The sequence below is a fragment of the Dermacentor andersoni genome, chromosome 5, assembly GCF_023375885.2.
Source record: "Dermacentor andersoni chromosome 5, qqDerAnde1_hic_scaffold, whole genome shotgun sequence".
NCBI lineage: Eukaryota > Metazoa > Arthropoda > Arachnida > Ixodida > Ixodidae > Dermacentor > Dermacentor andersoni.
Window position 1 is genome coordinate 168,544,132 of NC_092818.1, and position 72,089 is coordinate 168,616,220.

Sequence of the window (72,089 nt, forward strand, 5' to 3'; positions counted from 1 at the left end):
TGTTTTCTCCGAAAATTTCTTTGTTCATGCATGCTCTTCACATTTAGGTTGCAGCGCGTCTGCTATCATATTCAGTGAATATCAGATGATATTGATGTGTTTTGCCCAAAGGCACCAGGTCGACATACAGCCCTCTATGCTTTCACATCTATAACGTCATTTCGAAACTCATGGCCCAACTGCTTTATGAATTCTAAAGCAGACGCAAATTGGTTGTTCGGGCTTCTCTTTTTGTTACGTAATACAGTGATTACAAAACGCGCAAATTTTTCTAGGTGTCGTAAATTTTTTGTAGCCGCACTGCTGTTCTCTATCATTTGTTTAGTGCCAAAAATAAAAGAGACAAACCCTTTTATTTATTGCGTAGAGTGCATAGTGCGTAGAGTGTGGCGCGGTAAACCATACTTTTGCAAATGTGCTCTTATTGCGGCGGGAAACCAAAGCCCGCTGCTTAATTTACATAAAATATATTCCAGCACTACACGTCACTGGAGGACTCCAGACAAGCGAAGTGAATTACTGCCAGTATTTGCATTTGTTTTTCATTTTGTCGCATGGCTTGCATGACTGGCCAACACTACGGATACATAGGAAAACGCTGAGAGTTTTCGCAGAGGGTGCTGGATAAAGTTAAGATGCTAAAGAATGACTTTTGCCAGTCTGAATTTCCAGAGAAGCGTTTTTTAGAGCAGTTCTCCTTTGAATGGGAAGTTCTTGTTTCCGTCTCCTTTATTATTTTTCGGAGGCTTTCCCAGAACGTGCTAAGTGCTTTTGCTCAAACTGCATCCGTTTTCAAACAAAGCATGTCGCACGCTAGGAAGTGTATCCCCTCCCTCCTTTTACTTGGAGTGTATCCAATTTCTGAAAAACCGGAGCACGCCACAGTTGTCGTAGTCTTTATTGGCAAAGAAAATGGAAAGAGAAGCTCTCAGGAAAGCATTATCTGCGAGTAAGTTTTCAGTAAAATTCCGTAATCATTTCATTCTAAACGAACTGCCAATACAGCGCCTCGCATGACACCGTTGAGAGATCACGATGGGGCTAAGCAAGAATATATGGAGCATCCTCTGGAATACCTCAGCAACACATCTTATCCGCTGAAGATTCTGAATCGGGGTGTTGGCGAGGAAGTAAAAAAATAGGGCCTATTTCAACATGCTCGCCTGACGAAGAACGAACAGTAAAAACACAAAGATCTAGAAGCAAGCTAGTGCCCACAAAACGCACTTTTCAAAATGTATCCCTGCTTTTGTGTGCTTATGTTTATATTATTATATTCTACGTATATGTATTCAGAAAGAGCAAGTTAACTTTATTGGTCAGCAAGCTCATAACAATACAGATTAACCTCATTGTTGCACTCAGGGTTTACAGCGAAATACATTAATTGTTATGAAAGATTACAAAATCTCTCTATCTGCATGTACGTGAGTGCGTGCGTGTGTGAGAGCTCGGTAGCGCAACGTTATAGCTAGAATGTGAGAATGGCTTTACAGAGATCTATTCGATTTTATTGCTAGACATAAAATGTAATTTGACGAAGAAAGCGATCATAAATCACATACCAATTTGTACCCAAAGATGATATATTGGTATAACGAAGACACCGACGAATATGTTGGGCCTTTAATCTCTTCATTCCTTTATGTATTCGCGATTCGTCATAATGAAGACAAGAAAAAAGCCGGGACCTGTGTTCGTGTCGTCGTTCCAGCTTAGTGCAGCAAGCCTTGTCCTTCTTTCTTTATTTCCCTCTTTCGTTCGTTCTTTCGTTCTTTCTTCCTTTCTTTTTTTTTCTGAGATAAAACTAAACACACAATTTCTTGTCGTCGTTTGCTGCTTTTCACTTTGTTAACCGTCGTTTAGCGCTTTTCACTTTGTTAATAGTTCTGTATAATCAATGCCTTCATTTTTATATTGAGGCAAGCGCGAAATATAAAGCAATAACGAACGAACGTACTGAAAAGGAAAAGAAAATGGGGTATCGTTTATTCGTGAATGTCCTGAAGAAAGTACGAAGCACCGCGCTACTCTTTGGAGATAGGGTTTTTTAGCACTTGACTTCAAACCGAAAAGTAATAAATGGCCTTTCATTGCGTTTTCATGTTTAGTAAGTAAGTGAAAACGCATTCTTTTTCTTTTTCGTTTATGACATCAGATTTGTACGAAGCCCGCACATAACAAGCAGACAGACTACTCTTCACGTCGCCATCGCTAACTTCTTTATTCTCCTCTGCCCGCCTAGCCCCCTTACGGTTTCTGTCTTGTCTTCTCCTTCAATTGCCTGAGCACGCTTCCCTCCCCCTGCCCTTGTTTTCATCCTTCCTGGGATAATATTTAAAAACCTTTGCTATAGAGTCTGATTCGAGATTCCCTGTTGGCTTGTGTTTTGACAACAGAAAAGGCTCCTCTGTGATTCAAGCATGAGTTCGACAGCTCTTTTCTCACTAGCACCAAGTCTCCAACCTCCATTTTTGGTCATATTGTGTTTTGTTTTTGTCAGAGTTGCTTTACATGCTTTCGCGGCACTTAACTTCGCTGCCTTCGTTTCTTCTTTCTTCTGTCAGTTGCAGCACTGCTTGAACTCCTAGGGACGTGTCGGCTGGTAAATAGGATGGGTTGCCAGTAGCAGCATAGAGCGGTGTCCATCCCAGAGCTGTTGTATAGAAGCTGTTATAATGAGTTACCGCCACTCAAAGGCAGCACTTCCATCCACCTAGGAAATCTGGATACATATTTATGTACTGTTTGGTGTCACGAAGAACTTGCTAAGCTAGCCTATTAGCTGCTGGGTGATACAGTGCAGTGAAACTGAGCGTAACTCCACGTCGCTAGGCCCGTTGCTTAAGTTCGTGGCCCCGAAAGGCAAGTCTGACACTTAAGGCTTTCACCGTGTCAAACACCTTTCTGCTTAGAAAGCAAATCAGAATGTTGGCGTCCTCTTTCCTGGTGCACTCATCCACACACAACAGGAATGCTTGCTTTTTCTTCGTGCCTTCAGATTTTTTTCAGAGTTCAGCGAAGTCCATGTGAATAACTTCAAATGGTGCGCTCGAGTGCTTCGGCAGCGCCATCTGTTGAGTTGGTTGTTCAAACCTTACTTTATTCACCTGGCACTTGTGACATGGCTGCACGTATCCTTTCATGTCTTCTTTCATGCGGGGCCATCGTCAGTTTCAAGTCGGCTCGACAAAACTCTTCATCACCACCTGAATGGTCATGAAGAAGAAGATAAGACAGAGTACTCTTCACGTCGTCATTGCTAGCTTCTTTATTCTCCTCTGGCCCCTAGCCCCTTTACTACTTACTACGGATCATGTTTTGTCTTCCTCAACTGCGTGAGCACGCTTCGAGAGCGTACTAAAAATGTTTCGCTTCGGCGTCGGGAAAATTATGACGAGTGCTTGCTATCTCACTTGCGGTCATTTTGCTAAAAATTACGTCCTTCGGAAGCAGAAGACAGCATGTTTCACTAAATGACTACCTCTGATCACTACTTCATAACTGCGCAGAGCCTCACAAAGTATCACGATTCTCGCTAAGAGTACCACTGCATGATTTTCCCACCGTCGTTATGGGGTGATGCTGATTTAGGACCATCGACATTATATGTATAGACGTTGTCTCACTCCTCGTTTCACCTCACTAACCCTCAAACGATAACACGCCACAAGAGAAGCGGCTCTGCCAACGAGCTCTTGCAAACCTGCGCTGTGCTCAGCGAGTCACAGCACGCACTCCTAGAATGCATGCTGCTAGCTCATACAGGACGCGCTGCGCGGCTCCCGTCGGCCGTGCGTTCATTAGGAGACTCTGAGCACGGGTGGAACCACCGCGATAGATGGGAAACAGCTGTGATATGAAAAGGCTATCTCCGTTCGTTTTCTTGACAGGGTAAGGCAGGAAGAAATATATTCGGACAAGGAAAAGGCGCTCAGAAAACCCAAGCTACGAGATTCTCGACTCGGGCAACAAATCTGGCAATGCTAATGTCGATACGAGCTGAGACTCCACCGGATGCCTTGGTAGACGCTGTTCGCTTTAGGTAGTGGACCCAGTGCCATATATCACGGCGTCTCGTGGTATATGAACTGAACTGAGCCTCGCTTGTTTACGGGGCTAATATTGTACGCACAGGCGCGAGCTCCTTTGAATAGGAAGTCACAAATGAGCAGAGAAGCCCATGTTTCCAAGGAGGTCACTCTCGCGACAAAACTTGTTGACCCCGCGCTCACCTCAAGGTTCGAAGAGAGGGCAGGCGAAGAAAAAAAATTTCCGTTTGTATCGCGTCGGACTGAAAACATCACATGTCAGGTACGCCGTGATGTACATGGCTTGCATTTTAGGGTAACTACGTAGAATTCCAAACGGTTGTTGAGTTCAGTGCTGCATGAATACAAGTCTGGGCATTTCGCTTGCATTTTTCAATGGAGCAGTGAGTGTGCGAATCGGGAGAGGGGAGGAGGGGGGAGAACAATCATGAAAATAATCATCAGGTGGACTCTGCATGAAGCAATACTATTTGTTGTGTACTGTCACCATAAACACAATTGTGATCACCATATAGAGGTGGTGGCAAAAATAACATGACAACCTTTACTATAGTTATATGCGGCAGAACAGCGAGCTCGCTTAACAGGATTTCTAAATTTACTATAAAAATTAATGACCCTAACTCGCCTCCACTGAGGCTAGGAACAGTTGCCACTGCCTAGCTGTACGACTGATGTACCGCGAGTAATATGCGATTGCTGTGGCATCCTAATTTCATATAAATAGTTCAATTTCTTGGTAAAAGATATCGCGTCTAACCACTTAACTCTATAACTATAAGCTAGTTCAACAGAGTGGAATTAAAGTTGAGCCGCACAACAAAAATATTCATTATGCGTATCGAATGCAATAAATGTATTGGTTTCAGAAAAGGTTGTTTCTGGGGAAACGCGACATCTACTTAAAGTATAATCTTGCGATGGGGGGGGGGGGGGGATAAAAACACGCGGAACAAGATGAAGTCACACAGAAGAAGACAGGAAAGAGTGGCGCTTGCCACTAAGTTTCTTGCCAATTCCCTGCTTACATGCATAAGGAAGCGCGAAAGGAGCACAATAACATACCAGGTTATGTTTCATATCCACGCAAAGAGAACGCCTGCTTATGTAGATTATGTGCTGTAGGTTGCCAATTCAGCGTACATAAATCTTACATTTATCTGGGAAATACTTCCATAAAGAAATATTCGTAGCATAATCGAAAAAGGTGTGATTTACATCAAAAAATATGTCCCATGACAATTAGTTTTGCAAAAATATGTTACGTTGCATCTCAGCAACCGGAAAGTGCAAATGAAAATTCAGGTTGTGTAGATATAGCATGCATACAAGAAGCTTGAGAAAACATGCAGCACGTAAAATCTCTGTGCAATCGCTCGCACAATCTGAAATACTTGTTTTCCTTAATTTTTATTTTCACGAATGTCCCTGATAGCTCCGGCTCTTCCAAGGCTGATGCAGAAACTGCATCATTATTACTATTATAATAATTTACGACCACATTTTAACGACCTGGTGTAAATCTGATATCTGCACCAGCTTTCAAGTATGCGTGCGCACAGTCTGCAACGCAATACATAAGCATCTCATGTTGTTCTTCCCGCAGCCCCTGCGGGTGAGGTACAAGAAGACTTGAAAATTTTTTCACGCTACATTTCTCAAGCGAAAGTCGGAAATTGTTGTCTTAAAGTTCGTACTAAATAGGCTTGCCTCAGCCGCTTCACTGTTTACAATATATAGTAAATTTATTTTTTGAAGTTTAGTTAATTGTCCGCTTGATGAGTGCTGCCTTTATCCCCCTAATATGCACTAATTAACGTAAATCAACTCCAAACATAGCATTCACGTAGCTGGCACAACGTTCCTCATAAAGTTTTTAAAAGTATGGCATTGAACAATATTTTTTCTCCTTTACCGGTGGCTTGTGAAGGCTTTAAGCCAGAAGCGCGCAATGTGACATAAACAATATATAAGGTGTAGGTGCACGATCTGCACATTATAATTTTACAGGCACACATCTTATAATTTCTTTAGGTGCGCGCCGAGGAGAAATTGATATTTCTTTCTTGTGTGACTTGTTCATTCCGCGATGCTGGCCAACTATTTAGGTTATATCTGTCATATTTAGGTTATTTGCATGCTATATTCAAGCTAGCATTAGGTAAAGTCCCTAGATCGGCTTTTGGGAAGTAGCGACAAGTTCCTCCTCTCCTACCACGCTTTCCCTTGCAGCTCGCGTCGGCCGCCATGTTCTTCCTAACGCGCATTTCAGCAGCGGCGGTGGCTGCTGCGGCTGCTGCAGCAGCAGGCAGCAAGAAGCGTCCGCAAAGGTTTCCAGCAACAGCGACAACAAAGAGCGGCAGATATACCGAAGTCACCATCGCTGAAGGTCTGTAGCCAACACAACTGCACAAGCAATAAAACAGGCGTGCTAGCGCCGTCGAACTCCGCAGCTGGACTGGCCCAGGAAGAACATGGCGTACGGAAGCAGCACCGAGCCGGAAGTGGGCGCTGTTCAATGAAGTGCGCCGGCGGCGCGGCAAACGTTTTCGGTACTTAGCTTTTTTTTAGAAAAGCGCATAAAGGGACTTTAGCATTAGCTAGCCTGCACATGACTTAGAAAAAAGGATAATGTAAGGAACATGCAAGCGCACTTAATTTGTACGGCCTGTGGTAATCATCATCATCATCATCATCATCATCATCATTTTTTATTTGGTGGCCACTGCAGGACGAAGGCTTCTCCAAGTGATCTCCAATAACGGCTCTCTTGCGCTAGCTGATTCGAACTAGCCCCTACAAATTTCCTAATTTGATAACCCCACCTAATTTTCTTCCATCCTCGACTGCGCTTCCTCTCCCTTGGTAGCCATTCTGTAACTCAAATGGTCCAGCGGTCATCAGCCATAAGCATCACATGGCCTACCCAGCTACATTTCTTTCTCTTAATGTCAACTAGAATATCAGCATGGCTAAATCCAAAGCGCGAACTACTGGGACACAAGCTGAGGCACAAGAAAGGACAGGCCGTGTCAAAGCACCGTGTCCTGTCTTTCAAGCAACTTAGCTTGTGTCCCAGTAGTTCGCTCCCTGACTTTAGCCATGCTTGCATACCAACTCGGCCATTTTTCATGCTTGATAGAATATCAGCTATCCCCGTTTGGTCTCTGATCCACAGAGCTTTCTTCCTGTCTCCTAACGTTAAGCCTAACATTTTTCGTTCCATTACTCTTTGCGCGGTCCTTAACTTGTTCTCTAGCTTCTATGTTACCTTTCAAGTTTCTGCCCCATATGTTAGCATCGGTAGAGTGCAATGATTGTACACTTTTCGTTTAATGACAATGGTAAGCTGCCAGCCAGGATTTGATAACACCTGCCGTATGTAGTCCAACCGGTTTTTATTTCTTTGTAAATTTCCTTCTCATGATAAAAAAGTGGCCTGAGGCATCCAGCCAGAAATACCCCACCAGTTACCACTCACAGATTACACGTGGCCGTCGAAAAGTGCTGACGACAAAACGTAAAAGCTTCGAATTGCCGCCGCGTACATTAACACAAGTAGCTGATACCTTGAGCTCATCTTTGCATCACCAATAACTCGAGAAAGCTAGATTTCACCTTACGAACAAACCCCTTTCGTTCCCAATATAGCGATTAGCATGGCTGGCGTCCAGGCATTTATTCTAACAACACTTCCGGGGTCCTTCCTAACGCGGATTGCTTCCCCTAGTCAAGCGAAAGCAACTTCCTCGTTAACGAGAAGCCATCCTTTCAGGCGTCCTACAGGCAAGCAGATAGTTTAGGCAAGGTGATTCCTCACGGAAGAAGTGCGTGACGCAGTGGTGCGCAAAGCGGTGGGATGACCGTTGATCAAGAAAGCAGCGTGCATTGGACCCTTGCCCCCTAAATCTTCGCCGTGCGTTTGCTTAGCCAACGTCCGGTCTCCTTGGTGCGTCTGCGTCCTGATTTAAGCGGCGACATCGTGCTTCACTCGGTGTAGTAAACAACACGCATAGCCTTCCTAAATAGCAAAGTACCAGCCTCCCAAAGATTGGACGTGCAACGCGCACCTCTCGAGACGATCGATGCCGAAGCCTCGTGGGATCTAAATTCTCGTGAGGCTGCGGGAGCTGACAGGGTTAGGTGTGCTTCTTCAAGCCGAGCCGGGCATCTTGCAGGCTCTCTTCCACTTTGTATGGAGATGACTTGGTGCCATCGAAAGGAAGGCGGCTCGGACAAGGCGAGATGGCTGGTCTTGCATGTTTGCGTGTGTGAAGGAGTGAACGGTGGCTAAAGAAGACGTTGCAAAGCATAAACGACAAAGAGCGCAAGGAGCGCAGAGGAAGACAAATATTGCGGGAAGCCGGAGCACTGTGAAGCGCTTCTCTGTGGCAAAGCCATAAATGCAAATTACTCGCCTGCCGAGCTCACTGACGGCGCCTCTAGGGAAAGGTGGCTGCGTCGTTTTGCTCGGGCAATATATCCAGCGTCGTTTTGTCTTCGTAGCTCGGAGCACTGTTTTTTACAACAGCCTTTTGTTGTTTTGACTTATCTCGCTTTCTCTCTTGGACGTATTTTGTTTTGTTTTAACGCCACGGTCACGGGAGATTTTGAATCGCCACCGCGATTCCCTGTAGCGGTCGGCATATGCCTTGACTTATCTCGTTTTCTCATTGCACTTGTTTTGTTTTGTTTTGTTTTGTTTTAACGCCACGGCCCCAGGGGATATTAAATCGGCACCGCAATTCCCTGCACTCGTCGGCACAAGCCCTGATTTCTTGTTCTGACCACGTCTGCATTATTGCTGTTGCTTTTTAGTTTTCGGTATTCAGCGGCGAGTACTTTTTATTTTGTTGGCAGGCTGAGTATCTGAGTTTCAGGGTGAAATTTAAATTTAAATTCACACTTCCACTAAATGAATTAGTGAAATGCTTGCTTTCCGTTGCTTGAGCAAGTTGTTCTTCCTAAGCCAATTAAACCGCTTCTTTACAACTCATTATTTTATTCTCACATTAACTATTGCGAACTATAGTATGGGGCACTGCAACATCGTCCTGTCTAAAGAAAAGTTATATTTTGCAAAAAAAGTTTATTCGTGATGTCCTTAATGCAAATTATGAAACAACCACCAAACATTCTTTCTTGAAACTCGTATAATCAAAATTTTTTGCTTGTATCACTATCGGCTCAGCGTTAGTTTTAAAATAGAAACAAGAAATAATATGTCACGTTTGGCATCAAGCAAACTTACAATAAAATAAAAAGAGTTACCCTTTCAGACACCCCGAAAACTGGTTGGTGCCAACAGCACGCATCGATACGGGGAAAGGGCGCCTTCAACATACACTTACTTCCCTTCTCAACGCGTACGAATCTGCTAACATCAACTTGTTTACCTGTACCCAGCGAGATATACGTTCCATATGCAATTCATATGTAAAAGAATTTACCACTGAGTAACCTTTAGGTAAAGTTAAGCTTAAAATAGGATGTTTTCTTTGTTCTATATTTATTGTGTCCATTATTCTTTCTCATTCGTGCCGTTATTTGATGTATGTTATTTGACTATTGTCTTAAATAAGTGCAATGACGCTTGTGACGAAGTAATTTGATTTGTGCACATGTAAGTGCAGATACGATTTTGTTTGGTCTTCTCATGTTCTTGCTATATTGTTATGCATACATACTTTCTTTTTTTAACATGAAGCCATCATGTCTGCGATGAGATTGCCTGTCGCTGCTGCTTTGTATTTCGGGGCTGCGGCCGAGTCAAAGCTGTTTATGGCAGCGTTTCCTGCAGCTCCCCTGTCTAATTCTTGAGGCAGAAATAAAATTATTATTATTATTATTATTATTATTATTATTATTATTATTATTATTATTATTATTATTATTATTATTATTATTATTATTATTATTATTATTATTATTATTATTGGGTATACGACGTTGTACACACATGCTCCACCACTGTCAAATGAATCCTGTGAATTCACTGGTTACTGCAGTATTTGTTGCACTGATCGGAGTATTGTCATGCTATTTTGTTTTCCTTCCTCGCTCTTTATTCTGATGTGTTTTTTATATGTAACTTGGGTTCTGTGTCTATTTTTATTTTGCCACTGTACTAATTTGAAGTTCCGTAATTTTTAATGTGCGTTCATGCCTGTGTGTATATCTGCGCGGTTCCGCTGCCTGTCGGGTTCTTATACTCAAGCCCAATAAGGCTTCTTTGGCAGGCCTGATGTTTGTACATTTTTTTAATACTTGGCGCAATAAAGTATTATTATTATTATTATTATTATTGTTATTATTGTTGTTGTTATTATTATTGTTATTATTATTTGGCAATAAAGAAAACTGTTTTCTTAGAGAATAATACGCATGTCGTGCATACATATATATTTTAATTTACAGTTAAGCCCACAACATCTTCATGAAAACATGGAGCTCGGGTGCTTGCATCCTTTACACTTAGTCCTTTTTAAGCTTTAGAAAATTTTTTTATATAACCCGCGCCAGATAGTGCGATGCCGCCATTTTGATTAAGAATTGGTGATGATAGCGCTCGAGACACATTTGTTTCATAGCAATAGCGAGACCGAAACCGGCTCCAGCATACATTGGAATTCAGCATATAATTTTTACGTGATACCTTCCTTGCGCACTGAAAGTCAAGGAAGGGTGCGCGGAATCGCAATGCATATTTTACCCGAAAGTGGAGAGCAACACTTCAGAAGTGGTGCTAGTTTCGGGATTCATATATTGAATATTATTACCTCCAGGACGACAGAAAGAGTGAACGCACAGAGCGCTTTTATTCATCGGTTGTTATCCCAAAAGGGTAACATCAGTCTTAGTACTTCTGAAACTATATCGCGTTCTCGTCGCGATTTCGTCCATTTCACCACACAACTCCATTATACTCCTCTGGCCGACTTCGTTCTTTCTGTATTCGTAAGATATTACAAAAGTGGCGGAGTTCGCGTACACACACTGACAGAGCATTCTGCAATATCACGAATCACGTTTAATGCACACATCCCCTGCGAGGTATTCAAATCTGCCAAATGGGCGGCTCACGATAACATAGCCTTCTTACTGTATTTGTCCTTTCTTTGTCATTGTTTGGGGGATGCACTTGCAGCTTCGTACATTTATACCTCCACCTCAGCAATTTAGCCGTAATTCAGTTTTCACCACTGCCGCCTTATCAAAAAGGAAAATTGGAAGTGCCGGCGAGTATGTCGATTAGAAAAACTGAAAAAAAAAAAGAACATGGTGCAATATATTAGTGACCCGCCACTGCACATGCTTCAGTCTACTCGCAGCTGATAGCGAGTCAGCGAGCAAGCGAAAGCGCTCTATATTTGGGGCTGTCAGCCATGGCCCGAGGAATGCACGTCGTGAGAAAAAAGAGAAGAAAGAAAGAAGTCTGCAAACTTTTTCACTCGTTTTTGCAAGAAGCAAACACAGTGCGGTACAGCGTTGAGATAATAGGTGTATAATAATCGACTGTAATAAGTAAGAGCTGGCACAAACTTTCCTGGGAGTGACAAAAAGAAGTATATGTCGGCAAAATGGATCGCCGCGTTTCCGCGTTATCTCGAATTCAACTGCAGCGTTACCGTAATTACCGGAGTAGTAAATGTGCGCATGTTGGTGAAGAAGAGAAACAAAATATTGAAAGAAAAGAAAAGGCACGGCTAGCTTCAGCATAACATGAGCAGACGCTCCTCATTGTGATTGCCGTTAGATGTCCACGTAATTGGGTCGCTGGCGTATTTTATACACTCAACGACACCCTGCCAACGCGTTTGAGAACGGTTCTCCCTAGTCTTCATAAACGGAAGTACGGTGTTGGTTTTCCTCTCGGGGCACCTAAGTCAGGGTGAAAGGCGAACGAGGACTTTCTGTTGACCACGCTTTCCCAATCTTCGGTTAACCATGCGTGCACCTTTCGTCTCGTTGTCGTTCGATACGATTCCTGTACCGGGTCGTTATAGGCTTAGACCTTCAGACGCATTACGTAATCTCTCTTTCTCCATTCAGCATGCCCTCCTCATGACGTAGAATAAAGAAAGGTTCCAAACCAGCTCAAGGATGGCCGTATCGTAAGTAGAACGATTCTGCTTCGCTGCTGCGATAATTGTGCACGCTCAATGGCGTACCAGTAGACGAGCCACAATACAACCTCGTTTTCATGCAATATTGCAAAAACCAGCGTCTTCCAGTGCCTTCCAGTGCGAAACCAGTGCATTGTTTGACACTGGATCGCACTGGGGACGCTGGCGCTCGCTGGGACTCACTGGGACTCCAGTAAGAACGCTGGATAAGAGAGTCACACTGGACGAGACGCTGGTTTCACTGCATGCCATGACGCTGGGGTGCACTGGTTTGTGCTGTACAGGCGCTGGTTCTCGCTGCAGTTCGCTGGTTCGCGCTGGAAACTGCGCTGGTTGTGTTTGTGCCGCGCTGGATCCACCACGCGAGGACGAGCGCTGCTGAATATAAAATGTTTCATAAAATTTCAGCTCTTGATGCTAGTATCTTGTCCTAAATAACGTTATATCTTGAGGTCATAACATTCTATTTTCATGTCGCAGCTTAAAACAAAGGTGCGTGAGCTGCCCTGTTTATGCATGCACATTTGACACTGAAGATCACTTTCATTTTTTGCATATTCCTTTTTGACTGGGCGGATAGCTAAATTCTTGAAAGAAATCACGCAAACGGAGAGGACGCCGCGTTCTTTAGTAGTTTGCACATAACATATGACTGGGAGCTGTCGCAGTGTTCTGGAGTGGACATAAAATCCAGAAGTTGTTCAGACGCGCTAGAACGGACGCCGAATTCGGAGCCTACCGCTGATTGATATTATCGCGCCGATAACGAAGCTGAGGCGAGTCGCGCGCTTCCACTTTTCCTATTCTACTAAACAAAGGTTCTGAGGCACAAATACACACATTTTAGCTTTCACCAGCTACCTGCGCCGAGATCCGTCCCCACCGAAGCTCAGGCCTGCGTATCCGTCGAGTCCGTCGAGTTCGTCTGTCCGTCTGGCCTCAGGAATCAACAAGTTTAGCAAGGATAAATCACTCCATATTTCAGCTGTCGCATCTTTGTTCTTAAATAAAGCTTTTCTTTTCGTGTCTACAGTGTCAATACAAGAAGCGATGAGCACCCATGTGACGCGTCATAAACACAGGTATATGTACTGTCGCCGAAGGCTGAAAGCACTAGCCTGCGCTTCTCTGACGAAGATATACGACTAGACACACGTGTCGATTGAACCGCATCACTGCACTAAGAAAATGTTGTATATCCCTCGCGTGAAGAACAAGAAACGGCTATCGAAATCGGTAGTAACAGCCCATACAGCGTCCCGGGTCGGCTGTTCATTTAGAACTTTTTTCGAAGTTAAAATACCAATCGCAAGTCAAAACCGATGTTGTGGCATTTCCAAGCAAACTACTGAATAAGGACAGCAACTTTTTCTCTCTGGTACAGGCGTGAGCTTTAGTTGCTGGGTGGTAGCGCATCTCGCATGTCTGTGCGAGACATCTCTCTGCGAAACTAAAACTGCTTCTCAATTTTGACATAGCAAATTATCATTAATTGCAATTTTCGCCCCTGCGCATGCTGAACAATGTTGATTCTCTGCTTTGAATAGCGGCGGAGTATATATATGCTGACTGAAAGAATAAAGACACTTGGTTGTTAGTCAGCGCTGTTGTCTTTGTCCCTGTCCTTGTCCTGCTGTATAGCGCTGTTTACTGTTCGTATTCATACATGTCCACCTGCTGGCGTGGCATAGTGGTAAAGCACCAGGCTTGGGATCAGTCGAAGCATATCTATTTCCTTTTTTTTATTGCAGTAAAACGCTCTCTGTTGCTTTCTGTATTCACAAAATATGTACGGTTGCAGGCGCCGCGTATTTAACGCGCTAGAGCTGTTTTTCGTACCAGTACCCAGCTCCTTCCAGTACGCCGCGCCGGCCCAGCGCCCCAACATCCAGTGCGTGACACTGGGCTCATAATCCGGCGTGGCACTGGACACTGACTGGGTACTGGGTTTTGCAATGGGGTTGTCTTTGCTTCCACAGTATTCCACCTGCTCGTGCTTCCAGCGGCGGCATGGGATAGACGCTTGTCTATTCATGCCTTAGTCTTGTGCGTATGAAAGCATAGGAGGATGCGCACTCCAGTGAATCATAGAAATAGCTGAGGTGGTTAGAGCGCAGCCTAGATTTATTTTTGAGGGGACTCATCGTACGATTACAGCAGGTTGGCTTTGAGCCGGAGCTATTTGTTGCTATGTGTGTTAAATTAAAATGTCAGACTGGTAACAATATATTTAGAACATTCACTCATTCAAAAGACAGTTTGTGGCAAACCACTTACATGGTGATGCATTACTTTATCAACCCACATAAATTTTAATTTTTAAAACGTGCTAATGATAACGGTCATGTTGAATTATTTCCAATAATCGCTGGCTACATGGAGCCGTGAGACACGGAGCATACTTATCTTACATCAACCATTAACGGAGGCTATAGGACGTAAATCTGGAAGCGTTGATTGTTGTATATTAAAGAAAGATGGCACACACACACAAGGATAATTAACTTGCAATGAGAAGACAACGAATGCCAACGTACCACTGATGTTATATTTATACGGCAGAAAAAATGAGATTGAAACAAGTTGGAAACGCGTTCATTTGTTCTACAATACTACTAAAACGACAAAGGAGTTAATAATTCGTAGACAAAATAGGCGGACAAATATGTCCGTATGAGAAAATTTCTCATACGGACAAATGTTCGTATGAAAAAAATCATCCCAAACAACGCATCCCGATCCGCGCAGGTCCTCCTCGTGGCGCATAGGCGCTACTGAACTAACTGAATTTTTCAGTAAGAAAAGTGATAGAGTACGACTTGCAAACAACCTCCAGACATGATTGCGTCAGATAGTAATTTGAATATACGAGAAAAAATAATTCTGTTACGCGGAAACTCAAACATAAACCTCTTTTGCTGGTGCCGTTTGGGGTCTGTCTTAGTAGGAGTGGCGTATCCCACAAAGCTCGCCTTCATGCACAGGGTTCGCTGCCAGCTTTTCTAGGAAAACATTACGTTTACGTAAGCTGCAGTTGCCGGGAAGCGTGAGAACCTGTCAGGGATCTTTGAATGCTATCGCGTTCCACTGTTGAAGGCGAAGCTTAAGCGTCCTCCAACATTTTTCTTTTGTTTTGTTTTTTGCTTTAAACATCTAGCGCAACGTTACCTGGGACACTCGGTGTACTCGTACACTTCTGCGATATTCCACATCGTTGTGAGCCAGCACTCGTCCTTGTTTTCTTTATATACTTCTATAATACCCACGCTGCTCGTGCGCTGATTTCATGATGAACATAAACAAAGGACGCTCCTTTCAAAGATTTGGATACGTTCTCATTTGTCGTGTTCCACATTGTCGAGGGTACAAGACGCAGTACCTCTGGATCAGTTCTTAGAAGACGACGGTAACTGTGCTTCTATCAAATTTTGAAAACATTTTGTCGAATGTTCAAAGTGTGCAGTTTAGTATATTAGGCTTCTTAATGCAGAGGGTAAAAGTGCACAAGGCGAACAAAGGTTATGAAAGTCTTCTGAGAAATGTGCGACGTACAAACCTCAATTCAGAAATAAGAACGAGCATGATATTGAAAGTACGACAATACCAGCGCTATATCTTTACCCCCACTACAACATATTAAGGTTGAGGAGCGCTGTGCCCTTTGAAGAAGGGGGCCTGACAGCCTTGAGGCTTTTCGGGGTGCCTTTGTTTCCCGCCAATTAAGCGTATTTTTTTTCTTTGCTACAACTTTTCTTTTCTACTACTTTCCTTTTCTACCTCCCTAAACAACAAAAAAAAAACAATCGACTTTATAGCGGAACAAACAACTGCACAACGCCGGTTTTAGTGCACTTCGTTTGAGGTAGACGACAAGGCAGTTTGGTGATTACTCGGGGTTGATGGCGGGGTGCAGGGTGGGAAGGGGTTGCAGTATAGGAAAGAAAAGGGGGAGGGCAGCTTTGTCCAACTTCATGAAACCTCAGAGGTCAGGAAATTGAACAAGCTTCTGCTGGTGGGTATTGTCTCAGTGGCTTCCTTTGCAGGGTTGCGAAACGAACCATACCGATAACACGAGATAGACAAAAATTACGCTGCTTTTTTTTTTTCACATTGAAGCTCTGCGATGCGATGGCATTCGATGGCATTCGAGCTATTTTTTATTAGGTTGGCTGCCTGCGCAAACAATATGTCCAACATTACAATTGGCTTGAGCGTGCTCTCAAGAACAATTTTACCGCAAGAGGTTTCTCGCAAACAAGCGGTCTAGTATTCAGTTTTTCTTCATTTCTTTCGTCATTTCTTTCGGCTTTTTTTCTATGTTCTTTATCTATATAAATAAAGTTGGAACTCTTCTACATGTTGCAGCTGATTCTGAACATATGAAAACAAAAAAGATTGAGCAAGGCTTGCCCAAGCGCCTTGGCGTATCGGTTCTCCCCTATAACCTGTGGGAGTATAGCTAGTGAGTGCAGTGAGAAAGAGCATAGTGTTTTAGCCGAACGGTAAAAATCATCAAAGCGTAATTCTCTCGCACGATCTGGTTCTGTCGTAATTCGTAAGCCACCTCATGTTAAAATGATTAAGGGGCTGAATTGGCAAATTAAATTAGTATGTTTGAACGCTATTGTACAGATAAATAGTGTTCAATAGCCGATCTAGCAAGTAAACAAGAGTTCTTGATTGGTAGTCGTCATCAAGCTAGAAAGATCATTGTCTTCATCTATGAGAAATAATCATAGGGAACTCAGATCCCGACAATGAAAATATCCTGTTGAGATGAAGTTTACATGCTAGGCTCATGTCATAATAACAATACAATTGAAACGATAAGTATGCACTAATCTTTGGTGCCAGAACTTCCAGGATAGCAAGGAAACGAGAGGAAAAGTTAAAACCGCGCAAGGAGACATGAACAGGAAATGACAAGCATAACCTTAAAAGATACGAAGGAGGCAGCATGGATTAGAGAATAAACGTTCTTGTGAACGATTTAGCCATTTTGACTGAAGTTTCATTTCCGCATGAAGTTTTAAGAAAGCCATCAATACTAACGGGAGACAGCCGATAAAGTAGAACATCTAAGCGGTCAATAATTAGGTATTAAATGATGGGATCACTGGTAGTTAAATAAAAATTATTCCTAGAACATGTGCTTACACAACCACGCCATAAAACTACATAACTGCAGTTGTTTCCTTTCATGGCTGCATCGCTGTAGAAGTTAAAATCTAGGAGAGACCGACAGGCTTCGGTGTCCTTCAATGTGTGTTAAAACATTTAAAACACTGTTTTATGTAACGTCACTGTCACTACGTGCTCTCTCTGTACCAGGTAATGGCTCTACAACAACACTTCTTTGTCTACTTCTTTTGAAATGTAGCGCGTTGCACGAAAAACAAAGACAACATCACTGACGTCACGGGAACTTCTATATTCTAAAGCTGCCATGGATCACGTCGCTTTCGTGTCACACGTGGATCGCTTTCTTACTCGTTCTCCACAGGAGAGGCGAAGTCACTACTAATAAAGCAATATTCACCATAAAAAAAAATACTCGTAGCAGAAGTCCGCAAAAACTTACGAGTGTACTAACTCATCCGCTGTGCTATTCATTGCTTAACTACTTTGCTTTATTTCTCGTTTGTCATTTATTTGCGCTTTGGGTGTGCTGTTTCTATCTTTAGTGCTGGGTCTGATGGCTTTCTTAGTCTGCTGATAGTGTGAAAAGGTTGTTGCGAAAAGGTGACACAGAAAATACTAGCTTACAATGGGACGTGCAAAAAATGCACCAAACTTCCTATCTGTCCCAAATTTTTTTCCTCCCGCTTTTCATTCTCTGCCGTAGCAAGCGTGCACTTTTAAATGCGTAAGCATTTCTGTGTTTACCCAACGAGAAAAGCGGTCCATCCATGCGTGCGTCCGTCCGTCACATAAGACAATCGCTTTTGAGATAGATCCCACAGCAGCGAGCGACTTTGATTCGAGGAACCGTGGGCTTCTGAGTATACGGCCACTGGAAGCATGCATCATGGACGAAATGCCAGCTGCCGAAAAGCGGCTGAACGAATTGCCGCTTGGCATGCAAATTTAGAAGAGCAGCCAGGCTCTGTTAGATTCAGACAGCGCCCTGTGTAAAGGCAGCGCAAATGTATGAGTATCTCTTCCACATTGCAGAACCTGAGTGGTTAACGCATGGTCTGCAAATAGCCTACTCTTACTGCGCACACAACGCGTGCAAAAATACTTGGTGAGAATGGCTGCGATAAACAGAAAGAAAACCTACATGCCCTAGCATGGTGGCTGGTGGCTTTACTCCAGGAAGGAATATTAGCTGTTTCTTTTCCAATATAATGTAAACTGATGCTAAAAATCAACCCTATATAGGTTGTGTCTGCTCATTATAAAGCTGTCTCGATGCCGCAAAGATGTTATTGATTATTTTTAAGCTTTGTCGATCGTAGTGTTCTGTTTACCTTTACGACACTTTTCCGCCAAAATCGTCGCTCACAAAAGAAGAAAACAAAAAGGCATCGTCAGTAAATGCACGAGACGAGCAATCCTTATGTCGGACCTAATACGGCGGAGAATGGAAACATATTGCGAAAATCTCTTTCTAACGGAAAGTTTTGTGAATTCAGCCGATAATTCCCAGCAACAACCAAACAGTACGAATTGTAGACGCGCATTTTCAGCGTGGTGCGTAAATTAGAGGCGTAAAATAAACGCGCTGCTCCGCGGTGCTAATGACCTCATTCGCAGTTGGGTATATATGTAGTTACCACTATACCGATGTTACAGCCTTGATAACAGACACTCTTACAGAAAAGATGCGCACGAATTACGCTTTGTGTTGGCAGCTTTACTAATTTTCGTACAGTCATGGAGCAGACATCGGTTGAGAAAAAAAAACACAAGACATTAAAAACTATGTTTACATGTTTTCATGGCACGTCAAATGCATCGGTACCAATGCAGCCAGGCCACTCCTTCACTAATAATTTGCAGTAAGCAGCAGCGCAGCTTCACGATAATATAAACGCACTGTGTCTGAGAGATCCTTGTAACTAATACTTGCGAGTAGCTGATGTATTAATTTGATATTTCATTACGTTCACTCACTGCCAGTGCGCATTTGAAAGCGTAAACGTCTGTCTGTTGGCTGCCAATAAGAACAGAAAAATAGATTATACGCTTTTAAAGATATGGGGCAGAAAACACACTGAAACGAAATAACCTGTAACCATGACTGAGCTGCGATGTACAAAAATTCCGGGTCTCCAGAGAGAGAATTGGCATGTCGACAAACATGTCTAGCTCCGCTCGCTTTCCTGTTCTGCTCATATTTCCGGATGGTGAGACGGGACGTTCGCGCTTCAACGTCCAGGATCCACACATCCAACACGCGAAGACTCGAGATACGTGGGAACAGAAATAAAATTGCCTCCAAGGGACCGAGTTGTCGGGACGATTTATAGAATGAAACGTTTCCCCTGAGTGCGCGCGTAAAATGGAGGAGTGGTGGCTTTCTCGATAGTGAGAAAGCCAGTGATATCGTATCTTTTTCGGTGTGTTAGTGCATTCACCTTATCCGGGTGCTCACATCCCCACGACCGGCATCTTATTTTTTTCCGGGGAAAATGTCCTATTTTCGTTCTCCTTGAAGAAAAAAAATATGAGCGAAACCACGGAAAGACGGTTCCCAACGGATTTCAATCTTCACGACGCGTTGCTATGCGATCTATTACAGCGGTTCGCGTCCCCGCTGCGCAGGTTACCCAACGCTGTTTTTGCTTCATAATACTAAACCAAAAAAAAAAAAGAAAGGAAGACAGCAAGTTAATCTTAGGGCTAAAGACACACCATTAGGTAGTGAATCTATCGTTTTTGCCTTCTTCGTATTTGCGCACATTTCATTGACTATCAACATACTTCTTCACATTTGTTTTCATTTTCCCGTCTTTTGATCACGTTTAGAAGGCTCACAGCACTTTCGTGTTCATGTAGATTCTTTTTTTGATTGGTGACGAATGGACGTGGTCACGTTTACGCAGAACCATCTCATGGTAGTCACCTACATCAACTTTCAATTAATTATGTGTCAAAGTATGAAACAACTGCATCACCACTGGCACGCACTTCGATAAGTGCCCCAAATTACAAGGGATATAGTTTCAAAAATGTTGTTTTACAAGTCTTTGACTATTACATGTATGTTACGGTTCGGCTGAACATCCGTCTCCAAACATTTCGTTATTTGTACATAGCACTATTCATTATTTCTCCTCCCAACCTTCGTTATTTAGTCACGGAAGATTCCACGCCTTGCATGAACCTCTGCCTTTAGGTTAACTATATACAGAGAACGGGCACTTTTCTTGCTGCGACTCACAAAGCACAGGCGTGGAATGCCGCGCCTGAATACTTAAATTATTGTGAAAGGCTGCTTGATAGATTGCTGAGTGCAGATTGAGCCCCCACGACATGAAAGTACGGCATCGCAGTGCGGCGAAGTAATGAACGTCGCCCGTAGCTCGTAACTTCGACGTAGCTCGTAACTTCATCGCGGGGGCGTCGCTAATGCCCGTCCAATGTCGTGCGTTTGTATTAATTAAACTCTCTCTTTCTGCTTTACCTTCTGCTACAGAGTGCCATGTCATGGAAGTTTTCGACGCTAATAAGATCAACCCAGTTAACTAGCCGCGTTTCAGCATGTTCGCTCGTGACAGAGAGCTTCCCGTTTCGCACGGCGCTGCCGTGGTCAGATACGCCAGGAGAGATTCTTTCCGTCTTAATTACTGGCGGCTCCGCCCATTCCTCTCTTGTCGATGGGTGAGAGGGAATCGTTGTCCAGGCGCTTAATCAGACGGTAATCGTTGTCCAAGCGAAAAGTCGTCGACACAAGCTTGCTTTATTTTGTAATAATTACATTACTACTTCGCGTTCCCACTAAAAAAAAAAATGGAAGTGAAAAACGCAGAAACGTAATAAGCATGCGGGCTAAAAGAAAGGTTCCCGAAGAACGACGTTGGCGTAAATAACATTGTTGCCGAATTAAGCTCACGGACGAAAGCTAGACACCGGGTCTAAATGTGTGGTTAGCAGGAACCCGGGTTAACAAGCTGTTTAGCGTATATTACTTCTGCGTTAGGGTTATTAACTTTATTTTCTTTACGTGACAACCGCAGTAACACATTGTAGCTCCTTTCAACATTGGAAAAAAGTGACATTTTGTCATAATCCAACTATATCAGCTAAAACAAAAACAGACATTCCAGTAAAATAAACTACCTTATTTGCGAATTTAACTTCCCTTTATTGTTTCGGGGTCACTTCTTGTTGTTTCGCGAGGCTAAAGCAATGAATCCGCTTCTGGCTTCGTTACAACTACAAGCACAGTGTTGCTAAAGAGGGTCGAGGAGTACAGCAGCAACGAGCAGTTGGCTCAATGCTTATGGAGTACTGCTGCTGAAAACGAGATCACGAGTTTTATTTTTGGCCACATTGGCTGTACGACTGTAGTGAGGCCTTCGGGTTAATTCTGGGCAAATGGGGTTCTCAGTGGTGCACTTAAAGCTCGATGCACCAGCGTTCTTGCATAACACCTCCGCCGAAAAGACGTCGTCGCAGACGAGATTCAGCAGCAGAACTTTATAGTAACTCAGACAACTCGGCAGGCAGATTCGAATTACTTTTAAGAGCATGACCTCTGCCAGAACCCTTCGAATTTCACTCCAACAAGTGCGATTCGGTGACTATTAGATATGTCTCAACGCTATCTCGATAGAAAAGATGTCGCTCCGACAAGGGGACTTAGGCACTGCACTAAGTAAAACTGCAAAGACGGATACAAAAAAGAGGCTCTGTGCGGGCCTACGCAGGACATTTATCTTATCTGTTACATCTCTTGCGTTTCCTCTTAGAGCTGAGCGCACTGAATTCTCTTGGCGCCAGACAAGTTGCAAAAGGTTATTGCGAAGGACAGGCCTGCGAGTGCGCTCATGTGAGAAGCGAAAAACATTGATGTCCACATTTTTGTTCAGGCATAACAATCATTAAAACACGGCAAAAATAACCTGTCTCGAAGATACGGCCGCTTCGACAAGCATTTTATATTTGTTCGGCTCGAAGCCCGACGTAAAAGATACGGCCGCTTCGACAAGCATATTATATTTGTTCGGCTCGAAGCCCGACGTAAAAACAAAGTGTTCTCGTCCTGGATCACACCCTTAATTGGGGTCAGTGTCCGTTTTCGCCCGCAGCTGCGGGCTTTAAGCAATACAAGTCGTTTGCTCACAGTTTTCATTGTCCTCTTAAAAGTGGTTCAATTGATATAAGGTATAAATGCTGCCATGCCTGAAAAAGTTCATTGCAAGACTGTAAACACAACAAAGGTTTAATATATAGTGGACAATTTCTTAAGGAACGCTATGTCTAATGGCCCCGTCCGAAGTCATTCGATCGCCTTACGAAACTTCAAGAGCCAACACCGCAGAAAGCGCTCCTAATTGAGCTCCAAATGACGCGCCGCTTCTTAAGTCTTGCTGCAAGCGTATAGAACCCTGTCGTCCCAACTTTTCTTGTGATCTCTTGATGTTTGATAAGTAAGCTTGATAGAGCATCTCTTTTAATTGGTCCAAAAGCAAGACTGCTAAAAAAAGGCAACCAATTTTCTCTCCTTTCAAAGGAAGAAGTGAACATGCAAAAGAGAGAGCAGTACGCAAACTGAAGGCAATCTATGAAAGCTTCAAGCACTAGTACATGCGAAACATAACATCATTTGCGAAATGTGAAGCAAGTATTCTGAAGAACGCCTGCGGGGTGTGTTGCGCAGTCATGGTCATTCTTGAAGGCACATTGAAGACGATATACAGTACTGACAAGCGTGAATCGCTCTCATTATTTCGCAGCGCTGCGTTGCCAACAGCAAGCGCTTTTCGAAATAATTGATTTTCAATTTACATGCACGCTGGTCTATTCCTACATGACATTCCCTTTGCAAATGCTTCGAGAAAAAGGCCATTTCAAGACCGGTGGTTGGAATAGGGCGTAAATTACAAGTTTTTCATGTTTTCTTTCCGAAGCAGCTTTCAACTTTTCAATGCATTCAAAGCGCAAAGAGCCGCTCTCAACAAGATTCCATTGTGAAACGCGCTAGCTATCTATACGGGGTCATTAAGCTTGCCAGAGTAGCACTCAACAACCTACCAGCTCAGGCAGACTTCTCTGCATTTGATATAATCTCTCTTAAGACCGCTATTATTGCAGGACATTCAATCACCCTTTCCTTGTTCTCATATAAATAGATAGAGTAACGCACCTTCTGCTCGGAGCACCTCTCCTTCCGTCTAAAGAAATCGCGGCTCTTAGTGTAAGGCCGTATAGCTATTCTGACATAAAAATATTCACTTAGGACGTGTACGTAAGATTTTTTTTATTTTTACCTGTTCTTGACAAGAACTGAAATTTTGAGGAGTTTGTACGTATGGCACTGTTACCGTTTTAGCGCTATGAAGGCAACAGAAGACAGGCAGCCCTGGTCCTGTTGTTTTACTTTCTGTCGCCGTCTTCACGGTGCTATTATCATACATTTTCTGGTTGTTGCTGTTGTCGTAGGCGCACACGATGCGCAAATAGAGCGCAATTTCACTTACATCATTTTAAGTGGTTTTCCTTTACATTGCTGAGTGGTTTTGAATCGTGCATATTTGCTACACGCGCGCCATTTCGGCGTTACAAATCATATAACACTACCTTGAACTGAGCTAGCTGATCATCGATAGGGAAAGCACTTTACGGCCCAATAAACGCGGACGAGACAAGTAACCTTAATTGTACAAATATAGCACGATTTCGTGTTTGTTTGTTTAAGTGCTCTGAATTTCTTGCCTCAGAACCTGCCTCGTGTTATATTCAGGCTGATGTTTATAATGAGATTTTTTTTTACTTTCTGTTATTTTCACTAGCGCTTCGAACTGCAGGGAGCTAAACCCCTAAGCATCAGCACAGCGATCGCTATGTTGAGCTGGGCGTGTCTACGGTGCGTTTTGCATTGTCATTCCTCTCCTGATTTAGAACGTTCTTAACGCAGTATCGATGGGGTTGCGGCGCATAATTCGCAAATTTGAGCAAGATTTACAGCGCTGTTGTACAGGCGCGTCTGGCGAGCAGCCTGCGAAGTCGCGTGGTGGATCACCGCACAGCCAATGGAAGGTTTTGCCATGTTCGACTGTCTCGCGGAGGTTTTTCAAGTGCTGCCCGTCCAATCACACTTTGCCACGGAGTACGGCGCCGTTCTTGCCGACAGTGATAAAAACGACAGCACCTGTCCTCTCACTTTATACTGCAACGGCAGTTCCGCAGTAACCATGAATAAAGCCCTTGGGGCATCCACATTTATGCGCCATTTCCCGTTTATTTGTGGCATCACTTCGCGTTATAATCGTAATATATATATATATATATATAGTGTCCCAGCTACGGTGGTTACTTGGGCTAGTTGGTAATTCATGACAAAAACGACTTACAGCGGGACGGACAACCACTACGAGAGACGACACACATTGCGCTGTTTTCTGTTGCTCAATACGTGCGGCACGAAAGTGTTTTCCGAGCGTGAAAGAAACCCGTAAATACACGCAAAGTGCCTCGAGCGGCCAGTCTCGCGGCAATCTTGCGTGCATTTGCAGGCTACTTCGACACTCGAAAAAGCACTTTATGTAGCACGTATTGAGCAACAGAAAACTGTATCGGGAGTTTTTCACATTTCCCTACAATTTTCTCCCTGGCACGCTTATTCTAACTATAATAGTTGATAAGTTGTTCAAGTAATTAAGACTAATTATATATTTAGGCGGAATGCAAAACGTTGTCTGAGTATCTCCAAGGGACGGCAAACAACATTACCTTGGTTCGGTCCAGCTACGTGGCTTTCGTATATATTTAACCTGTAGGCTAAAATTTTCTACGGACGACCTATAAATATATTTATATATATATATATATATATATATATATATATATATATATATATATATATATATATATATATATATATATATATATATATATATATATATATATTCTTTTCTATTTCAGAGAGACGAACGTCCCCCTTTTGTCATACTCGCGGTCCCGTCATTTACGTGCAAATGCATAAGTATTTTCCTCATCCGCCTCGATTAACGTAGTCAAGTGCTTATAGCTTTCGTTTGCTTCTTACCCTCACCAGCAGCGGACACCCTCCCCGGCTCCATCCTCCGTAAGCACTAGTCTACGGAATAGTGTAAACTTCAACTGAAGTGTCTTGTCGCATTGTCAGCATCCGTCCAGTGATCAGGGGCACAGAAAAAACATCCACCTGTATTAATACCGCGACACAGTAACGACGTTCTATGCGTACTCGAAAGTTCCATTCTCGCGGCATAGCTGTTGACCCAATAACGCAGTGGGAGCAATCTGTGAAGTCGCGGACTGTTTCTGATACAAAGTACCTGCTGCAAGAGAATCCCAAGCTTCTGCGTGCATTTACTTTCTGGTGCCGACTGAGCACTTTCCGAGAGCGTACTTTTCTCGAAAGGCAGAGTGAGAACAATCTCGATAACGACGAAGTTGGCAAGTGCGCCGCGCGGGAACAGGGTTACGTGCACAGCGATTTCAGCCGTTAGTGGTATGCTTTTGGCTAGTGTCCCTACATATGTAGGTGCTTCGTACTTTACATGTTAACAACTTCAAAAGTGTCATATGAACAATGGGCACTGCGAATAACTTTTTCAAGTCTTCGTCGACCAGGATGCAGTAATATGTATAGCGAATCGGTTGCATATCCATCGAAGGGGCCATCGTATCATCGCGATTGCAAGAGTCAATTAAGCCGTTAGGCGAAACGCTCAGTTTCAGCAGCACACCTCCTTCCCCCCTCTCCATTCTTCATTTTCACGGTTATCCGCGCCCGACACACTTCGTTCTGCTTCTTTCTAATTTATACTTTGCTCTCAAGGAGATATGGGTCTTTGGTGCGCGGTACGAAAAAAAAATATGGCTGCCGCGCGTGCTGCCAAATGTGATCGGAGGTCTTGCACGTTATTAGGTGCAGGTGAGAGAGAGAGAGAGAAAACAAGGATAGGAAAGGCAGGGAGGTCAACCAGGAGAGCATCTGGTTTGCTACCCAACACTGTGGGTGGGGGAAAAGGGAATAGAAAGAGGAAAAAAGGGAGAGAGTAAGCACTGAGTGCATGTGGGAAGGACACTATACACAGGGACACTATATATTTGAACATATAGCGAGCACATAGCTGCAGGTCAAATTTTAAAACTACTTACGTGGTCACTGCTTCAGCATTATGATTTCCTTTTTTTTTACGTGAACAGTGCTTGTGGGTTTGCGCTGTATGACAAAATGTTCATCGACCGGCCCTGAATGCTATAATGTCGACAAGAGATTGCAGCATTCATAAATAAATATATGAGTAAATCAACCTTCTTTTCTTTTTCTAAGTTAGTGAACGAACAACGCTGACACGTAGGTGCCACTATCCACTCCTAATGAAAAGAGAAATACAATACAAAGGATTCGCCACCATCCTTTCTAAAGCGACAAGCAGATGAAGCGTATTTTTGACGTATGCAATGTCACGGCCTGTGTTCCATTGTGCTTGATTCATTCCAAGGTTACAGTCAAAAGTTGTCATGGCGAATGTCAGGAGTCTGGAAAGTAGTTCTATGAGATTGCTGCTAAAATAAAAATTTTCATCAATGGCACGTTAAACCTTATTTCGACGTAGACATTAGGACGAATGCATAATGTAGACACAGTGATGCGGAGAAAGAAATACTTCAGAAAATTGGTTCCGCGCCAAGCCCTTGCTGCATAGAAACGATTAAACCACAGTTACATGCATAGCCTGCGTTGCCTAGCAACGTGCAGTAAATAAAGGGTGAAAGTAAGCCCAAACCTTTCTCGCCGACTTTGAAGGTCGCCGGGTTTTCTTTCAAAGTATCACTACATTGCAATCTTGTAATTTAAATACCGCCGGACAGCACTCACTCCGCCAGAGTAAACCTTCCGAGCTTATTCTTGTGTTTTTTTTCCCTTTTCTTTTTAAAGAGTTGTTTCGTGCACAAGCGGGAAAAGTCGAAACTGATTCCAGGCATAAATCCGGTGCCGTCTTCGTGGCGCCTCGGCTTGCATGCAAAGAAGCCGAACATTTCTCATGGCGCTCAGCTTAGTTCGCTACGCAGTTCTAACCTGCACATACAATTTCATTTTCCAACTGAGGCGTTTTGGTATTGTCGGCTGCGGTGCGTCTCAGCGCCAATGGTTCACAGAATTATAGCGCTCTCAGTCATTGCTTGGACGTCCGACATTTTCGCGCCCTGCCCGTGTGGCGCGAATGAGGGCTACTCTCAAACGAATGCAAGGTGGCTGCTTTCTATCTGCGAACAGGCATACAACAACCTTTTAATTCGAAACATCCTTGCGACGTGTAAACCTGTTTCTCTTGCAGCGTATCTGACCGTTTTGGTGCGCTGGTGTCGAATGCAGTGCAGCCCAACACACCGTCTCAAACAGCGACCTAGGGCCGCATTCGGAGCCCACAGTTGTTATCAAACGCCCAGATAGCGCTCAATAGGACCTTCAGGGCCGGTTGAGTGCCGATGAGACAATGCGAAATCAGTTATCACTTGACACAGCTGCTCTCGGATCCAAGACATAACGCACCTGGTTTGTTCCACTAGCGCGCATTGACGTCAGCAATGACGCACATCGGGCTTGGTTCGCCCTGACCACCAGAAATGCCAACTGGTCAAGAAACGGCCAAATCAAGAACCAGTGAACCAATGGACATTTATTAATAAATAGATTAAAATAGATTAAAATAAATTAAAAGGTGTTACGAGAACAAAATAATTGCGTTAACTACAATGAAATATACAACGAGGATATTCATATTGAAATAGCTGAACTAATTACATATCTCAATATTGCTGTAGAAAGGAGTAATCGCAAGGTCTCGAAGGGCCGGCATGTTAAAGCCATGTGCCCTTGGATGACAGAGCAGATACTTGAAACACTTAAGGCCAAAGAATACTGGCATGACAAATGGCGGCATAACAAAGATAATATATACTACCTACAGCAATTCAAAGTACATCGGAATAAATATGTCGCTGTGATTCGATCGAGCAAAAGGGTGTAATACACTCACCTAATTACACAGACCGCTGGTAAGAAGAAAAAGCTGTGGGAAATTATAAACGAAATCATAGGAAAACAACGTAAGCTAACTGTGCTTCCCGAAACCCTTGATGAAGACCTTGTAGAGAATTTGAACACATATTTCGCATGTATGGGTCCATCTCTGGCTGCAAAGTTTAGTGAATCAGAAGGTATATCTATCTCGCAGAGTCCCGTACCTAACACTTTCGTTATGTATACCATTTAACTTGAAGACGTGAGGGCAACAGACAGTAATATGTCAACCGTTAAAGCCTCCGGACTAGATGGTATTCCTATTCGAATTATAAAAGAGAATATAGCTCTTTTAGGACCAGTTTTTGTCACTTGTTTAATCACTCCGTTAACTTCCCTAGATATCCGTCTCAGCGGAAGATTGCTAAGGTTGTCCTTGTCTTCAATGATGGAGACCGAATGACCCTTGTAATTACAGGCCCATATCCATGCTCAGTACCATTATTACTATATTTGAAAATATTCGAACCCGTCGGTTCGACAAATTTATTGTTAATTATAAGATTATGTGCCCACAGCAACATGGCTTTCGTCCGAATCATTCAACTTACTGAGCAGTGTTAATATTAACTTAAACAATTATTCTAGCTTTGAAAAATAATATAATTCTGTATGTCATATAGCTGGACCTAAAAAAGCCTTTGATACAGTTGATCACAACATACTTCTGCATAAACTACAGCATTATGGTTTTCGCAGTAGCTCATTGGATCTTCTTACTGGCTACCTTCATGAACGAGGGCAAGTATTCAGAATGAACAATAATACATCATCGCCTTAGAATATGTGCACTGGAGACCCTCAAGGATCCGTCCTTGGGCCACTTTTATATTCAATATATATTAACTACTTCCCACTTATTTCTGGTACAAGTGAAGTACTTATGTACGCAGACGACACTTGTATTTAGTAACAGCCGATAACATTTGTGATCTGGAAACTTAAGCAAACGAAGAGTTGAAAAAAGCAAGTGAATGATTTTTAATGAAGAAACATACGATTAACGGTAATGAGAATAAATATGGCCTATTTCAAGCGCGTAAGAATATCTTGCCTGCTAAATCATTAGATTTAGAAATAACCGATATTCCATTAGACCAAGTATCTTGGTCTAATGGAATATTTCTATATCTTGGCGTGATTTTCGATAACAATATGCACTGGCAAGAACAGATAAGCGCAGTTTTCACAAAACTCGCATGAGGATGCTACGCACTCTCGCAAGGACGTCATCATCTCGATATCAACACCCTGCGTATATTATATTTTGCGCTCATCCATAGCCATATCACATACTCTAATGAATCATGGGGTACGACACATAAAACTTATGTTAAACTTGTACGAAAACTTCAGAAACGAGCCCTGAGAATATTAACCCATTTATGCTACTATGAATCAAGTCTACCTTTGTTTACTAGAATGAACGTTTTGCCGTATGATAAGATACCTCATATTTTTATATTTCTATATTTTACACATCCTCTCATGAGACCATCAATCAAACGTACGGAAATTTTATTCTTCCTCCTACTAAGAATACTTACGGACAACGTTTGCTACAGTTTCCAGGGTCTAAAATATGGAATAAGCTACCAGCAGAAATAAAACATGCAAATAATTTTTCATCCGTGCTTAAAAAATACTTGTTTAGCCTGAACAATGTTTTTCAATGTCAGCAATCATAATGTCCTTTTTTCTTAACTCGCTGAAACCTGCTAAAGATATCATTTAACTAGTCTTTCGATTATGTCGAGAATAATAATGTATATTTAGAGCCTTCATAATAATGCAGGAACTTGCCTGGAATCCTCTTAATTAGTGTTTTATATGCTTCCTTCGAAATGTTTAATACAGTAACGTGCTTTTCACTAAGTCGCATTTCCTTTTGTACGCTCGTGCAATTTAATGGTGTACGGTAAATATGTGTATGCACGTGATGAATCTTACTTGTTTTGTAGTTGTAACTGTTATTTATTTTTCATTGGACCTACAACTAGTCTGGGGCTATGCGTCCAACCAGTTTTGGTATTTATGTATGTTCAACGTGTGCAAATAAAGAATTGAAAAAAGAGTTGAATAACGCGTAGTTAGATGAATACTCTGCGTCAATTATTTTCTTGCGACGGCAGCCAGTGACGTACGTATACGTTGTTAATCGAAGGCTTTCGGTATTCACACTACACAGTGTTAGCGACTGCGAAGGAAGATGTACTGTGTGGTCGTGTTGACCGCGCCGGCATTCGCACGATACATTAAAGATACTGTCGAAAGTGTCGACAACTGCTAATTGCGCGCCGCATGCTACCTACGGCGACGCGTGATAAACGACCGTGCTCGCTCCATTAATTCATTTTCGATTTCCGTGATATTTTAATAACAGTTTATAATTGGTGACTGCTGTTTGAAAGCGTGTACTAATGGCACTATAGGAGTGTTTTTTTTTTTCTAAACAAGCAGTTGAGACTTACCGTTCTAATCATCTCCTTGTTGCCTGCTCCAAGTTTCAGTTATGCTGCGTAGCACTGTTCAGCTTCAGTCGGGCCTGCAGTAAGCTGGCTGATAAGTGCTCGGCGCTAGGCCCGGAATCTTCTGGGTATTGCCTTTAGCACCGACAAATAATTCAGAGGGCGAAACGGAGAAAAATAGCTTTGCGCGTATCGGCCTCCTGCAGATTTTGAACTGTTTTCTTCGTCTGCTCTCACGGGCAGACGACACGACCGCGGAGCAACACGCCGCACAAAGTTACCGTGTGCCATGGCTAGATAGTCATTGCTGTGGATTCGCTTCCCCAACTACCTGACGTGACTCGTAGCTTTGGTTACGCTGCCCGGAGCCGTTGAGAGGAAGTGACGAAGCGCTTTTGGCATCTTCGCTTTTCGTTTATCAGCCCCGTTGGCAAGAGAAGCGGGATTGACAATCCTCACAGCAGTGACTCATCACTTATCGCGTCCTGTTCCTGAGTGCAAAGAGGCGAACAGGACCTCTGGTACAGGTGGCGTTTTTCCGATTGTAGTGGAATCTAAAAACATAAGTTATCAAGATTTAAGTTAGGGCTATATAGTTATAGCCATAGAGTTTCTCACTACATTACCTAGACGGAAATCTGGCGCTGCTGCGCTGTGGTATGCATGGGAATGCCGGTATATTGTGACTTCGGATTGGCATCGTTCTCGGAGAGACAGGACACCTTGAAGACGCGCTTGGCAAGCACCGTTCCGTCTGTCACAATAATTCATTTTCTACTAACACAGCGCGTGAAAAGCTGTTTTGGTTTTATTATCACGCAAAAACATGTTTTGTTTAACTATGAGAACTTGTTATTGCATGAACGATTATATGTTAGGTAAAAAGTATGAGCGGGCCGCTAAAGTTGTAGGACAGACGACAAGGTTCGCGCTCGCTTTGAAACAGTTTGTCGTCTGTTCTTGCTTTTCTTCGCTTGGTCGTGCATTGTAGGTGAGTAAAGAAGCAATTTGCGTGAATGGAAACATTTTATGAAGATATTATTTTGAGAACGCGTTATTTGTGTAGCCATATCCACGTTTTAGACGAAGCCTCGTACATACACCAGCCTCGCAGACACATATACCGTCATTCCCATGACGGCACGGTGCCCCCTTAAGAATCTCCCATAGACGGTGGCGCCAGATTTTCCTCTAGGTGTTATAGTGAGAAACTCTATAGTTATAGCTATATCATAGAGTTTCCTACAAGAATTACTAGAGGGAACTCTGGCGCTAGCGTCTACGGGAGCTGCAATGGGAGCGGTTGTCCCAGCATGGGAATTATGGGAAGTACATGGATTTGCCTAAACTTCGTCCTTTAGGCTTTAAACGGCATTGTGACTTTGTTAACTCGTCATTTTCAGCAGTATATTGCGGAATAAATAATTAAATAAACATCATTAAAATTGCCCGACGGCAGGATTCGAACACAGGGACTCTAGCACAGAAGCCTGATATTGAAACCATTAACCCACGGACGCACGTATCGACAAGCGAATGAAACGCCCTTATGAATTTATCGCGGGCATGCCAGTGCCTTGAGACGCTTGGCGCGTTTTGATTTGGCCACCTGGACAAACTCAATCATTTCAATAATTAGAAACTGTACTCGTTCCCGGCATCTTCTGCACTTCGAAGAATATAGATTGTGCCGAAATATACGATAATAATATTTATATAACGTAATATACAAAGCTACAAGAACGTTTGAATCCACAAGCACGAAGATCAGACAAATCCATATACTTCCCATCATTCCCATGGTAGGACAACGACTGCAGCGCCAGAGTTCCCTCTAGTAATTTTGTAGGAAACTCTATGAGCTATATAAGATATAAATTTATAGACGTATAATATAGTTATATATAACTATAATATATAGACTGTCAATACCGCTTTCGTCTCTCTATACAGTACAACTGATCGTAAGCGATTTTGACTTATGGGACACCTACCTTGTAGAATTTGGTCGGACGCCCATGCAGAAGCTTGATGTGGGCGAGTTGGTTTTGCATACTACTTGTCCTACTTACTACTTATCCCTTGTCTACTTGTCCGTCGTTCATGTTCCTCTTTTAGTCCACGTCTTCGTAGCGCTCTTTTCTTCAAGGACGCCCTTGCGGAAAAAAGATAGCGCAACGCGATCATGGACAGTCGTGAGCACGCTTAATGTAAACACGGGAGCGCGTGCCACACGGTGCTATCATTGACGCCTACCAATGCGAACGCGAAGTTCTGCACATGCGCAGTGCGTTTGCGGCTTGAATATTTTGCCACCGCGCTCATCGCGTCATCGGAAAGCGCCTTCGTCTTCTGCTATGTTGCGCGCCGGCTGCCGCACGATTTAGGATAAAGATCACGCCACCACCCAGAATACTATGAGCAAATACATAAATAGAGACGCTGTTTCTGAACGTCCCACAGGTGACAGCATACTGCCATGGCTAGGGTTCCCCAGGAGCAGAGGCGTGAAATTGCGCATCTTTCATATAAGAGCTATATCCAACGTCAAATCGGAGCATTGGTTAACAGGCCATTGAAGACCATCAATAGAATAATTCTGGCTTTTAAGCATGAAGGAATCATCCACGATGACCCCCGGGCGCCAGCACCAAGATCTACGACGGAGAATGAAGATGCGTTAATCATCGCAGCCGTGGTTCAGGATCCTTTTCCTCCCGCTAGAGCAATTTATGAAGCCTTAGACCTCGATGCTTCAGATTTTACAGTTCGCCGTCGACTGAAGGATGCAAGGTTTCGCAGCTGCATGGCAGCACGGAAACCATCACTGACAGCGGCGAACAAGAACACAAGGCTGCAGTTTGCTTTACAGCTTGCTCCATGGACAAGCAACGACTGGAGTCGCGTCATCTTTTCTGATGAGTCTACCTTTTCCACGCGACAGGACCAGAGGGTGCGTGTTTGGTGACTCTCAGGCACCTGGTAAGGCTGATTTACTTGCACGTTTGTTCATGATCTACAGGTAAATTTTCACAAGACATTGTGTTGCAGATACGATGCTGAAAACGTGCCAAGTATGTTGTCCAGTGGAAGAACAAGCCTTAATGTATATCCCGACATGGCCTGGGCCCACTGCAATGTATTCACGGCACTTTGACATCGGCAAAGTATTGTCGTAGTCTGGATGATGTGTTGTTGCCTTACGTTGAAAACTTGTTTCCTGAGCGCAATTTTCTGTTCCAGCCCGACCAGGCACCAGTTCACACGGGCAGGATTGTGGTACAATATCTCTCAGAGAAGCAGATCCCCGTGCTAGAGTGGTGTCCGGAAGGCGCTGACCTGAATGTAATAGATGTGTGGGGCCGTATCAAAGCTATTATTGTGAAGAAACGGATTTACGGCACGACTGCAGACGTCTTATGGGGAGACGTTCGAAAGCAGTGGGAGTGCCTTCGTGCTGGCCAGTCACTTGTGCCAGCACTGTGTGCCTCACTACCATCTCGAATGGCTGCTGTCGTTGCTGGGAATGGCGAAATGACTCGAAATGAAGTTGTTTATTTGCCATCCTGTACATCTACAGATGGAGGGACTGTAGATAAAAAGCTGTCCTTCAACAGCTTGACGTGTCTACAGTCCCTGTTTCTGCAGGGAGGCAGCATAACATATGCGCACATAAATATACATACATATATATAGCTGTATACATAACTTCAGTGACATGTTTCTCACTCACATTTTGCTTCATGTAAACAAAGAAATGCAACAACACAGATACACAACGTGACCAGATATTACATCGAAACCGTATACATCAGTTTCAGTTCTTTGGATGATGACGTCGAAAGATCAAATCGGACCGAATTATAGTGATTTAACATTACTAATTAAACTCGCTACATTACAATTAACAACATTACAACTTAAACTCGCTACAAAACTCAAGTGCTGCCGCTATTTTTTTGTTTCTTTACTTGCTATTCATGGTGTTTTTGAGGCGTCGTTGAGGCATGCAATTCCTCTTTCGCGTTTGAAGGAAATAAACATGTTATAATTGTTACATAGCAAGTCTAGTTTCTCTTGCATTATACTTCGGTCACATCAGATAACACGATACGTAATTTGGAAGACTAGAGTACTGACTCTATTTTACTATATACATGTTTTGCTGTTAGTAGTTGTTGCGGAAAGCAGGGCGTAAGCTGGAACCCACGCAACCGCTCTGAAATAAGGACAAAGTGAAAAAGAAAGAACGGTAGTAGCTTCAGAAGCGGGCAAGAGACTCAGTAACGTAGTAATATTGTTTTAAAACGTAAATCAATGGACGCTTATTCGGTATTGCAGACACGCAATGTCTAAGCTAAAAGTAAATCGAAGGCCGGTACTGGCGCTTACTGACCTAGCCAGCTCTTGTTCCATCGATCCTATCGGCAGATCGCGGTAAGCCCGACGATAGCAGCCGAGGCAAAACATAGCAGACGGCGACGGTGCGCTCCGATGACGCAATGCGCGCGATGGTAAAATAGCTACGCCGCAAAAATACTGCGCATGTGCAGAATTTCGCGTTCGCATCGGTAGGCGTCGCTGATAGCGCCGTGTGGCACGCGCTCCCGGGTTTACGCTAAGCGTGCTCACGACTGTATGTATTTGATCACTCGAAACAATACCAGAATATAGTGTGAAGTATGTGAGCGCATAGTCACAGTGTTTTCTGTAGCAAAGCGGATCTTCCCCTCTGGTTAACCTCCCTGCCTTTCCCCCCTTTCTTCTGCCTCTCTCTACTCCATTGTGAGTAACTGCGGTAGCTTGCCACTGCTTTTTGAGCCACATTTGAATTATATGGATTTTCTATTCAGAAGCTACACCCACGCTATCAAATACATGACAGGGAAGGCCGCGGAATATTCCCTGCTATAGTTTAGATACTTTATAAAACATCCTCTGACGCACAAGTTCCGTATCGCCTCAAGCAAGGTAGCCTGGCCTACCAAAGAAGCCCAGACTGGGGCTCTCGTTTACATTGGACTTATATACTTAATTTTCTCATCCTCCTCCTCCTCCTCCTCGTTCCACAAGGCTTCCTTTTGTATGCGGTTACCTCGACTGGAAAACGAGCCGCCCCCAACTTTGGAACGGCGTAGCTGGTGAAGCCACGCACTGCAGCACATTTTACAACTGGGAGGAAGGTGGCCAAGTTTTTGTTTAGCACGATGTTCTTAGCATGTAAGAGCACCCAATTGAAAAGGCTTGCGGTATATGGTATATCATTGATATACTAGTTGAGTAGGGCTTTAGGAAACGGAATTGTCAATGCAGCTATCACATTTGCTAGTCTCGCGCTTTCTATCACTTCTCATCGCTACAAGTATTCCGGTTAATCCAGGTCCCAGTCCAAGGCCTGACAAGCAACACTCACGGTCCTCCGCCAGCACTTAATTTTCTGCCTTGTTTAAAATGTGAAAAATCACAAAAAAAGCATGTACCCGAATAGATCTTTCCACCAGCTCAAAATTTGTCAAGAATTGTAAGGACACAAGTAAAAAGGAAACTGAAAGTGAATGAACCACCAGCGTGTCCGCTTTCCGACAGACAAAATAACGTCGTACCGAGGTGCAGCAAACCATCACTGATAGTAACTGTAACGAGGGCGGTCAGGACCGAATACAACGAACAGAAGTAAGTGAACAAATGCACGTGTATAGGATGGCGTCGAAGCGCGGGTCTCTTGGCGACGCATATATAGATGAACTGCCGTTGTCTTTCGAACTGTGCGGAAGGAAAGGGCTGCGAGGAAAGGCCAGCGATCGCCGCGCTGGTTACTTTGCCTCCTGCGCAAGGACGCTGGAAGGCTATCGATCGGCTCGGAGCCTGATGCATCCCCCATTGACGGGCAGCCAAACAAGAGGAATAACAAGCAGTATCGCATAAAACGTCGACACGAGGGCTCTACGAGACGATCGCGTATACACGCCTCGCCGGTGCCTCACAGATTACGCTGTTGTCTGTGCTGCCTATAGCATTATTATGGCTCGCCCATCTCGGTCGCGGTTTGGGAGCTTGAACCAGCTGCTCCTAACTACAGATTCACTATCGATATCACGACATCGTTTTTAGTACGGGGTAGTGTCGTGGAGGGTTGACTCGCTTAGGCATCATCGTCCTCTCTACGTTGTAATGGGGCGTGCTAGCACACGGACGCAAACTACAGCGGTTGCCGCGAAGCCAGGTGCGCGTGACACTTGTCGGGCTCAGTGCTGACGCTGAGCGCATCTTGTTCGGCCGTTGTCTCAAGACAAGGGGTGGGATGGGTTCTCTGTCAACCCTTTCAGTGTCGGGTTTTGCCGAAGCTAAGGCACTCCCAGGATCTGGTTTATGTTTTCGGATATTATAAAACGAACGCAATGGTTTACTTTTGGTTTTACGGAAATAACAAAAAGAGATGACAACGATAAGGTAAACGCTCTTTTTGTGTGGTCCTCACGTTTATATCTGGCAGAATATGTGACAAAAGAAACATGGCGGGACAGAAACACGAAAAAGCACCGGTACGTCAGTGACGCTGAAAGGGTTAATGGCGATCGTGACAAAAGCAGCAAGGATGGACGTCCGAGATTGAAGCGAACAAGAAGTCGACATGAATGATGAAAAACACGACGTGAGCTGGAGAATAGCATGATAACTTAATATATTCCTTATTTCCTTTCTACCTAACATGCAGATCTGCCTGATTAGAAAGTTCGCACGACTGTCAATTTGTATGGCCATAGCGAACATGAGTTCTACGCCAGTGACTTAAAGGATACGGTTCATGAAGTATACCTCTGCTTGTATTGTCCAAATGCTTTCGAAGTTTGAACTACCCGAAAATACAGTATCTACAAAATTTATCCACTGCAGAAAGATAAGGGAATGAAGCAGATTGAGAGGTTGTGTTGAGGAGTAGTCACTATCTATACCTTTGAAAAACCGCATTTTAGTACGTAAGCGTAATTGTCGAACTGCAGTGATGAAGACATAAATATGAATTCTAACGGATGCGTAGTTCAAAGCCTGTTCACAAAAGATGCTCCAACGTGAGCTCTAGCCGAAGAGTTAGAACGGTTTGACGTTAAGAAGGACGCTACGAAGCAAATATTATAGCATCGCCATGCTATTATCATTCCTTCTTGCTGCGCCACTGATTAATTCTCCGGTTACTAGTGCGCAGCGATCTACACGACTTTCTGTGTTACTGCATGTATGTTCAGCTCGGAATTCTGATAAAGTCAAGTGAATGCGGCAGTGCGTTACGTGCACGGTGGGGTGGGAAACTAAATACTCAATTATTCATGATATTATTGTACGCTGGATGGGTGTGGACCTAATAACCGCGTTTATTGGACTTACAGTAGTTTTACATCATACGGTAGCAAAAAGTACAACTAACGAAGACATTTTTTTCTCGCAATGGCTTGACGCAGTTATACTCGTGTTTATCAACCTGCTAACCGGCAAAAATGTTTCACTTTGCAAAGCGCCGTTCTTTCACGTCTATACGTGCCCATAATGACAGAATCCTTGTCAAGGTACTACGACAGAGAAATGTCAGGGCGAACTCGCATTGTGAGGTAAAAATTGTGTGCCGGTGAAGATCACGTTCAAACTAACTAGGACATCTCGTCCCACATGGGCTGTGCAATAGTAAAACATTCTAAGGATTTTTTTTAAAAGATAGTTTAGATTATTCCTACCCACAAGAATTATTGCGGTGGAGCAGCAAAAAGTAACAAATTGTGTGCAATTTACTGTGCGTCGACCCATTTTCTTTCGAGGTTGAATATTTTACCATATAAAAAGACGCCTTTTTGTTTGTTTGTTTGTTTGTTTGTTTGTTTGTTTGTTTGTTTGTTTGTTTGTTTGTTTGTTTGTTTGTTTGTTTGTTTGTTAGGCCTCAGAAGTTGTGTTACCCCAGCGTAGTAAAAATGCAGCATGTTTGCATCCGTGGCACGACCGCTCTTCTCAATCCAGGCACGTACGGCATGAGAATTCAAATGATCCGAGGTTTTGGGTGTGAAAGGACGTTTCCGATTTTGCCAAATACGGACGCGGGGTATTTACGCCCTACCCATCTACCTTTTCTCACACTTAGGCCGCATGTGAAGGTACTACTCGAAAAGCTTGTGGCTTTGAAATAGTTACACAGCACTTGCCCCCTTCCATATCTCCTCCTTTGTCGAAAGTTCTTTGCAATTTTGAGAGCGCAGACGCTTTTAGTTTTTTAGAAGTTTTCCACGTTATCAAGATAAATACGAGTCTTCCGTCTGAGCCTCTCCACGAATGCTGTTGTTATTTGACACTATATCTTTCTGGCGTCTTCTCGCCATGTGAGTGCGCAGCGAGCGGAAGTCGGTCACTACTAAGACCCTTTTGATGTATTCTGAATCTTTAACGCAACATTTATTTTGTCATGCCAGTGTTTGCCCAAAGGAAGACATTGTATGAGAAGGCACAAAGGCAGGAATTCCACATGCGCGTGTCAACCAAAAAGTGTTCCCCAAAGCAACCACATTCATCTAATACGGTAACACGTTTCGGAATAATTTAAAGACGTGCTCAGCCGGAGAGATTGCCATCCCAGACAGCCAGGCTAAACCAATCTTTAAGTCGCACCTTAACAAACCTCTTCCGTAACTGATATTTCTCGTCGTCTAAATATATAAGACTTGAAGAAACCTTGAGCTTTTAAAGGCATTTTTTGGAATTGCTACAATTTACATTCCATTCTTTGTTGTAGATTTTCTTAAGCAGTGCAATGATGTCATTTGAAAAAGAAAGCAAAGAGCAATGTTTTTTCAGGAACGAATGATTGTGTGAAGCTCTCAAAGGCAAAGTCACTTCTTTTTGTGTTTCTTCTCGCGTCTCAGAGCACGCTTACATGTCATTCGCAAGCATCGCATTCTAAATTTCTTGAAATTGATTTTTAAAATAAAATAAAATACTTAATTTTTAAATTTTAAAAAATTTTGTGCAAGTAAAAAGAAACACCCTGTCGACATATGGTACGTCACATCTGCAGTCGGCATTAGAGGCATGGCTAAGATTCGCGAAGGTGGCTTTACTGAATCCAAAACTAGCTTTACTACATCTCCAAAACAGCGCCAACAATAATAAGCTAAAAAGCATCAGTGAAACAGTTTCCTAGTTCGAAATAAAAGTATACGCAATCAATTAGTTCCCTCTACGCAAGTTTCTTATTGGTAGATCTTTGGAAAAACCAATAACGCTGTCTCTCTTCTATTTTTGTATGCCATCGTATATAGCTTACATTGGTCATCTGTGCGACGTGCCTGCCTTGAATGTATTAGGACACGAGCAGTACGCTTGCAGCCTTTGTAGAACATGTGCAATGTGATTCAACTGTAGCGCGTCATTGGGATATGTTGAGGTCAGCAGCAGTGCGGTGGCTTTGCTTGGCTAATTTTATTGCGTCCATTGTTTAGCTCATAGTAAAATGTTGCAGTTTTACCTGTAATGCGAAGCATTGATACGACAACTGGTGCCACATTATGCGCTGTAGGTTTGGCCCTGTTTCGCACACTATCGTTTCGAGCAGACATTATCGGTTCGAGTACACATTTGCAGGTGCGTGTGAACGATCTCATTTCGAGAAGAAGAAGCAAACTTTAGTCAGTGAGTCCTCTGGCCGGAATCCCCTTCAGCTTGAGTTGGTGGCGCTCCCCGGAGGCAGAGAATCAGAGAGACGTGACTTTTTAACGGGCTGAAGCATCTGTCATCCAACGCGAAAGGCTGCGGGAGACAATCCCAGCTAACGAACACCCTTCACCGAAAGGCCTCCTGAGAGGTGCACAAGTGCTCACTGACGAACCCGCCGCTACTCGGAGCTCACTGAAGACATGCTAGAGACGTGGCGTGCTTACGTGCCGGTGGCGAACCGCTCATCACTTCAGGTACACATTGACGCCACGTAATCGCAAGCACTCAGGGTCAAGTGCGCGACATGCCAAAACCAACCCCCGCCCACTATACGTCACATGCTCTGGGATTGCCAAGGACTCCAAGACGCCCGTAACCACCATCGCGGCGCTGCAAGGACTCCGTATGAGCGGATTTATCTGCCCGCAGTAGTGCTAAGGGCTGCCCTACAATTCCTTTGAGGCTTCACCTTGCAAAAGGGCGTGACCGGCCGGTTCTAGTCTTTCAGGGGGGAGAGGGACCTTCCGTCGCCGCAGGTGGCGTTGACATTCTTAAAAGATTTTCATCTTCGCAGTGGTGGCAGGGTTCGCTCTCATCCCGGCCTATTCCCCACGCCCTACGCCTATTGCGGCACCCCAAAATAGGCCACGAAGACGTCCGTTTCGAATAAAATTTAATCATTCATTCTTCCCCTTCTTTTCTATACTGTCTTTCATTTAGTGCCAGTTTTATCGTATATAATGTTTAACTACGCCGCCACTTCATGGATAAGCAGCAGATCGTGGCATGAACCAATCATTTTAAAGAGCTCCCATTAGGCCATGAAGAGTTTTGTTTAAGCATAGTATTCTTATCTGCTGGATCGGCGGAGTTGCTGAGAAGGCAGTTTGTGGAAAACACAGAGGCAGGTACGGCATGTATATATCAACGTGCACTTAATTTAAACGTACTTCATATAAAACGTGCCGTATGTGAGAAAACTGTATACCGCGCTTTTCCTCAACTGCCTGAGTGGGTCAGTGTTTTTGATGACTTGGTTCTCTCGAAAGAATATTAGCATTTCATTGCGATAGCAATTATACGGACACTCCAGTTGCATTTCTGCCGTCGCCGTCGCCGTGAGATTTCATATAAAATCCAAGGGCGATAAAATCGTCGTCGCTCGCCGTATGCTGTATGCGCGAGCGAAGGCGTGCGAGGGTGAGCCGGCGAACGCGGCTCAATCTCGCGTGTGCGAGCGAGGAAGGTTGACCGGGAGCGCACCCTCTCCTGTCGCGCGCGAGGCGCGAGGGTGATGCGAAGGAGGAGGGCGCTCTTCTCCGGCCGCTGATGCTTACGGCGCGGCCGTGCGGGCACCGCATCTTGAAAGCGATCTGCGACGTGGCCAAAGTGCGCACGCGCAGGCCTCATCTTCAAAGCGGTCTGCGCTGTTCGCAGAGTGCGCGTAGTGCTGGTAGCTTCGTATGCGCTGTGCTTTCGACGTTTCGTTCGCGTTGAAGTGAGAGATGCACGAAGGCCCAATCGATTGCTGCTGCCGCCGCGATTCCTCACTCCAAAATCTTGACAGCGGGTTTCCGCGCGCATCGAGCGAGATGTGTTCATGTTTAACTGTGCGCACGTGAAACCGTGCTCGTTAATTTAGTCAAGATATGTTGGCGGGCTAGATGGTTTGAACTCATGATAGAATGTGTGCGCGAATGAACGAGGATGCAGAAAGAAACATACACAAAGAGACAACGCTGTGAGTCTGTTTCTTTCTACGTCCTCGTTCAGTCGCTCGTATACATTATATCATCGTTAATTTAGTTAGTAAGCGAATGTTTACAAGTTTATACGGCCGATAAAACTACTATCCTTACTTTTTATAGCTACCTACTAATTTGCTATCGCAGTCGGTAATTCGCATTTCGGGCGAAACTGCAACTTTTTTGGTGAGGACTATAAATGGTTTAATATATGTATTTATATACTATATATTGTGTTAATGTAAAGGGCAAGATGGGAATAAAAATCAAGGCAGCGGCTGATAGGTAGAATATCTAACTGACAACATGTGAGTCCAGATGAATCCTCCCAGAGGCACTGCGAGTTCTTTTTCCGGCACCGGTCTTGGAACAGTTTTGAAACAAAATTTGGAACAGGTGAGACACACAAACAAACAAAAATGAGCGCGTTTTCTTTAGACATCTTTCTGATGCGAAGAAAACTTCGCTGTCGAGTAACATATAATAACGTATCGCTACTTCCCTCTCAAAGTCATTTTACTTTTCTCTATTCACGGTTCTTACGTATAAATGGTTTTGTCAGTCTCAAAAGGGTTGCCGTGCTAATCATTTCTCGCCAAGAAGATAAAACTCACCGATGGTTCGTTGCACACAACCACTGATAGAGGACGGCAGTCCTAAAGAATTCAGCGCGTAAGCAATAGGTAGGAACGTATCCCAGAGAACCTAACCTGCCACCCTTACGTTCAGTGGCCGTCACTCCATTATCTTGGAATGGTCATCCGCATGATGGCAGTAAAACACTGAAAGTGAAAGTAAGGAGTCATGCTTCTGCATGAGCCAAGGGCAAAGACTGGCAATGTCGTAGCATGCCATCCCTTATTCGTCACGTGGCTCCTCCTTCAGCTATAGGTAACAATAATATTATGATAATATAGGAATAAAATCATGCGCAGGTTTGGCACTGATAGGAATATTGGCCATACAGATGACATTTAAGTGACAAGTTCATTTTATTGGAATGAGAGGAATAGCTGTGGCTGTTTTATTCAGTCGACTCATATTATGGGCTTGAACTTGTCAATTGTCAATTATTGTCAATTATTACGTTTGACCGAACAGGGTTTACCTCAAAGATGGCTTCACGAGTCTTGACTGAATAACACTTCTTCTCTAAGACAGTACACGTACGAGTCATTCAGAACCAATGTTTAATGCACCAACCTCAAGGCACATTTAGTAAGCTTAATGTAATGCCTGAGGATATTGAAGCAAGATCAAAATTTCGAACACGTGATTGTCGAAGACCTTGGCAGCTGTAAATTGTGTGCCAGGTGTACCTGATTTCTAATAGTACGAATGCATTACAAAATAGGCGAGAACTGTTCACGCCTTGAATTTCAGTGACTGGTATTTAAACATTTATTCGAACTATATCAAAAGCACAGAATGACTCAAGGTTCGAGGTTCAGAATTGTTGACGTGCAAATACAGACACATGTAGACCTAAAACGACAACGTAATCACCGGCCTTTTTTGTTCTACTCGTGTCCGAATTTACATGTCTGCCTTCGTGTAACGGGAGTGTCTACCGACATGCTCAAACTTCAGTTCGTTAAAGATTCAAGCTTGTAAGATCTCTCGCGTTTATTCATTCCTTAAATTGCAGTACAAGCATAAATTCCGGCCCACTGCGAATGAAAATGTTGATACGCGTATTTTTTTTTTTTTCAGACACCTTACTTTCCATAAAGAAGCAATAAACTGATTATAAAAAGGTTTAAAACTTTTGCTGCATTCACTGGGTGTAAGGCGCACCTGCTTTGTACCTTATGGCTGATTGCTGGGGAAAACAAGTGCAATCACAGGCAAACATGACGGCTGAGAGTATCCAAAATCGCTTGTAGGCTCCGTTATATTTACCGCTTTTTCTATATTGCGTGCAAAAAGTGTGAAAACGCAACTGTACAACCACGGATGATTATATAATTCTAGTATATATTTATTTCGTGCCACTTCCACTATGCATTCGCTAATTTTTGAGCTACATCTGCTCAAACGTCGAGTATCCTGAAGAGTCTGCGCTGTTTGAGTTAAGCACAATTTCCGTATATATAATTAATGCAATAAATTAACTAACATATAAAGGTATGTATGTATGTATATATATATATATATATATATATATATATATATATATATATATATATATATATATAGTATCATCATCATCAGCCTGTCTACGCCCACTGCAGGGCAAAGACCTCTCCCATACTTCTCCAACTACCCCAGTCATGTGCTAATTGTGGTCATGTTGTCGCTGCAAACTTCGTAATCTCATCGGCCCACGTAACTTATATATATATATATAATAAAGGTTAGTTAATTTTCGCAGTCTACAACTGCACTGGCAAAAACTGTCATTCCTCCAAACCACACTCGTAGACTTACCTTTCCGTCTTTATCATCACTGTACGGTCTACCTAGCTTAACATACACGGCACAACCGTTTGGCCCTATTCTGCATACGATCAATATTCCGGCAAACAAATAATACAGCATAACCTCTCTATGTCGCTAACCATCTATTGCCGCGTAATAGAATCCAGGAAAGCTGACGAAGCTGTCAGAAACGTGTAGCCTATTCCGCTATATCCTTATCTCAGAGCATATAGCCTTTCGATTGCTCAGCGTGTTCATAAGCGAGTGGTAATTGAGAAGGACGAATCCCTCTCCTATGGCAGGCCACAAATCGGCTTACTTACAGCACCTGTCTTGCAACAACTGTCATGCAATTACCTGTCATGCAGCAATTCGTCTGCCAGGGCTTTTCTCTCTCGGCCTTCGCAAATTAAATTAGTGCTCTGCGAGCGCAAATTATGTTCCTGTCCAAGCGATAAATTGGAATTCCCCTGCAGCCAGTGCACGAATTTTCATCTCTAGATTATGCAATAGCGTGTCTGCAACGAAATATTGCCTTCAAGATCCGTCGGCAATCTCGAAAACCAATTATTAACAGTGGGAAGAGAGAGACCATTCACAATTAGCTAGACATCTGAGGCTTGCATTCCCTTCTGGGCGATGTGCCACAACCTAAAGCCAGAAATTTAACGACGCGTGCGAACATGTTCTGCTCGCGAAAGTTAATTGACAAACTGGCCAATGACTCATTTCATCCGCAATAAGGCAACGTGCAAGGAAGGCACACATCAGAAACGAAATCGCAGTTAACCTCGCCACTGCAATGTGCGACAAGCAAGTGTTCTTAAATACCAACACAAAATACTGCCCCCATATATATGAAATATACAACGTTGCCACGCTTCGATTTCTAGCTTCAAACAAACTAACACTCATGAAGTCCTTGCTTTTGCCTTGAGTATGTGTCACAAGCAAATACATATACAAAATGTATACGCTAATGTAGATACGAATCGTCAACCCGCCGTGGTTGCTCAGTGGCTATGGTGTTGGGCTGCTGAGCACGAGGTCGCGGGATCGAACCCGGCCACGGCGGCCACATTTCGATGGAGGCGAAATGCCAAAACACCCGTGTACTTAGATTTAGGCGCACGTTAAAGAACCCCAGGTGGTCGAAATTTCCGGAGTCCTCCACTACGGCGTGCCTCATAATCAGAAAGTGGTTTTGGCACGTAAAACCCCATAATTTAATTTTGAGATACGAATCGGGAAATGGATGATAAACGTGGCGTTTATCGCCTTTTGATTTTCCTTTGCGGTGCACGCGACAACGTCGCCCACATAGTCATCTGCCGTTCGGTCAAGAAATAAAGTTCGTAATTGAGCTCCCTCCGGCGCCAGTTCGGCTTTCATCATCCTGTACTAATAAAATGCGAAATGGTTTCTCAGTGCAGATTAAATAAACTGTACCGCAGTTGTTGAACCTGTACATATAAACCGCATGCGCGAAGGTCGACTGGTAAGAGCAATCGTACAAATCGCTGCCCTAAGCCGGTGGGCACTGATCTACCTTGCAGCGTAATGCGGTCGCTTCCTTTATCATCAACCAACACTTACGCCTACTCATGTAGCCAATATTACGCAACTGTACGACCAACCGCTATCGTAAAAAAGAATTCTACACCGCCGAAGGGACCTAACGTCACAGAAGAAGGCCGTGCAAGCGGTATTGCGCCTTTTGCGGTCTACCGGCCTTTGTGAACGTCTTTAACTGGAACGCCTTTCGTGTGCGCGCGCGCGCGTGTGTGTGTGTGTGTGTGTGTGTCTCCACATGTGCGTTTTTTATGCGTTTTCCTCTCTGTCATCTTTCTAACCCCTATCTCCCATTCTCAGTGTAGGGTAGCAAACTGGAGACTCATATCTGGTTAACCTCCTTGCATTTCCCCTTCATTTCTCTCTCTCTCTCTCTTTCTCTCTCTATCGCTCTACGTGGTCGCCAAGTGAGTCAATTAGCAAAATTTAGCAAATTTAGCTCTTTGAATCCTTCACCGAGAGCGCTGCTGTGGCTCACGCGTTCAATGCTCATGTTTTTTGTTTCGGATTTCGCGCCACAACCTTTAAACACGAAGAAAATAACTAAGACAAATGTAGCAGGCCGCCACCTATCAAAGGCGTTTTGTTTTTCCAGTGTGACAGACTATTCGCATTCGCATTTTAAGCATTGAGCCAATTAACAAATTTGCTAATTGATTTCGGCTAATAACTGAAATTAACGTAACTGAAGAAAGTACCGTAGTATCCGGAATAGTTCCGCTAAGAGAAAGAAAGCATCATTGGTTTCGTACTCGTTTCGCGTACTTTGACAGTTTTTCTCATGTTTTCAATTCTTTGCTGTTCTTTTTAAATTACTTGCCCCAGGTTAGCTGGGACGCCCTATATATATATATCTTCAGCTGCTATCGAAATTACATACTTCCTTTCTATAGTGGCATTCTGATCGATAAGCCCGTTTTTACAACATCCAAGGCGGGCAGCCCTTGTGGAAAGTCCTTTGCTCGAGGCGCTCGTTTCAAAAGCCAATGCACGCGCGCTATCTGTTGTCAAGATTAATAAACTATTTGACAATGAGCATCGCGCATGTCGTCTACGAAGTTATCATTTTAGCTCAACCTCAATGACTTAACATATCGGCCTGGATAATGTAAGAATTATATTCCACTGGCTATTATGTTTTTGCGCTTCGACAGCGGCCTGAACAGCGCTTCGCTCACGTTATACCAGAGCTCGGCCGGCCATAAACTGCGTATAAGTAAGGAACAAAAACGAGTAATTGGGGGCGGTATTATGCAAACGTTTTCTTTTTTTTTTTCCATTCTTCTCGTCCTACGTCATTGGCTTGTATGACATCAATTCTTCATTATTGCTAGTATCGGCCAGACGCTCAGATGGTTGATAAGATATTAATATAATCGAAGGAAAATGCTACAGAAATTCTGAGAATTGTCAACTAATGCGCAATCATTCTTTGGCTCAGCTGCTACATCGATTTTGCTCACTTAATTAGCTATGGCTTATGCATGTCTACCAAACTCTGTGAATAATATAATATTACACTGTTATGACGAGTACATGTGTTAACCACCAAGTGTGCATTTATTTTGCAGATATATTGTATCAACTGAGCCGAAACGCCGTAACAACCATTTTCTCTTTTGCCAGATCACAGCATTTTTTTTTCCTATTGCGATAGCAATGATATGGGCACTTCAGGAGCATTTCTACCGTCGGTGTCAACATCGCCGTGATGTTCTGTTTAAAGCCCAAGGGCGATGACACCATCACCGCGCGCCCTACGCTGTACGTGCGAGTGAAAGCGTTTGAAGGGAGCCGGCGATCGCGGCGCAATCTCGCCCGCGTGAATGGGGGGAAAGCGTGGACAAGGCGTACCGTCTTCCGTCGCGCGCGAGACACCCAGCGTTGCGAGGCACCGGCGGGAGGGGAGGGAGTGCGGCGGCGTCCTACTCCGATTGCAACTGCGTATGTGGCGCATGCGTGTGGTCGCGCAGCCGTATCTTGAGAGCGATCTGCGTGGAGGCGAAATCTATACACCATCTGACAAGCTGTCTGCAGCACTGCCGAATGTACGAGGCGTACACAGGAAATATCTCTGCGAAGCAGTATATAGTTCCGTGCGTAACTGGCTGATTATGTTCTACACTAGAGAGTTTTATTTTTGCCCGCTACATGATACGTTGCAGCGATACGTCACATGTTAGGACCTTAGCGCATGCACATCGTATAACGAGAATTACTGTGGCACTTACCGTCGGTAACCTTAATAGCCGCCCTAATCGTGCCAACATGGAAGCGCCCACATAGCACCGACTACCCGCTTCGATTCAAATTCGCGCTCGTTACTGGCTCTCCGCCTTGTGAGCAATAAACAAGCGGCAGAATCCGTCATCACTAAGTCTCATCTCAAGCTGAGGTCAAGTGATTACGTATCCTTTGTCGTACTTATTGAGATCGGCTGTTTGTTTTCAAGCTGCTAGGACTACAGACATGGCACCGAGCCGTAAAACTGGTTTGGTTTGTAGATAGCAGATGACACCATAGCATTAGTATTGGTGATGCGTTGACAATGCGGAACACTATAAAACCTAACTGTTCACTACATCATTCATTTACTACCCCACTCTAACATAATAAGTGATGACGGTAGCATGCAAAAGCCAAGTAGACGCCGAGCAGACGCTGTGGCGCAGGTAAACATCTGTAATTGCATTCGCCCGTACTACTTGCTAAGGAGGCTGCAAGCTAACTGCAGGGAAAGCGCACAGGTAAATCGAAACCCTGCTGTCACATACATGTAAACGCAGCTTATGGTTACGGCGACAAAACATTTTTCGTCAATCCACCAACCATGGAGTATGTAACAGGATGGCAAGCAGACGCTGAGCAGACGACATGGCGCGGATAAGCACATCTCGAGGGGTATTCGGCCTGCATATTCGCTCATAATTCGTATAGCTTCCACAGTGCTGCAACCAGCTTTTCAGATGGAGTATAGGTGCTTCGACGGCTAGTAGCTTTGTGCCTTCTGTGTGTTCTCGGCGCTGTTTGCGCTGAAGCGATAGACAGCACGAAGGTCCCTTAGCTCGCTGCTGCTGCCACGCTTGCTCATGCCAGCGTTTCGACAGCGAGTGTTCCCGGTCTTCGAGTGTGATCTGCTCATGTTTGCTGTGTGCGTTGACACCATGCTTGTTAATTTGGTTAGCAAGCGAATGCTTACAAGTTGACACGGCCGATTAAAGAACTATCCTTACTTCGTATTGGCTGTCTGCTAATTTGCTTTTTTGTTAAGACCTTGACGCGGCGACGATGACATCACCATTCTTTTCTTTTTTTAAGACTACCAACCATCTACTATTACATTATTATCAATTTACCCATCAGCTGTTCTATTTTTTATACTGTGAAATCCCAAAGCAGGCTTCTTTGCACGCACATGAGAATTGCAAAAAAAGTAAGCATTCAAGGGGGCATGACAAAACGGTTATCACTTTTATTTCATTTTCTTCATATTTCATCCCTTCCTTCACGATTCTAAAGTTACCAATCATCTACAATTATACTATTATAACGATTAAAAGTCGCAACTTCGCCAATTATGCATTTGTATTGAAGGGTGTAACCCTTCTTGCGTTACGGAGGGATTTCGCTGGGGCGCTCGCCAAAGAACGCTTACGCCTTAAGAAAACGCGTACATATTACCGCTCGTGCCTTCACAATCTCATCACCATATATTTTGAATTGACTTTATATCCATCTCAACGTGCCAGGAATCGGGAAAAAGTCTGAGCTGTCGTCGCCTGTGCTGAAACAACTGTCTCTGCTTCTTCTGCACGAGAGGTACGCAGACAGTGCACATATTTATACTGACGGTTCCACAAACATCCAGTGTTCGTCCGGTGCTGCAGTCGTCCCAGAAAGAGGTATTACCATCAGCTTTAGGACTGACCACCCAACGACATCTACATCTGCGGAACTAGCTGCTCTTCGAGCTGCACTTTGTTTTGTCAATCGGGAACCACCTCGACAATGGTCAATTTTCAGCGACTCAAAGGCAGCCCTACAATTTGTACTATCAGCTCTGCGTCGCGGGCCATCTGAACAGCTCGTATTCGATATTAGATGCCTACTTCATACATCACATGAGAAAGGACATCACGTGACGTTTCAGTGGCTGCCAAGTCACTGCGGCGTCATCGGAAACGAAGACGCCGATAAAGCCGCTCGGACAGCTCTTGAAGACACACAGGAAGAGGCCATACCACTTTCACGTTCCGACGCAGCCAGCAGACTTCAAGTGCTTGCACAGGAGATCACGCTCTCTCTATGGTGCACACCAAGCAGCCAGACCAACCGCAGCGATCATCAACACGACCTGCCCTCCTTGATGCATCTCTGTATGCCAACCGGACTCCGCCGAAGTGAGGCCACCCTGCTTTATCGCTTATGGCTAGGGGTGGCCTTCACGAAATCTTACTCGTTTCGCATTGGAATGGCCGACAACGCTCTCTGCAATGCCTGTCTTTGCGAGGAGACGCTGGAACACATTCTGTGCGACTGTCCTGAATATAATGTTCAGAGACAGTCCATGGCGTCCGTTCTAGCGCACCTTGACAGTAGACCATTGTCAGTTGCAACCATTTTCACATATCGCCGACTGAAGACATCGCAGCTGAAGGCGACGAAGGGACTACTTCGGTTTATGAAGGATACGGGCTTGGACAAGCGACTGTGACAGTGATGTCACGTACCACACAAGAGTGACAGACTGTAACCAACGATGTGTGTGCCGTGTTATGTGCCCTCTATCTCTTCTCCCCATCTTTCATCCCCCCCATCCCGCTCCCATGTGTAGGGTAGCAAACCGGTTAGGCAAAACTGGTTAACCTCCCTGCCTTCCTTCTCCACTTTTTCCTTCCTTCCTTCCTTATAAAGTTGCACTTCGTGCTTATTGAATCTTCGGTGGATGTTCTACGTCTGAATATAATACCCTGATGCACCTCTCACTTGTGGCAACGACACAGATCAGTCCCGCTTTCGATGCAGTCTATTCGTTCGCTTGCCCCCGGAGTTGACAAATTATGTTCCCCTGGTGCCTTTTCCTGCTAATCCTGATGGCGAGTACATCACAGACCTGGCTCTTAATGGCCTCCTAAATCGCCGCGCCACGCTGTCGCCGCTGTTACAGGTCACAACAATCGCAAGTGCGTTCCCACGCCGTCGTCCTTGCTAGAATGCACCGTTTCGGCATTAAAGCCACTGACACTCGGCTTAACACCACTGCTGGTGCATAGCCTTCAACTTCCACCCATGAAGATCCATTAGGCAAAATGATAGTTCCAGCCTTGTGGCCTGGCTATGCTGATGTTGTCCGCTGGCTTATGGCTTTTAACAACGATATCTGATATTGGCAAATGTGTGTTGGGTTGGACCATCGTAGTCGGGCATCTCATAAACACCGGCGGTGATCTTTCTCTTCACAGGCAGCCTTTGTCTTGAAGATGGCCTAACGCCCTCCGTACTGCTTATAAAGATTGACACGTCACAGTGATGCCTCCAGAAATTTTGACCACCTGGGGTTTTTTAACGTGCACCTAAATCTAACTACACGGGTGTTTTCGCATTTCTTCCCTATTGAAATGCGACCGCCGTGGCTGGAATTCGATCCCGCGATTTCGTTCTTAGCAGCCCAACGTCATAGCCACTGAGCATCCGCGGCCGGTATAAGAAGAAATGTAATTTCTCAATGCTTCAGCTTCTGAATAGATAGAAAAACTCGAACTGATTCCCTGATGTTACAATAAAATAATTTTGCCGACTATACAAATAAACGTGGCGCACAAGAAGCATGTAAACTTCAAAACAGCAAAGAAATACAATAAATCCAGTTCAGGCAAAATTTTCTTGATTTGGAGCGCGAAGGAAAGCGCGAGAGTGCACTATATTTCCTAAAAGGTACCTCAATTTCTTAATAATTAAAGCATGCTATTGATCACTTGTTCTTTCCGAAAGGTCAGAATATACGATATAGTGTACACGTATTTCACAGCTTTAAACAAAAGCTCGAAATCCAACTAGACAATGGTACATTAACGTTCGATTCGTTGTTGTGATTAGACATACTCCATTTAATATTTTCCTTTTTCCTTTTTTTTTCGAAAGTAGTCCTATTAGGGTTATTATAATTACACGAAGGTACTTCGCCCTCATCAGCAGCAGTCCTTGGTATAGTTATTCTGGCGGCTAGCTTCCCACGCTATGCGTGCCGCCATCGCACCTGGTTAAGCTTTTCCTAGACGCTAGAGCTATGCGTTGTCCGCGCAACCTTGAGCGATCGGAAAGCACGTTTCCCCCTCTTGGCCGGCGGAGAAGGGATGCTTCGTTCCGGCCGCGAAGCTCTCCACATCTCTGTAAGGTGCCTTGTGGATGTCTCGCGCTGAAGATGCCCTCTCGGTGAGCGCATATTTCACCCCTCATCTTTTAAGAGGTTCAATACATACGAGCATTTGTCTAGCAAACCAGATTTTTTTTCAAGGGAATTTTCCACGTCTCAGTAATTTCTCTCGTCGTATTCGAGTGCTGATTGCCGTGTTATAGTTTGCTAACGAAGCTTTCCCTCAAGTCTAAATATTTTAAGGCAGTTTGTCGTGTGCGTATCGTGGCTACGCACGCTTATATCGCATTCCGTTTCTCTACCACGGCTGCGCTTTAAAACCACGGCGCTGCAGTTTTTGCTTTTCTTTTCTTTCTTCTTCTCCGCCCTTAAACTGGCTCTCTCAACTACTACACGCAGAGACAAAGAAACAGCGCGCGCATTAGATCCCATAGATGAGATGAATATTTACAATTAGTATTAGGGTTATAATTATATTCGAGTGCTGATTGCCGTGCTATCGTTTGCTAACGAAGCTTTCCCTCAAGTCTAAATATTTTAAGGCAGTTTGTCCTGTGCGTATCATGGCTACGCACGCTTATATCGCATTCCGTTTCTCTACCACGGGTGCGCTTTAAAACCACGGCGCTGCAGTTTTTGCTTTTCTCTTCTTTCTTCTTCTCCGCCCTTAAACTGGCTCTCTTAACTGTACTACACGCAGAGACAAAGAAACAGCGCGCGAATGCGATCCCATAGATGAGATGAATATATATATATATATATATATATATATATATATATATATATATATATATATATATATATATATATATATATATATATATATATATATATATAAATATATATATATATAGAAAACTATCAGTCATAGCTCTCGTAGTATAGCCCTCTGGGCCGTTTCCTTTTTTTTTCGAAAGTAGTCCTATTAGGGTTATTATAATTACACGAAGGTACTTCGCCCTCATCAGCAGCAGTCCTTGGTATAGTTATTCTGGCGGCTAGCTTCCCACGCTATGCGTGCCGCCATCGCACCTGGTTAAGCTTTTCCTAGACGCTAGAGCTATGCGTTGTCCGCGCAACCTTGAGCGATCGGAAAGCACGTTTCCCCCTCTTGGCCGGCGGAGAAGGGATGCTTCGTTCCGGCCGCGAAGCTCTCCACATCTCTGTAAGGTGCCTTGTGGATGTCTCGCGCTGAAGATGCCCTCTCGGTGAGCGCATATTTCACCCCTCATCTTTTAAGAGGTTCAATACATACGAGCATTTGTCTAGCAAACCAGATTTTTTTTCAAGGGAATTTTCCACGTCTCAGTAATTTCTCTCGTCGTATTCGAGTGCTGATTGCCGTGTTATAGTTTGTTAACGAAGCTTTCCCTCAAGTCTAAATATTTTAAGGCAGTTTTCCTAGCCTCTAAAGCCGCTCGAGTTCGCTCTTCTCCTTGAGCGGCCATTTTTCCTAGAAAGTATGCCTTCCAACTATCGCGGACAACATGAGTCTCTTTCCACGTAAGTGTGAGGCTCGGAGGAGGAGCTGTGGCGCTTGAAAGTAGCCTGGGGCCTGACGAACCAACCGACTGAGCTATCTTTCCGGGCAACATCGAAGGGTCACGAGTTCAAATCACCTGTTATTTTCCGTTTTTTTTTTTTTTTTTTTCCGCCCCTTTTTCTTTCTTTTTTTTTTTCTTTCTTTTAATGTCTTTTCCTTTATTTTATCACTGTACGGGAACCCTCCTAAAAAAAAAAAAAAAAAAAAATAGATATATATCTTCAAATATGTAAGGCCTCACATGTGCAGGTCATAAATACGAGGTTCTCTAGCCGAGTGCCATCCATGCGGTATAACCGAGCTCAGATTGGTCCACCTTGACTGACCAAGTAGGGCACCACTGTAGGTTAAATGAGGCGTACAACTCCTGCGGGACCCGCCGTGGTTGCTCAGTGGTTATGGTGTTAGACTGCTGAGCACGAGGTCGCGGGATCGGACCCCGACCACGGCGGCCGCATTTCGATGGGGGCGAAATGCGAAAACACCCGTGTACTTAGAATTAAGTGCACGTTAAAGAACCCCAGGTGGTCGAAATTTTCGGAGTCCTCCACTACGGCGTGCATAATCAGAAAGTGGTTTTGTCACATAAAACCCCATAAATTAATTTTTAATTTAACTCCTACGGGGACGGTAGAGTATCCGTCTCCAGTGCAAGAGGACCGTGATTCAAATCCCGGTGCCGCGCTATTCTCCACCGGAAAATACAAAAAAAAAAAAAAAAAAAAAACCGTGTGTTGAGAAAATTGCACAAACAGGCCTGGAGTGCGGCCTGATCCCGGTGACCAGAACCGGTAACACACTCTCTCACCAGAGCAGGATTGGCCACCCTGGTGCAGTACTTGGCCACAACCTCCTATATGAATACAACAATCGAACCCCGGCCCTCAGTCCCCAGCAGCCGCGAAGCAACTGACCACGGCGGCGGTCAGATCTGTGACGCTGCAGAGGGTGCTAAGAATACCTGGCTCCGGACAGGCCGCCATTGGAATCTGAACCTGGCAACGTTTAACGTTAGAACGCTATCTAGTGAGGCGAGTCTAGCAGTGTTATTGGAGGAATTAGAGGGTAGTAAATGGGATATAATAGGACTCAGTGAGGTTAGGAGGACAAAAGAAGCATATACAGTGCTAAAAAGCGGGCATGTACTGTGTTACCGGGGCTTAGCGGAGAGACGAGAACTAGGAGTCGGATTCCTGATTAATAAGGAAATAGCTGGTAACATACAGGAATTCTATAGCATTAACGAGAGGGTGGCATGTCTTGTTGTGAAACTTAATAAGAGGTGCAAAATGAAGGTTGTACAGGTCTACGCTCCTACATCTAGTCATGATGACCAGGAAGTCGAAAGCTTTTATGAAGACGTAGAATCGGCGATGGGTAAAGTCAAAACAAAATACACTATACTGATGGGCGACTTCAATGCCAGGGTAGGCAAGAAGCAGGCTGGAGACAAGTCAGTGGGGGAATATGGCATAGGCTCTAGGAATAGCAGAGGAGAATTATTAGTAGAGTTTGCAGAACAGAATAATATGCGTATAATGAATACCTTTTTCCGCAAGCGGGTTAGCCGAAAGTGGACGTGGAGGAGCCCGAATGGTGAGACTAGAAATGAAATCGACTTCATACTCTGCGCGAACCCTGGCATCATTCAAGATGTAGACGTGCTCGGCAAGGTACGCTGCAGTGACCACAGGATGGTAAGAACTCGAATTAGCCTAGACTTGAGGAGGGAACGAAAGAAACTGGTACACAAGAAGCCAATCAATGAGTTAGCGGTAAGAGGGAAACTAGAGGAATTCCGGATCAAACTACAGAACAGGTATTCGGCTTTAACTCAGGAAGAGGACCTTAGTGTTGAAGCAATGAACGACAATCTCATGGGCATCATCAAGGAGTGCGCAATAGAAGTCGGTGGTAACGCCGTTAGACAGGAAACCAGTAAGCTATCGCAGGAGACGAAAGATCTGATCAAGAAACGCCAATGTATGAAAGCCTCTAATCCTACAGCTAGAATAGAACTGGCAGAACTTTCTAAGTTAATCAACAAGCGTAAGACAGCGGACATCAGGAACTATAATATGGATAGAATTGAACAGGCTCTCAGGAAAGGAGGAAGCCTAAAAACAGTGAAGAAGAAACTAGGAATAGGCAAGAATCAGATGTGTGCGTTAAGAGACAAAGCCGGCAATATCGTTACTAATATGGACGAGATAGTTCAAGTGGCTGAGGAGTTCTATAGAGATTTATACAGTACCAGTGGCACCCACGACGATAGTGGAAGAGAGAATAGCCTAGAGGAATTCGAAATCCCACAGGTAACGCCAGAAGAAGTGAAGAAAGCCTTAGGAGCTATGCAAAGGGGGAAGGCAGCTGGGGAGGATCAGGTAACAGCAGATTTGTTGAAGGATGGTGGTCAGATTGTTCTAGAGAAACTGGCCACCCTGTATACGCAATGCCTCATAACCTCGAGCGTACCGGAATCTTGGAAGAACGCTAACATAATCCTAATCCATAAGAAAGGGGACGCCAAAGACTTGAAAAATTATAGACCGATCAGCTTACTGTCCGTTACCTACAAAGTATTTACTAAGGTAATCGCAAATAGAATCAGGAACACCTTAGACTTCTGTCAACCAAAAGACCAGGCAGGATTCCGTAAAGGCTACTCAACAATAGACCATATTCACACTATCAATCAAGTGATAGAGAAATGTGCAGAATATAACCAACCCTTATATATAGCTTTCATTGATTACGAGAAAGCGTTTGATTCAGTCGAAACCTCAGCAGTCATGGAGGCATTACGGAATCAGGGTGTAGATGAGCCATATGTAAAAATACTGGAAGATATCTATAGCGGCTCCACAGCCACCGTAGTCCTCCACAAAGAAAGCAACAAAATCCCTATAAAGAAAGGCGTCAGACAGGGAGATACGATATCTCCAATGCTATTCACAGCATGTTTACAAGAGGTATTCAGAGACCTGGAGTGGGAAGAATTGGGGATAAAAGTTGATGGAGAATACCTTAGCAACTTGCGATTCGCTGATGATATTGCCTTGCTTAGTAACTCAGGAGACCAATTGCAATGCATGCTCACTGACCTAGAGAGACAAAGCAGAAGGGTGGGTCTGAAAATTAATCTGCAGAAAACTAAAGTACTGTTTAACAGTCTCGGAAGAGAACAGCAGTTTACGATAGGTAGCGAAACACTGGAAGTGGTAAGGGAATACATCTACTTAGGGCAGGTAGTGACCACGGATCCGGATCATGAGACTGAAATAACCAGAAGAATAAGAATGGGTTGGGGTGCGTTTGGCAGGCATTCTCAAATCATGAACAGTAGGTTGCCACTATCCCTCAAAAGGAAAGTGTACAACAGCTGTGTGTTACCAGTACTCACATATGGGGCAGAAACCTGGAGGCTTACGAAAAGGGTTCTGCTGAAATTGAGAACGACGCAACGAGCTATGGAAAGAAGAATGATGGGTGTAACGTTAAGGGATAAGAAAAGAGCAGATTGGGTGAGGCAACAAACGCGGGTAAACGACATCTTAGTTGAAATCAAGAAAAAGAAATGGGCATGGGCCGGACATGTAATGAGGAGGGAAGATAACCGATGGTCACTAAGAGCTACGGACTGGATTCCAAGAGAAGGGAAGCGTAGCAGGGGGCGGCAGAAAGTTAGGTGGGCAGATGACATTAAGACGTTTGCAGGGACAACATGGCCACAATTAGTACATGACCGGGGCAGTTGGAGAAGTATGGGAGAGGCCTTTGCCCTGCAGTGGGCGTAACTAGGCTGATGATGATGATGATATTACAGAAGAAAGACAAACAGTAATGCCCTTCTCTTCCTTGGGTTGTGCATTCGAGCTGGTGTCATTATTAAAGTATGGTGGCGAAATCATTACTTTCCTAATTTCGAGGGTCCACAGCAGGAATTCTTAAGGTGAAAAACACAGGACAACCCACAAAAAGGAGACGAGAAATGCACTGGAGCGAGTCTCGTCTTTGTCTTGTGCTGAGCGTCTGCGCTCAATTTTTTTACCTCAAAAATGGTACGTGCTAAGGAGCCCCGACCGAAGTTTTACTGACGTTCCACACTAGAAAGCTCGGCAGAGTATAACGGAAAAGTTTGTTTTTTTTTTACAACAAACAGCGTCGTGAGGTAGTGCAGTGCTTCCATCAACTTACAAATGCTCTTTTTGCAAATTACTTATGTGCCGCATTTTCCAGCCTTAAAAGCCTGGTGGACTGAGACGCGGCAACTTTAGCGGGTACATGAGAGCCCAAGACAGGACCTAGTATTACCAAACACGCAATATTTATACTCCCCTCGTTTCTTCTGCTTTCAGCAAGCATACTAATCTGGGTGTAGATTTTGAATAAGTCTAATGTGCTTTCCTGTAGGTTAGCATTTCATTTTGTTCGTCACTATGCGTGCTACGCTCAAAGTAAGTTGCTCTCATTGCTCGCATTAGCTTCTGTTTTATAATAAATAGCAGAAGCGTTGTCGCGGTGTATCTGCATACATTGTTGTGTATCGATCCAAATTCAATTTTGCGCTAGTTCGCCTCTGTTATTTATAAATTACGACCTTCCATTGGGAAATGAACGCAATTACTCCACTGAGGCAATCCGTATGATGGGACCTGCTTTGAGCCTTTCTACCACAGCTCGCATGAGGGTCTGGCCTTCTGCTCCACATCGCTTATTGCCATAAAAGCAATTAGGCTTCCGTTGGCATGATAGTGAGGCCTGGAAAGCTTAAACCTGGCCTCACCGGCACGTCGCAGTCAAGCCATGCCTAGGTCGCTGAGCGGACGTAATGACTGAGAATTTCTGGCATGGAATGAAATACATGCAAGCAGGTCACGTCGACTGGCTTGTGGGAGAAATATATACGTATACGTCTGGGGATAATAATGTACTCTCCCCTGTGAGAGGTCAGTTTGTTTAGTAGATAAGGTGCTCTGTGCTAATAAAATAAAATAAAATCAGTGGAAATCCAGAAACATAGAAGGTATTTCATTCTGTAGTCTGATACAACCAGGTCGGCGTCCAAGAGATGAAATTACCTCATGTTTGCTACGTATATAGGCTCATCTGGCATTGAATTCCTCTAGGCCATTACCGTGTACGGGCGCTGAGTCCAGCGCCGAGATAAAACTTTCCTTTTTTATGTTTGTAGTAGTTTCTATAGCTTCCTAATGAAATCAGACATTTCCTTAATTCGAGTCGCGTATATTAGGCAACAAATGCCACAAATAGTTGTCAGTCAAACATATACTTCACAGGAAACAAAAGGTATTTTATCTAGGTTCCAAGCAGCTTGAAACGCATGTTTTCATACCAGGTACTCGCATTAATTAAGGAAGTAAGTTCGACTGAACCTTACGGATGCCTTTCCCCGAATCTATGGCGCGCAGGTATACATGAACTTAGTAATTGGCCACGCATCTGCGATAATACAAGTGCATAACCAATTTGGCCTGCAAGTAAACGTACAAGATATTTGTCCTTCTTTTCAAGCTAAAGCGGTGACAACATGCATGATAACGAGAGGTTCAATTTTTATTAAGTCCAAATCCCCACTAAAATCATAAAAGGTTCGTATTTTACCGCTACTTTCAGATTGAGTTCTCACTAAAATTCAGAAAATTTCGGAGAATGCATGACTATCGTTTCGTCTAATATGATGTACATCAGGAATTTAATATAAACGGTGCTGTGTCAAACTCAAATGGACGCAGCATACGCATACGGTTTCTTTGCTCCTTCTTCTTAGCAAACGTTCATGTAATTTCCTGAAGTTTAGGCTTTGATGCTATTCTCCCGTGCTGGCTATTTGCGTGCTACGTCATGGTTGTTCTCGGCGAGGCCCCTTAACTTCACCGCTGTGTGGAACGTCATCCACTTTAGAAGGCTTCCACGTGAGAGACTAGTAAGCGACACTTGCGCTCCTGCTCCTGACTTTCTGTCTGCCAATCACAGCTTCAAAATTCGAGCTGCTTCCACTTGCTTCCACAGTACGTTCCAAAAAGGTTCCCTCTCTTCCTTCGTTCGCGTTTCTTTCTGAGCACGCACATCTAGCTGCCAATGAAAGCGACAATCAGCTCTGCAAGGCTGCGAGGAAAGTGAGAATTTGGGCAAGCATTGTTTGGAGTAAACATTTAGAGGTATATGCGGAGCTTTTTTCTGCCGATTATTTCTTAAAGCTAACAGCTGTCTTTGGCTCTTTCGGCCGTTTTTGTGGTTGGTCGGTGGTCAGAAGTATGTGGTTGTCGGTGGTCGGACTCGGCAGGGAAGGGTTCGTTCGTTCGTTCGTTCGTTCGTTCGTTCGTTCGTTCGTTCCTTCCTTCCTTCCTTCCTTCCTTCCTTCCTTCCTTCCTTCCTTCCTTCCTTCCTTCCTTCCTTCCTTCGTTCGTTCGTTCGTTCGTTCGTTCGTTCGTTCGTTCGTTCGTTCGTTCGTTCGTTCGTTCGTTCGTCCGTCCGTCCGTCCGTCCGTCCGTCCGTCCGTCCGTCCGTCCGTCCGTCCGTCCGTCCGTCCGTCCGTCCGTTCGTTCGTTCGTTCGTTCGTTCTCTCGCTCCGTTTCTATCTCTATCTCTTGCTCTATTTCGCTATCTATCTCACTCTTGCTCCATGGTTGGCATTGTTCCTTCGTTCGTTCGTTTTTCTTAAGCTTGTTCATGCTATTCGATGACACTAACAACCACCTACGCTTTCTGCAAATTTTTTTCCTACCGTGAAAAAACGTGAAAAAACGGTTGACAGGCATCTGCCACCTGTTCAAGTTTTTCGCTGGCAAGACCTGGGGAATGTCGCCTAGTGCCATGTTACAACCGTACAGGGTGCTTTTTTTGGGATTTCTGCGATACAGCTTGCCAGCAATAAACAACACAGGCAAAACGAATATACGCACAATTCAAAGTCTTCAGGGTCAAGTGCTCCGGATCTGTCTAGGCCTGCCTCAGAGTGCTTCAACAGTGGCTATGATAGCAATCGCTAGAGACCACCTTGTCAAGACGCACATTGAAATTGAAGTACTCAGGACCCATATAAGGCATCTAGCCAGGACTCCTCGTCACCATTTAGCCTCTCTACCAGCGGACAGGCCACACATATCTTTCAGCCAAACGATAACTGCATATGATGAATCATTGCCAGCTTGTTTCACTCCGGCTGCGAGACCTTCGATCCCTCCATGGTGCCTCGCTCAGCCAAAAATCAACCTCGCAATACCTGGTATCTCGAAAAAAGCTGATCTGTCATCACCAGCCCTTAGACAGCTCACGCTACTATATTTGTACGAGAACTACCGTGACTCTACGCATATTTACACTGATGGATCTGTCCTTCCAAGCAGCTCCGCGGCGGCAATCGTCATACCAGCGAAAGCTACAACAATCAAATTTAAGACGACCCACGCGACAACATCGACGGCAGCAGAGCTCGCCGCGCTCTTTACTGCTCTTCATCACATTGGTGATGAACCGCCACACAAATGGACAATATTCTGCGATTCGAAGGCGGCACTGCAGTCTCTACTGTCACCTTTACGACGCGGACCGCACGAACAACTAATATTTCATATTACAGAGACATTACACCATATAAGTGATGCAGGCCACGAAATAACCTTTCAGTGGCTTCCAAGTCACTGCGGGATTATCGGCAATGAACGGGCGGATCACGCTGCCCGCTCAGCCCATACTGAGGAGCGCCACGTCCCAATTCCTCTTTCTAGAACTGACGCGGCAGGGAAGCTCCGCCTACTTTCTCGGCAGTGCACCGCGTCGAAATGGAATGAGCCACATTTAAGAAATCCACGACTGTACTCACTTGATCCAACATTAAGTCTTCGAGCGCCATCACAGCTTCGCCGTAGAGACGCCACGCTTTTATATCGACTTTGGTTGGGCGTTGCCTTTACTAAAGCCTATGCCTTCCGCATAGGGATGACCGACACCCCAACCTGTGACCACTGCGGCGATGAAGAATCAATTGGCCATATTTTGTGCACCTGCCCGCAGTACAGTCCACAGAGGGCATGCCTTAGCCACGAACTTGACCAACTGGACGACCAACCGCTATCCGAAAAAAGAATTCTGCAACATCGAAAGGACCTACCGTCACAGAAGAAGGCCGTGCAAGCGCTTTTGCGCTTCTTGCGATCTACCGGCCTGTGTGAACGACTTTAACTGGAACGCCTTTTGTGTGTGTGTCTCCATGTGTGCGCGTTCGTTTTCTTTTTGCGTTTTCCTCTCTGTCACCTTTCTAACCCCTATCCCCCATCCCCAGTGTAGGGTAGCAAACCGGAGACTCATATCTGGTTAACCTCCCTGCCTTTCCTCTTCATTATCCCTCTCTCTCCTTTTTTCCTACTCTTTGCTATCCTGCTTTTCAGACATTACTGCTACTTTCACTTAAATTATTTCATCATGAGACTGGTTTATAGATAATCTGCAGAGCATAGCGACAGTTTATCATATCAAGCACCATCACGACCATGCTCTCCAGGCACTGTATTTTTCTCTACTGAAGCGCTTGCGGAGTTAGTGTGAGGTATAACTTTGGACGGCCAATCTGTTTGGCCGGAGTTCAAATGCTGGCGAGGCACTGCGCAGTTTTTTCTTCTTCTTTTTTTATAAACGCCTCACAAAGCACAATAAGATTTCTTCAACGGACACCGGGGCCACTGACAGACGTCTGAAATACTATGGGGATAGCCCGTATTGTTGTCAAAAGAGAAACTGATGGTGCAATTGCAGATCAACACCCGTTGGTGGGAAAGGTGTAATTTTACCATAAGAACCTTTCATGTGGCTGTATTGCCTTTTTCATGTGTGTAATAGATGTAAAATATTAGATGTAAAATAGATGTAAAAGACCATAGATGTAGACCACCAATTCGCTAAGTTTACGGATGCAGTTCCGAATAACTGCGCATGTCATATGTGATTGGATTTTGGACCCTCAATGGAAGCTCCTGTGTAGCCGCTGACGCTGTGACTGATAGTATGTCATACAACCAAAGCGCAGCAAGAATATAGAATCCAATGCTACAGCTTGCATGCATAAACGCTGAGACCTTGATTTTTGATTGCCTTTCTTTCGATCTACTGCATTGTACCCTACCCCACAAGGCCGTGGCGAAAACTGAAGGCAAATTTGTAACTTTTATTTTAGCGCTTGGGTTCTATATATTGCTCATTGTGCGCTGAACTTCGTCTTAATTTTCAAATGTGTGGGCTGCTCACCCGTCGACAGAGTGGCGTGTTTGCTGGAGTATGTGAACGCGTAATTCTTGTGCCTGTCAAATAGGCCGTCTAAATATGCATGTATATTGCTAAATAGTCGTAAATAACCGAACTGTCACATAAGCAAAATATGGGACATCGCCTTCTCATCCAAAAAGTTGGGCGTTATAAAAAATACCCACAGAAAAAATGAAGAAAAATCCCGCACAAGTTCAGCCTGCCAATTTCTATATTGTGTTATTCTGTACAACGAGAACACTCTGCTAAGCTGCTCTTTAGATAGCGGTAATCTTTCTTTTAATTATTCATCGTAAAACTGCAGCCGCGTGCGAAATTGGACATCCTATTAGTGAGGCGTAAGATATGCGAAGTCGTTTGGAAATGGCTTTCTATATTAAATATGGAAAGTGTAATAATGCAGAAGCCGAGAGGTCGGCCACTTTCAGAGTTTTGTCGTGGTTGAGGCTTCCCACTGTGCTTTTTTTTTTCTGCTCAAGGATCCAAAGCCTATACGACTTCGCTTCGTCAATTATATCTTGGGCGGCCCAGGACAAGCTACGCACAATAATAACTAAAGGACCCTGCGTTTTGTGCATTTGCTTTTGTACACCTGCTGTGGCGTTTGCTATTCCTGTCTACATTTTTCAAGGCTTCACGCTTGCTCAGGCTACGCAATATATATATGCATAGAAAACAGCCCATGAACAGACCATGACGCCTTTGCGAATGAAGGCCGCTGTCCTAAGGGGCAGTAATTATTTCGCCGTTAAGCAAGTTGGTGCTGCGGAATTCTCCAGGGCGTTTTTCCAGGTTGATATCCCTTATTTGCCGTGTTTCCGCATTTTCAAACTCGAGGCCACTACTTTAGTTTTGTTTTTCCCTAAAAACGCAAGTGTGCCGAGTAGAATTAAATATATCGTGCTGTAAATTCCAGCTCTATTGCAAAATTATTTTATATGGCCGTTATTAGTGTTTATTTAAATGATGTTGTCGCCAAACAACCCTAGATTTTTGTGCTTTTCAGCCTTTGAGTTCGACACCTAACCTTCTGGCACCCAAAAAAGCTGTTTAAAATAGAATCACGTAATGAGCTGCGCTGGCTGTTAAAATGCACAAGAATATAACATTAGAGCGGAACAGTCCTGCATGAGTTGCCTACTATAAATAGTGCACCAGAAGATAATTACAGGACGATACAGTCCCACGATCACAACTGCGCTAATTAAAAGAAAGCATTAACATTATGATACCAATTTGTGTATAAAAGAGAAGAGCTGAATGCACAACTTACACGTCGGTTGCTTTCTGTAAGGGCGAGCAGACTCATTTTGAGCAGTTCGTATGACATTAGTTTATTAGGTAATTGTATGAAAGTTCGGAAACCGAAAACAAAATAAGAATTTGGGTTATGAGGTGAAAAATAAAAGCCATATGAGATGAGGCACGTAAACTCAATGGGCGGTGTATATTATCGCCGAAACGATACTGCGAATAAACTCAGTTGTGACCATGCGCATGCGTTCTCGTCCTTTTTTTTTTTTTAAAGGGCAGCTGAAAGGTTTTCCAGAAAAAATGAGTGAACATCTGTACATAATGGTTTTCAACCCTCCGAATTCGAATATCGTATCGAAATTGAGCGAAAGAAAGCGCAAATGTATTCTATTTCGACGAAAAGTGAAGCAGCAGACACGCCCAGCTCGCGCGTTTCGTTTCCGCCTGTGATTGGTCGGGCGCCTCGTGACGTCAACACTAGTGTTCGTCCGAACCGACCGCTGCCGCTACACATGAAGCGCGGTGCCAGGTAGTTTGGTGCTGTTTTTCTGAGACGGTAATGGAAAATTTAGAGAGACTGCGTTTTTCTGAGGAGTTCGGCGTTACTCCTACATGTACGAGCCGATTGCGAAGAGCCGGCCTCTCGAAGAAGCAAACGATGCTGGTGCGAGCAGTGCTTTCGACGCGAACGAAAGCGAAGTCTTGGGATCTCCTCGTGTTGGAGATGCTCTTTGGTGAGTATGTTTTTTGCAAAGCGATCTAGTGATCTCGCCGATCTTTCGCCGATCTAGTGAGCTCGTTTCCGGTCAAACAACTGTAGTGTTGTGTTCCTGCATGCCTCCTCGTGGAACGTAAGCAGGGATGCGATCGTCGGCATTTGTGCGCTGTCCAAAGCTGTCGGCATTCTACAAAGACGGTTTAAATGCGTGAAAAGCTTCCCGGTTCATGCAGTACGTGTAGTGACCTTCATCTGTGCGCCATCCGCACACTACTCGTAACCGAAGTCGTAAAGGCGGCGAATTCCGTCGGCTACGTGAGACGGTCGGTTTCTCGCTGTGCGCGAGAGAAGGGGGGAGCGTAGCGTCCTGGCGTGCGCCGGCTTTCCAGCACATGCAAACTCTACATTTGCAAGGCGTTATGGTAGCTGCATGCAGGCTGTTTTACAACACACGTGCAAATAGAAAATTCGCGGCGCTTTGCGACGAAACCTGCGTCAAGGGCGGGAGATAAACATGCACCTTCCGTTCAGCGTGCTAACACGAAGGAGCTCGCAGTAAATGAAAATCCAGGTTTGGGCGCGTTCGTGTATTCATAAGGCCTTCCAACACCAGTTATCATCAGTCAGTCCGCACTCGTGCCGTCTTTGTTTTCGTTGCTCCGATCTTTTCGAGTCTCCGGTTGCGAATTTCGCATAGCGTAGCCGCAGTCTCGATATGCGATATGATGGGAGAGCTGCGCACGAGCCTAACCTTGAAACGCTTTTTTAGTACGGTGCCGTTTGCTACCGTTCTCGTACAAGCGCCGCTTAATTCAGGCGTAACGCCTCACTGTTACCAAAAACCGGTACACCAGCTCAAACTCCATTTATCTGAAAAAAGCTTTCTGGCAATCACTAGCTTACAGGTATTAAACTACACTGAACAATGGTTCGCGCAGTCAGGTTCTTACCTCAAGCTTCCTTCTTTTGGCGAAAGCTGGCCTTGACAGCGGTGACGAGCTCCTTGTGTACGCGAACACTGACGGCACTGAATCGTCGTCACGGAAGTGGTTGGAGCACAGCACTGTTGTTCTTGAGGGCTTGAAATTCCTTCGCTTCACAGCAGCCTCCAAGCTTCTTGTCTTGTGGGAAGTAATGGAAGACAACATCGTCGCGGCCGCTGGTGTTCGTGCAACCGTAGGCTGCACAGAAAGCAGGCATGATCGGCCCACCACTTCAGTTGATGCTGCGCACGTTGGCTACCACTCTACATACACTCAGACGCACCAACAAAGGAATGCAGGGTCGATCGAAGCAGATTACGATGGCACGCACGCAGAAACAAGCACGATCAGGCACGGTCGCGGAGGCTGCGAAGGAACGGAGCACTAGTGTTGACGTCACAACACCGCGGTTTCCGGTCTCCGCTCGCATCGTCAGCGTCAGCGCAAGGCATTCGACGGGGGGGCGGAGCTACAGCGCAATTTTAACCGACGATTGCGTCGCTGCTAATTGAAAAAGACCCCCAAATTTTACCCACATGGTTTATAAGGTTCCCGCATCCGTATGTGAGCGTCTTATTGAATTCGACAGACTCTTCAGCTTCCCTTTAAGTTGTGGTTTTTTTTTTATTTTATTTATTGCGCGCGCCCTATTCATAAATAAAAAAATTACTTCCACAAATAAATATCAGAAAGAAAAGTTAAATGTTGAGCCAACTAACACATTCGTGAATAAATTAAAGCATTATATAATAAGTTTTGCCAACATATTAGTATTCCAATGTTTTTCCGAATGTTTGTATACCTCCCGCTCATATTTAAGCAGTCTACAAAACAAAACGTCGCAACTAAACGACGTGTTCACGGGGTACCTTTATGACTAACAAACGTTGATGATAATCATCTTCATAAAAAATCAAATTTCTACTTCTACAAATCTAAAAACGCCTCTTACATTTATGCGAGATGCAAGAAAACCCATTAAAGAAATAGAGGGAGCAGTCACACGCAGCTGAATCGTGAAAATGTAATTTGTGTAAAAATTTATGGGACGGCCCCGCATATACTTAACTTTACTGTAGGACATCTTTCTCAAAAACAAGGGCTGCACTAACCTTATCGAGAATTCATTTTTTTTTTCGTCAAACTGGCATCCAAAAGCGGGTTTCCAAAGCTTTTCGCTTTAAAACTACCATTAGCCAATGGCACCTTTGCTTTCACAACTACTACTTAACTCTGCATGTGAACTGCTATGTAAGTGAATCTGAGCCGAATATTATGTGACAAGAACTTCTTGCGACCAAATGTAAACTTTAAACTCTCTTGCGTACCCGCCATGGTTGCTCAGTGTCTACGGTGTTGGGCTGCTGAGCACGAGGTCGCGGGACCGAATCCCAGCCACGGTGGCCGCATTTCGACGGGGGCGATATGCGAAAACACCCGTGTACTTATATTTACGTGCACGTTAAAAAAACCCCAGGTGGTCGAAATTTCCGGAGTCCTCCACTACGGCGTGCCTCATAATAGGAAAGTGGTTTTGGCACGTAAAACCCATAATTTAAGCTTCCTTACGTCCCATCAAATTTCGCAAGAAAGGTTATTAACAAAATACAAGATGTCAAAGCGAAATACGGGGCATAGTTGAATGTTTATGTACAAATTATAGTAAAGGATTGTCCGAATTCTGATTATCTGATGTAATGATGGCTACAGTCTCTTCAAGTACATTTTCTTAATGCATACGTTGGAATAGGTCGACTGCGTGACTAGCTAATATCTCCTTATGTTGAAATAACAGTTTGGCTGAAATACCAGAATAACTAGAAGAGTGAGAAAAGGAAACACAAGAGAGAGAGAGAGAGAGAGAGAAGGGAAGACAGAAAGGCAGGGAGGTTAACTAGACTGAGTCCAGTTTGCTACCCTACACGTGGGGAGGGGAATGGGGAGTGAAAGAGGGAGAGAGAGAACTTAGATATAGGATGTCTACAGTCTGGCACTCAAGTCTGTTTCCCTCAGGTAGCGAAAAAGCGCTCGAACTGCTTTCTGGGCCATTGAACTATGAGGCCAGGCCCCCAAGATCTTCGCTTCCGTAAATGGCCTGTCATCCAGTCTATTTAAGGCACACTGGAGAGTCTCGCGTTGATTATCGAAGCGAGAACAGTGGCACAGAAGGTGACTGATGGTCTCTTCACACTTGCACTTCGCGCACATTGGTGAATCCGCCATTCCAATACGATAGCTGTAGGAGTTGGTGAATGCTACTCCTACCCACAGCCGACACAGCAGTGTTGCGTCACGTCGTGGAAGGTTCGCTGGTAATGTAAGTTTCAGTGATGGGTCGAGGCTGTGTAAACGACACTTAGAGTTCTGAGGTGTATGCCAGCAACCTAACGTGATTGTACGAGCGAGACTGCGAAGCTCTCTTGCAGCGTCGACTCTGGATAAAGGTATAAGGAGTGTCGGTGAGCCAGCCTGGGCACGTCGGGCAGCGTCATCGGCGAGGTGATTACCAACGATGCCACAATGTCCCGGCAGCCACTGAAATATGATGTTATGTCCTCTTTCAGAAGCGCAATGGCAGGTTTCGTGGATTTGTGACACCAGCTGTTCATAATTGCCACGTCGTAAACTTCTCAAGCTCTGGAGGGCTGCTTTCGAGTCACAAAATATTGCCCATTTGTTGGGCGGTTCTTTTTCAATGTATTCGACAGCAGAGCGAAGAGCGGCCAGTTCAGAGCCTGTAGATGTCGTTACGTGTGATGTCGTAAACTTGATGACGACCGATTGAGATGGTAGAACAACGGCGCCCGTAGAATTTTCCGAGACGGAACCATCCGTGTAAACATGAATTCGGTTAGAGTATGAACAATGCAGAAGTTCCAGTGTGATCTGCTTGAGAGCCGCGGTGGTCAGGCTAGCTTTCTTCACTATTCCTGGAACAGCAAGGTACACAGGAGGCTTCTTCAAGCACCACATAGGGGATGGCGTTCTTGTTGCGGGTGAGTGCCTCAAAGACAAAGAGTGCCGGTTAGCCGCAATTGATCTGGAGAACGCTGCCCTGGGTCTTTTCTCAGGCAATCGAGCGAGATGGTGGTCAGGGACTCGGGATATATGGCGAACATGCACCCGGAGCGCGTCGATATCTATATAGGTCCTTATTGGGTGGTCTCTCGCGGTGGCAATTGAAAGGAAACACAAACCTCCGTTTACCGCTATCACCGTAAGATTGCGTCACGCGGTGATAACTATATTGCACAACAATAATAGTTCATGGTATTCAACTTTTTACTATACTGAAAGTGAAAACGCCATGCTGAAACCATGGAAAAAAAGTTTCGGTAATATAAAGCGTTCGTCCAAAGAAGGGGCGCGAAATGATTCGTGCACAGAAAGAAAGACATGTGCGAGCAAGCGTCCATTCTTCCATGGCACCAAAGCACGAACTTTCCAAACAGCGTGTCTGGGCCGTCGAGGTGCTTTTGCAGAGGCTTATTTCATACCTAGCGAAGTACTAAATCGGTTAAACGGAGGGAGGATAAGGCGATGGTGTATGAGCCATGACATTTTCGCTTGCTTACGAGGGTATGAGCTATTGCTGCTGATGATACATGTTTGTTTCGAGCTTGTTCTTTATTGAAACGTACGCTGTTCTACACGTTGCACGCGTGATTCCAATGAATGTAGGCACTGTTCGCTTCACTTTGTTCAGTGCGTGTAGCCTGTGCATTACGAGGGAGACAAACCATTGCATTTCTGCTTGCGTAGGGCGCATGAGGCATTGGTGATGATGATAATTTTTGTTCAGGGGCAGACACGAAAAAATGCCAACGCCTAGAGGCTAAGAGCTTCGCTGTAATATCAAACCGTGGGGACTATACAGCGGTAGAAGGCGGCGTCCCGAAAGCCTATCTAAAAGGCCCGTGCACCTCAGGAAACTTGAGACGCACAAATATTTCCTTTGGGAAAAATTGCCTAGACCATTTCGTTCTGCTTGTGATCGATTGTCCAGTATATCAATAATTGTGTGCATCATTTGCCTCTCGGCACAATAGTGCGGGCAGACACACGTAAAGTGTTTCCTTCTCATCTTCAAGAATTTTTTTTTCACCTGCAATCTCGACAAGAAATGAGCGTCTTGAATTCAATTCCTTACGCGACAGATATGTTCAAAAAATATGCACACGTCAATAAATGAAGCCACAAGCTCTCATCAAACGAGGCAGCAGAACAGAAAGCACCGTGGTTATGTAGATAAAATATTTTTCTTACTAACAGCAAAAACAACAAATTTACTTATTTCATAGAGAGAAAGTAAATCCATGAACTCTGTGCAACATACTAAGCATTCCAGATATTGGGACGGATGTCCTAATTGCTTCAAAGCTGATACACGTTGATTTAAAAAGGCTTATATTTCGTACCCGTGGACGCAGCACACAGAACAGGCTGGAACAAACTTCTTCCGAATGACGTAAAGGAGGCGGCATCAGCTTCTCGTTAATCCTGTTCGAAGAAAATCTGCTTCAGTTCATAACGCATACAGCGTGAGCGCGCACTGTAGCTTTGTGAAGAGAAAACATACAGCAATTGCTTAAAAAGGCACAACTGCAAGTACGATAGCGAATGACGGAGATTTATAGTTGCAATGGTGCTATTGAAAAAAATGAATTTATTTGTTGCTTGTCCTGTGTCGTTCTCCCTCTCGTGATCGTCTGAGTTGGCACTGTTCCTTCCTAATTCAAATTTATCTTTAGTTGTGCCTGTAGGAGGAAGGTCTATTATTGTTGATCCACAAAAAAAGTTAATAGAACGTTTCTAAAGCTCCATGCAGTGTGCGGAATTTGTGCGGAATGCTATAACAGACGTAAAAGAGGACGCTAGAACGCTTATTTATTGATAAAGATTGTTAAGTTCCTCAGTGCTTTTGCGCTAACGTAGGTGTCGTGGTGCAGTTCCGGAGACGACGTTGTTAGTGGTCGTATCACACGTGAAGTTTCTTTGAGCACTCTCAATATACCATTTGAGTTTAGGCTTAAACGCTTTGGAGTAGCTTTATTCAGCCTGGCGCGACTGAAACATCGCCTTTTCTTTGTAAGAACACTTGGTTATTGAGGGCTTCAACTACTCCTTAGGAGGAGGGCAATATATATTTTGTAGCGATGGCTCTTTATTTCTTATAAAATTAAATTATTTCTGATGAACTTCATGTGTAGCTTTGAAGCGTCTATCGCAGGGTGTGTAAAACGTATTCCGAACGATATATCGCGTGCAGTATGAATGTAGCTCAAAACAGCAGCCGTAACAGCTTAAGATGACTCTTCAATACTTACATCTGCACGTAAGCATCGTAGTCTGTGCAATTATTACCATAACGAGAAACCAACTATCTAATACAAAATTTCATGTGTCGAGCGTCTTAGTATAAGAACACATAAAGGAACGTTATCTTATAAAGATCAAGTTGTATGACATATCATTAAAATCATGAATCAATTCCGGTACCGGCATGCGATGTGTCTTGACAAGTATAGTTGCAACAACGAGCGGTTTATGTTACAGCGGTTTGATCTCCGCGCTATTTCGACACCAGCAAAATGAAACGTTCTCCCCAGTTCA